This window comes from Ptychodera flava, chromosome 1 (assembly GCF_041260155.1).
Source record: "Ptychodera flava strain L36383 chromosome 1, AS_Pfla_20210202, whole genome shotgun sequence".
Taxonomy (NCBI): domain Eukaryota; kingdom Metazoa; phylum Hemichordata; class Enteropneusta; family Ptychoderidae; genus Ptychodera; species Ptychodera flava.
This window is the reverse complement of record NC_091928.1, coordinates 36,694,511-36,766,599: the sequence shown is the minus strand read 5'-3', so window position 1 is coordinate 36,766,599 and position 72,089 is coordinate 36,694,511. Positions and strand designations below refer to the sequence as shown.

The following is a 72,089-nucleotide window of genomic DNA, read 5'->3' as shown; positions in this document are numbered from 1 at the left end:
GTGGCTTTTCAAAATATCACACAAGTTTACGACCGTGGCGAGCGCGAAAGATTCCGTTCGATGACACACAGAGTGTACCGCATTGCATGTTCATGCCCACGCTGCCGTCACCGGTCTCTCACTCTCTGCCATGGCGGTGTCAACTCGTTAATTCCGATCTCGGTCGTCAATGTTTTCGTCTTAAGGACTTTGATGTTTGCAGTGACATATATCTCACCCGTAGATACATCCTAATTTTACTTGACGGAAACTCTGTTTTGAGTGTTGTCTGAGTCAACTTTCGAAGTACATCGGATTCCACAGCGCTGCAGCTCAACAGTTGATGTCTTCGCTATAGCGCTACAGCCTTACGCCGCGCTACAGGTTTGATTCCGAGCAAGAATTTACGGAATTTTTTGTATGATGAAGGAAATTTATCGTTGTTAGTCGAATAACTTTATGCTTGTGCCTGAATGTCGCTTTCCCGAAGATTATACTGTACTCATTTATTCAGTTGAACTACCGTTGAGGTGAAGATTTCAGGTTTATCGCCAACCGGGATCGCCAGGTACGACGTCCACATTGAGCCTTACGAGGCGACTATACTGGATCGGCGGTATCCCCATTCGATTCTCGGGAACAGCTATAGTTTTAGCGACTCAAAATTTCGCTGGACATGCCTTCTATGTTTCCATGTGTGGATCTATCGGGTCACCTTTTTTGAAAAAGTGTCATGAGAGCACGGCATCGATCACGACAAATCGGGCTATGTTCACATCGCGACCCGAATATATGAACGGTACCATGTAGGAACGGTACCATGCAAGAAAAAAGTTCCGGTTGATGACGTACAACAGGGGTAATTCGGATTTCTTATCCGTCCTGTTCTACGTCACACAGGTGGGAATTCGGGCCAGTTCATGTGATAATATATATATATAATATATATATATATATATATATATATATATATATATATATATATATATATATATATATATATATATATGTATCTTAAGGGTCAGAAACAGCCCCATTAGAGACAGGATCCTAGCAAATTTGAGTGATTTCTCGTCCTAAAAAATAAAACTCTTGAATGAGAGTGTGCTTTAAAAGTCAAGGGTATGTCTCCAACAGTAGCCAGACAAGCCATTTCACAACTAATGTAACTAATGTGCACTCTTGTTGTCTTTGTTAAGTTATTCTGGCTGTTACCTCTCCCTGTGCGTTTGTAAACACGCATGTTTATTTACAAAAACACATGGTGTTTGTTGGATAGCAAACATTGTCTACACCTATGTATTGTCATTGTAATGAGTGTCTAGCAACAGACTTTGTGCTAAGGGGTTTGTTATGAACATAACTCTCATAATTCCTGTTGATTAAAACGCTAGTTATACGAAAAACATTGCTAATTGTGTAAGAGTTATTTACTTTCACTTGTCAATAGCCCCATAGCTTTACTTTTTCCTGTAAAAAATTAGGCGAAAATGACACAGAGATGTATGCGAAACTAATTAATATGGAAGTGACGTAGAGATCTATGTGCACGCTTGTGGCTCACTCTCGCTTTTCGGTTTCTAGATGCGATAATAGACTCGGCAAGACAACTAAGAAAATGTTCCTTTTTGGCGTGCCGACCCACCCATATATGATCAAAGCTAAATTTCCCTGCTGCATTTTTCGATCATTATGTAAAGACAACATACTACAACACCATTATAACAAACGGCTATTGATAACAGCTTGGAAAGTTCGCTCTCAGTACTTTTGGGATGAAATACAGAGACTGATTGTTCTCGTTACTATTACTAGCTGTAATTTCCTTAGTTATGTCTGCATCGTCTGTGTTTCATGCTCATTTCCTTTTTAAGGTTCAAATTTATCTCCCAGAAACATTGGTCGCTTTTAAAATCACAGCAGTTTTGAACAAAACATGATTCCTTCTTTAACATTTTGTTACTGTTTGTTACCTCCGATGAAAACCGACTTCTAAGAATACCTTTATACAAAATATTGGAAAAGTCAAGTTTTGCTCAACGTTCACTGTCACACTATAACGTCTTAATAATTAAACTATGGCTCAATAATTCAGTGATCTTGATATTAGCAGTGTTCTTTTAGAAGAAAAGCAGTTCAATAATTTTAGCGTAGCGATACAGTCACGCTGTCCGAGAGTAAGACCACAGACAAAAATAAAATCCGTGTTAAAAAGAAGCTTATGTGGCCAAGTACAACGAGACATACACTATCTGACTTAATTTCGTTCATGCTTTCCTCGAACTGCTTTTCGTTGATTTTTTCTGAGCCAACCAGTAGAAAGCCGTTTTGTTGATTGATAAGACGACACGCTTGTTCGATGATCCCTGCGATACCTGCGATATACTTGTCCAAGAACCTCTCAAAAGAGTCATTTCTAAGGGAGACATACTGAAAGAGAGCAGGTTCAGTACTATAGGGAGACGTGACAAGAGACAAGAAGTAGTGCGATCGAACGATTGTTACGTTAGCTAGATACCTTATAGACACTATCAAATTTTATTTTTTCTCAGTTATAGAAGTCCCAATAAAATATATATTTTCTGAAAGCCCTGATAGTTGGTAATCTGATCGTGCAGAGTACATAGTCATTATTTGCATAATAGTCACGTGACAAGCGTTTTACTGAACCTTCCAAAAGTTGGTCTTTCCTCCCTTTTACGAACCCGCTGCACGATTTACGGTTTAAATTTGAGAATTGACAATCTTTTGTAATATCCTATGAATTTTTTACTATGATTTCCTTTATTTGTTTTAGTTGTTTTGTTATACACGATTAAAGTTGTTAGCCTAAGATGCTTTTCTAGGAATTTTAATTGTCCTGCCATATAATTGAATGGAGACTCGGAGAAAAAATTGCAGACACGGATTTGAAGGGTAATGCTAAGGCTTGTCAATTTCAACCGAAAATCGTACAGCGTGTTCGCTAGAGGCATAAAAACAATTTTCTGAAAACGCTTGTCACGTGACTATTTGCAAATAATGACACTGTACTGTGTACGGTCGGATCTCCAAATATCAGGGCTGTCAGAAAATATACACTTTTTTGGGGTTTGAGACTTCTATAAGAATACAGAATTTGATTATTCGAGTTTGTAAACTTCATCCAATATACATGCAAAAACATAAGAACACACAATTTATTGAAACCAAAATAATATTCATTTTTTCTTCCCTTGTAATTAGAAATTAAAAATAACATAGCCGCATACCAAAAACAAGACCAATAACCCTCAAAATATCAATAAGGAAACCATTTTTGGACAAACTTGGTTTTTGGCATGTACATAGGTATTATAAAATGGGGTCCTAGAACACAACACTGTCAGTATTGATGATGTCGCTGTCTTTATTATAGTCTGAGGTATCCATGTCGTCTCAAAGCTTTCCTCTTGCGCTACAAGAGTAACATTGAAGAACAAAAAGCAGAAAGGCTTTTAGTATATTGTGTTTTCAAAGTTACTTTCTAATTTTGTGTTCTTCATTATAAATCGCATACAATAAAGCTCATTCTCTTATAGCTTCAATTGCAATTTTCACTATCAAACAAATTGCTCTGGAGAAAATAAAAGACTACAGACCTCAAGCGTTATACTTGAAGACATAGCCACCTGGTATTTGTAGCTGACAGCTGGGGGAAAAGTGACATGGGACACGAATGGATTTTAACTGTAAACAAATTTTATTCAATATATACACACTGAACAGTATAAAAACAACCAAGCAGGCAAAATATTGTAAATGGTTGATGGAAGAAATGTAAAAAGTAAATCCACAGAGTAATGAAATGAGTGAATAAAATATACTGTAATGGTAGTAAGTGTAAAGTAAATATTGAAGCTAAATAAAGTACTAACAAAAATGCAAATGTACTCTGTATGTAATAGAAAATGATTATAAAAAATTGTAGAGTAATCTAAGGGCTCAGAGGCTAAGGTCATTATCACACTAAGCAAACTTGCGGCAAATGTAAGGATATGTAAATGATAATGAAGTTACCAACTATAGATAAATTGAAAGGGGAAGTTCACCAAGGATGATTTTACATATGTTCAGGAAGTTTCATTTTAAGGCTTCATCAAGTCCATGTAATTTGAATCATGGAAAAAAGCTCCAAGCTTGTGAGATTGCAACATGTGATATGGAAAGAACCATCTTCTGGTGTGTATGGCATTGTCCAGTCACCCAGGCTGAAACCAGGCTGTTTGTATTTACATAACTATTGTTGATACCAAGCATCCTTGCATAAACGATGAAACATGTAAAGTTAACATGTCCACTGACAAATTTCTCACTTGTTTGTAGTAAACAGCAGCAAAAAATCTGACAGTGGACAGTTCATCATAAGTGATTCATTGTTTGTACAAGGATACTCAGTCTCAACAATAGTTATGTACATATGCACAGCCTGGTTTGATCATGGGTGAGTGGACAATACGGATAGTTTTCAATCGGATTCGAACCCACAACATACGGCATCAGTCGCCTAGCTGAGGGGCCTGAGACAGAACCAGTCGGCTAAATCGCCACTCCCAAAAAAAAAGAGTGGTTCAATCCCATACCAATCGGAAGATGGCTCTTCCATATTATGTGAATGAAGCTCCAAGCTTTTTGCAATGATTCAAATTACATGGAGTTGATGAAACCCTAAAATCGAAGTTACTGTATTATTTATTGGTTTTGTAAAACTTGCGAGAGTTTTAAATGGCAAAAATAGCTTTTGCGAGATGAGTGATTACAAAGGTATATATTTCAACCCTTTTGATACCATAATGCCATGAATTTATGAAGACAGTGTGTGGTAGGTCATCGAAAATGAGCAGGTCATTAAAAAATTTATCATTCAGTTTAAAATCTGTTATGATGGAAATATATAGTTCATCTCCAAGGTGCAGAATTTTATCTAAATCTGCTCTTGTCATAAGGTGCCTTTGTAATGACATACAAAGGGAAATTAATGTATTGCATGTGCACTGTTTACCTCTGGATCCAATATGAAATTGTGTACTTCCTTGATGTGTACTACCACGTACCAGAATTAGTTTACAATTTTTGTTGTTGCTATCAACTATATTGCTGTTGTATATATTTAGTACTGCTAACATATGTACCGTACTTCTGTTGGTTCCATTTTATCTGGACACAAATTACTTTGTTGGCTTACATGGTACAGCTACATTGTTAACCCTTGTTAGTTACATCAGTTACATGTTTGTTGGTACTATTACTTTGTTGGTTGTTACTGGTGTTACTTTCAAGTGTACTTTCTTTGGTTACATTTAAATTCTGACATAGTTTACTTTGATTTACGTGATACAGGTTACTATGTTTGCTTTAATATGCTGAGCTACAATGTTACTTGTATTTTCAATGGTTTCATTGCACAAGGTCCATTTATGGTCTTTTAATGTAGCAAACGTTGTAGTTTGCGCACTATTCTGTAGAGAAGTAAGAAAAAATTATTCAGCTTACAAATCAATAAGCAGTCAACAACGAATGTTACAATTACACTTGTAATCATTATATAACATTACATCTTTAAATGTACGACAGTGGAAAATTATGGAAAAACATCAAAAGTAATATATATCACCAAACATGACCATTAAAATGTAAGACATTTACACTTATCAAGAGAAAAGTTATACCACAATGATGAATATTCTTTTAAAATTCAAACATTATTCAATTTTCAAACACCAGTTATAGAATTAAGAATATCGCTTTCAAATAAAGAAAATAATGTTCAAAAATCAGATATATCCAAAGATCCCAAGCGTATCACCAACATTTGGAATTTGTCTCTCGTAACATAAATAACTTTGTGGTCACAAACTTACTCATAAAAATTATAAATGAAGGAAGCAGATTTAGTTGTCTCACTTACAAACACTATTAACCAAGTGTTTACTTTAAAAGCAATAAGTCAATTTCATACATGCCTCCCTTTGTTTATACGCCAGTATTTTTTCCTTGGCATTTTGAAATTTGCAATAAAAAGAATTATCAATGACCAGTGTAATAATTGCAGTGTACAAAACCATCATACTCACCAACATAGATCTTAACGATAATTGTAGTAACAATGAAACAAAATTGATCACTTCATGTGTCATCTAATTTGCAGTTAGAAGGTATCCTTAATATATATCCTACGTATTTAACACAAAATTATCTGAAGGGCTTAAAAAGGCATTTGATGTCAGCGTTATGTACCGGTAATACGCGATGGAAAAACGTCACACAATGAATGCTTCCAAATGTCTAACATTCCATCTTGAGCAACAAGTTTTGTGACTTATCATCAGTAAACTCTGTGTTAATCATTGCAGGAGCTCTACAAATGCTAGACAAAGCCGGGTCTACATTTGCATACACGATTCAGTTAACGATTAAAAGTCATTTTACATTGCAATTAGAATTAAAGTACTATTTACAGTGTTAAGATATGACGATATCGGGTCCTTCGAGAGGTATTCATAAAGTCCAATCAAACTAGAGCATAATCTGCTTCTTGTGGATCCTTTGACTGCACTTAGTCCATCCATTTTTAATGCCCAAGGTACATTTAAACCACGTCGTAGCATGGCCAGCTGGCAGCATTCAACTGGCCTCACGTAAGATGCCAAGATCCGGCCCACAAGATATTGTTTGTTAGCAACTGGGCATGTGCATTGCTTTAGTATTCACCCACCAAGATCTCACAAATTGTTCATCTCGCGCTTCATGTCTACCAATGTAGTACGTTCAACATCCATCGATATCCATGTGCCCACGAATTCACGTTACTTGACTTACGTACATTGCTACTGACTAGAAACTAAGTTTATGAACTAATGCGGACCCCTTGATATGGATTCTCTTTGATTTAAATACGATATTACTAAGTACTCACACATGTCATCAGGGCTCGATTTTTTTTTAAATTCACTTGCCATAGGGCAAGTGAGTATTCAATGTCACTTGTGCGGAAGAAAATTCACTTGCCCTGAATTTCAGATGACTTATGGAGTACAGTCAAACCTGTGTATAGTGGTCACTCAAGGGATCAAGAAAAAGTGACTACTATATGGAGGTGGCCTTTCTATAGAGGGTGGGTGTGGCATTACCTTCTGTGCAGGTGGTGCGCTAAGTGGTTAATTTAGGGAAAGATAAAAGCAATTATAAAATTCCATAACATAAATCTGTTAAAAAAAACATAGAACAGCTATTTAGTTTCTGAAAGCTTGTAATGCAGAATGTAAAATCTGTAAAAGTAGACTTATTTCATACTTGCCAGTCTGAGCATTTTTGACAGAGGTCATTGAGGGTCAGATATACTGAACATATTATATACAGGTTTTATACCAAAATGGAGCAATTCCATGTGACCACTGACCACATAAAAGAGGTGGCTGTTCTGTAAAGGGCCTTTAACATGTAAAATGCCACGGGACTGCCATAAAGTGACCACCATAGAGAGGTGACCGCTCTGTAAGGGTGACCACTATGACAGGTTTGACTGTAATGTGTATGGTTTTATTCATGTTATTGTAAAGAAACAGTAGCTGTAACTTACTGATAAAATTTGTGTCCTTATTCTGTGTATCAAAAATAATATCTTATATAACGTATACATGCACAGTGTATCAGCCAGCTTTTGCTAGCATGGGGACACAGTCACCCATAGTAGGTCTTAATGGGGACAAATTACATTTTTGGGGGACATGTCATGTATTTCAATAAAACAACTCCTGTAAAGTGTCCTGGTGTGTCATCATGACCTGGTACCTGGTGTTTAATAGGCATGTCAGGTAGGTGCACTAAGGGTGAGAATATAATAGGCCACCGGTGTTGTGTCAAATTGTGCCCACATGAAACTTCAGTATCATTTAGTTTACTGCTACCACGTGGTAGGTGGATAAACTGCAGGGTTCCCCTATTTAAGTCATCAAAATGATTAGCCAACTCATTAGCCGAATCAAAAAACTCTGTAGCTACTTTGAGCAACTTTTAAACAGTTTATGATCTCAAGTGTAGCAACAGCTTTCTCGGCATTCAGGAGTTCCTAATTTTACGAATCACGATGTTTTGTATGTTAAAACTGACAGTCAAGCTAAATGCCATTAAATTGAAAAGCACCATGAAATTACCTTTTTATCATAGGATTGTACCTATTGGAGCTCCCTAAGTGGTTTCTCTTGAACCATAATTGTGTACTTAAGGAGTCTTCATTCACGACATAACATAAGATGACCCAGATTTGACTTTCAGAAAACCTCGTTTTTTTCCTTTTCCCTTGTATTATGACTCTGTTTGTGAAAGTTTCCTTTCAAATAGTGTTTTTACTATCAAACTGAGTAATTGCAGGCCATATTTTGATTCAAGCAAAGTAGGTAAAATTTGGACTAAAAGGACGACTGGTACGCGGGACTCACAGAGGCAAAGCCAATCTAGCCTCAGTCAGTGTATTCATGGTCGTTATGTTCATGATGTATCACTGTGTATTGAAGCACAGTCCGTTCATGAGGGTGACTGAGGGACCGTGATTGCAGTATTGAACAGCAACAATATTGCTTCACGTACCAGGGAATTTGTAACTATGTCGAGAGGAGAGTAAACTGTTTCAATACATTACAACTTTGTAGGAAGGAGGGTAAATTGTTTCAACACCTTTCAACATTTTATTGTAAGCTGTAGTTTTCTGTTGAGGAGGCATCGTGACATGATTTCATGAGAAGAAAAATACCGTCAAGGACAGTGTGCTCACATTCAGTTTGAAATGGTCCATTCGAAAAATATTGAAACCAGGAAAATCAAGAATGACAAAAGCAAATAAGGTCTCAAACTTAGGTACTGGAGGTCATCTTTAGGAACATGCATATCAACTTCTATAGCAATGGACAAGCAGATCCTAAATACATAAGCAAATGTCAACAACAAAAAATAGACAGAGAAGGTTTGATAAAAAGAAAAGATGGGAGTGGGTTAAAAAATGTACAAGGGATCTGGTAAAAAAGTAATGCTACCTCATCAATCTTCTAGACCCTACCCCCTCCTGAATATCAAATGTTCCATCCCTTGGTATTACATAACGCCAGATTACAGGAAATGTATTTACAACCTTGGGGAGTTTTTTATTAATGCGATGAGTGTTATCATTCTAATGCAAACAGCACTTAAGTTCGTTACAGGTGGTGAAATGCCTTCCACTGTCCGCGGTGATTACAACATCTGGAATTTTCCTGGATCCAAATTTCTCATCAGTTCTTGTATGTCTTACATAGAAAAGTTGCAAAAATTGGTCCGCAATGAAAAATTCACCTCAGCTTTGTTTTCTGGATCAAATTTTCCTACAAATTGATACCAAATATGACAAAATTATGTTCACAGCCTTCGAAATTGTCTCACAACATATCCTGGGTTGGTGTAGGTCATTTAAGGTCACAAACTGAGAAAATTACCTAAATTATACAAATTTGGGTGTTTCCGAACACCTGAGCAGAAAATGTATCAAATAACATCCCTCAGGACTTCATACCAGGAAATGTATTTACAAACTTGCAAGCTATCAAACAAGTAATTTTGAGAACAAGTTTTCTTGACCAAAAATGACAATATTGTCTTAAAAATACAAATTTGTATATTTCAGGACAATTTCCACATATCTAACTATTGTCATCTCTGTACGTCTGTGTACCAAATATAAAAGCTGTCTGTCCAGGGTTTTAAAAAAGAAAATACTGTTTAAGATTTTTTTACCAAAAATGACAAAATTGCTCCAAAATAGTAATTTTCCCGATTTTGTCATAATTTTAACAAATTAGAAGAGTAACACCCTTTCAAAGATCCAACCCAAATTTGAGAGCGATTGGGCTGGCGGTTTCAGAGAAAAAGAATTTTTACTGAAAATGAGAAAAATCACCAAAAAATTCAGCAAAAATACAAAATTAAGGATATCTTCACAATATTCATAAAACTGTATAAGGTTCACCTAAGGTACTTGTACACAAATTTTCAAAGCAATCAAAACAGCGGTTCTCGAGATATTAATTCTTGACCATTTTCACATTTTGTAAGCTCATTTGCATAATTTTGGCAATGCAGACTTCATTTGAACAAAATCCCATCTATAGCCAAGGATGCATCCACACACAAAATACCAAGCTGAAATGTGCAGCGGTTTGCGTGTTTTTGATGTTGACGGACATACTGTACGTACATACATACATACATACATACATACATACATACATACATACATACACACATACATACAGACGCCATCGACTTCAGCTTATACGATAAACTCACATTGGTATAACCAAATGTGAGCTAAAAAACATAGCATGCAAAGACGTCAATATTTTGCCATTTGTAACCAAGCAGAACAGAGCTATTTTATCGGCTGGCAGCGCGTACAGTCAAATTCACTTGTCCGTCGGGCTGGGAGAATGTTGTTTTCACTTGCCCGGACTCAAATTTCACTTGTCAGGGGCGTCGGGCGGCAAGAATATTCTAGCCCTGCATATCACCCCTCTGACCGATACGACGTACATAGCACTGTCTGCAACAACATATCAACATCGTCCCACAGCCTTCGTAAGACCTTGACGTCAGCGTACATGTTGTCTACACGTCACCCACGGTTCCTATCAAGCCGAAACTTACAATGATAAGTTTCTATTGCATAGTATCAATGTCATTTAAGTGAGGCAGCCTGCAAAAGGAGACTTCAGTATGTAGCATTTCACTGAAACAGCCCTTTGAAAGAATGGTTACAGTCAACGCAACATTTACGAAAATAAACTTAAAACTCTTCACGACAACAATCCCACCTATCGCTCTCATCCTCGTGACGTCATATATATAACAACAATCATGCCCAATACACTCTTCTCTATCTCACAATACACTAACAAAATCCACCAAGCTTCTTTCCAATATAAATGATGATAATTTATACCATACCTTTGTCTTGACCTACGATACGGTAGTGTCTTCTGTTTTCGATTTCGATATCAAAGCCCGTATATAAGAGTCCTTTGTTCTCTCACTGAACGGGTTGATCACACCATACACGTTTTTGATCCAAATGCACACACAAAACAAAGTCCCGTAGTAGCGCTTTCCAGCCACTTTCAAACCACACTGGTGTCACAGTGGTGTAAACAATACTCGCAAGAATCACATATCCAGGCTAATAGACTGTTTTACAAAATCACTTGTCCTTATCACAAAATAAATAGATCTTTGTCTTTAAATCAATGCGCCAGTAAACAGGTCCAGCAGCTAGTTATGTCATGAAGTCGGTAACAAATGTTATGGGTCAAAACAAATGTGACAAATCTAAAACATTAAATATGTTGTTTTTATCAAGTTTATTACCAAATGCGCATGAAAATCTCTGATACTTCGAATCAACCATCCTGCATATTTCTAACATTCATCAAAACCTCATTTCTGTTCCACAACTCATAAAACAGTCAACAATGCAGGATTGGTGTACAATCCAAAACTACATATATAAAAGACCCCTAAAATCAATTAGTAAAAGGGGGCGTTAGAAATTTCTCAAAACAATCTAACCGCTTCTCCGTTTGGCTCCAGTTTTCGGAATAGTAACCTTGGAACCAGTCTGAATATCTGTACCAAATACCAATGCAGTCTGTTCAGCGGTTTTGACTTTTTGTCGTTTACGGAAAATGGACACTGTCCGACACCGGTTGAAGCAAACCCAATATCACAACTTCCAGTTGTGATAAAAATGAGAACCTACACAGCCCCATTATGTCTTTGGATACTGACATACAGTCACTGGGGCACCATTGTCCTCTGGTGAATGACTAATAGACAGAAAACAGACCGGCTTACTATCCATTCAGGGCAGGGCCAGCACATCCTTAATTACGTCATTCCCCTCTGAACGTCCGTAAGCATGTGTGGCAGCGCAGAACTAACAGCCTGTGCCCTGTCGGTAAAGATCATAAGCTATGCTAAGACTTGTTTAAAAATTGTAAATCTACAGATCATCGCCTAAATTTAGTAAACCCTGCAAAAGATCAAACACCCCTTGCCTCGCTTACAGACCCTCTGATTTTAGGTCCTTGTTGCCTGAAATTTAAACACATAAAGTTAATATGATTTTGAACATCGTGAGACATAGTTTCAGTAAGATAACTCAAGAACAGAGCCATGTCTTTACCGTGGTGGCATGTTCTATGAATGAGAACAAACTTGGTATGGACTAGGAATTATTTCATCTCTCTCTCTCTCTCTCTCTCTCTCTCTCTCTCTCTCTCTCTCTCTCTCTCTCTCTCTCTCTCTCTCTCTATATATATATATATATATATATATATATATATATATATATATATATATATATATATATATATATATACATATATATATAAAACAGTAGTTCTCCCTAGTTCACACATGTACCAGTTACAGATTTTAAATACTAACAAATAACAGGATGTTATACACTCAATCTAGAAATCTGCAACTTATTAGCACCCATTTGTTTCGATAAAATGTAGATGACAAATAAAATAGTTACTTTTGTACAGTGCCTACACACAAACTATCTGTATTCTCCTGACATTTAAACGAGTCACTAAATAATATTTAATCATTGGCATATGAAATAACAACGAATGAGGTGGTTCGTTCTGCCTCAAATACATCTCTAAAGTCGGCAGAACACCTACAGTAAGAAAAAACCTAAAATGCCCAATCTCTAATGTGTCAACGTCTGCCTAATCACCTCTGTTGTTGCTCTGTCGTTTCCCGGTTCCTTTGAGGTTTGTCATGGTTCATAAAAGTCCAACTGTGCCAATTGTCACCATCGATAAATACACCTAACTGTGTATTGGTAGTTATCAATTATAAAGAGGAGCTAGCTACCTTTTCTTATATCGCGCTGCCATGGTGGGGATTAATTGTGGGGCACGGGTCAAGCGCATCCCGTTGCTGAAATGGTGACTGAATTTCTTTGCCGTTGGTGTGGTCTGGGCCGCCATTTTGATCCACATCGATGTCCTGTTGGTCTGGTACGCCATCTCATTTTCTGAACGGCGTTTTACTTAGATTCCGTCAAAAGATCCCCGAAAACACCACTGTCTTATAAAGAATCAAAGTGTGGCTGTCGTCGACCGGTAACGTTATTTTTAAATTCCTGTCATTTTCGCTCACGATTGCTGCTAAGATATCACAAACTTGACGGGGTCGTTCGTATGTAAAAGACTATATGGTGTTTAGAAGATCGTATTAGGTCCCTCTAGCTTTCTGACTTGGTGTTGTATATGGCTGCTATTGCATTTCAGGCAGGGAAAGGTCTTGGCGCCAACGTATAACAATATCAGGGGTCAAAAGGTCATCTATCGGAACTATTGTGCCGAAAGAGGTTCGGAGGGTTAAGCAATTAGCTGACCTAAGAATGCAAATGTCTTTCACTCCTCTTACATTATTATATCGTCAACATGTATAACTGCGTCATTTTTTTACATTCATATCCATGAGCAGTAATGGCATTGAATGTGCGAATTACTAATTACTTACCCGATGTAAAAATGGTATATGACATTCATTGATGCTATATGGTGGTATCTTCAATGTAAATAGCATGTTTCAACTTAAGTGGTCAGATTGTTCTTAATTACAAAAGTTTGTAAAATGTGAAAATAGGTTGCCTTAAAAAATGCTAAACGATTTTCACTCATGTTATATCAGAGTATTTAAATGAATATTTCAAGTTTCGTCAACTTTGGTAAGGTCAGTCGAGAGAGACTTCTGTAACCAGAAAATTCATTACATATGCAAAATATACATAAAACTGGTATTTGACCTTGAAATCTGTTATGTGGTTCATTAGCTAATATTTCTAGGGAGATTTATAAGATATGTTACCGTCATTCAGAGAAAACAATATTTCTAAAAAAATATGCATGCAATGCAAATTAGTACTAATTATGCCAGTCAAACCTACCGAAAGCTAATCAGGCCTTGTCATTCCAAATCAGAATCTAGGTACAACATTTGATTCCAAGCCAAAGGGTTATTTTAAGGTATTGTACTGACAGACAGACAGACACGATGACAAGCATACACAATGAATAATTTGACAAACATTGGTCCGACAATAGCTAATATAAATGAACAAGTAGGCTAAACACCATACCTGCAGCTACACACCACTATTTTCTAAGTCGTCTGTCACCCACTCCTCCTAATTTAGAATTCTTCCTCGCTATTCAAATGTGCAATGATAGCCTAAGATATTTTCAAAAAAATAATTATGCTTTATTAAGCAACCTGCTTCCACAAATGACTAAAATACTTATAGACCACATACCGACTTATACACAAAAATCCTCAAGATAGGCCACTGCCAAAGTGGTCAAAATAAGACAAAAATCAATATTTTTGGAATATATAATCAATGGAAGAGCTGTTTTACTATCATAAGTCTGTCATGACATACAAAAGCTTGAGTCATGATTTGGAATCCTAACAGAAATACCAAAGTTTTTGGGAATCAGTTTAACTTCCTTTTGATTCATAAAAAAAGATACCATACAAGTGAAAACGTCATGATGCTAGTTATTATTTATATCGTTTATATCGTTTATATCGTACACAAAGAAATTTGATGGATCTCCATTAAAAAACAAAATATAACGAAAAAAAGAATAGAATAAGCGCAGTTGGTAACTTTTCATAATAATGTCTAGTGTCTTTTATTCTCTCAACCATTTCTGTAAATAGTCATAAAAGTTTGGCGTGACAGCCTTAAAGCCCCTTTAGCTGTAACTCTTGAAATTTGTCGACCTGAAAAAGGCTTTCTATTTTCTCTGGTTTCTTTAAATTCTACAGATTTCAAGGATATAGTCTTTTACCACTGAAAAATTGGACAAGTAAATTTAAATTTTAAACGTTAACTTGATTTCCCGCCATTTAAAAAAAAATTGTAATATTATAAAGAAAACGTAGCATATGGTGTCCCAGTGGAAAACATTCAGCACTATATGCATTACATTGGACTACTCTGTTGTTGTTGTTTTTTAAGATTCCAATCCATATTGCACTGCATACTGTGTTTTTGCTTTATCAGCATGAGGGTGCCATTTTACAATTGGGCAAACATTTATTATTTATCTTGCTCAAAATTGCACATGTAGTCCCAGTGGACAGTTTACTCTACCTGTATAAACACCCCCCACCCAAATGAGTACATTCCCATGAACTTGTTTTAGTTTTGAAGTAAAATAACAAAAAATAATGCTAAAAGATACAGCTATCGGGCCTTTAATCTCAGTAAAATGTGATCGTTAAATGACAGTTATGACGAAAATCAAGGAGAATGTTAATTTCTATATTGAACGTGCAATTTACTTTGGCATCTGAAACGTTAAGTGTTGTTTGAGGAATCTTTCCAGTGAAGTATTCTATTCCCGGAATAAATATATTGTTCTTATTTAATTCGTTCACATATTTTAAACTGTAGTTTTACTTCAGCGATATCAATAACAAGTGTGTTGATTGTTTAACACGTGAAGGAGATTGAGAGCATAATTCCTACTTGAAGTACAAATTGTAGCATTCCCTACTCATTAACGTGTGGACTAACCGTACCAATACCGTAATCACTTTGTTAATGTTGTTCAATACGAAACGAAAACAATAAAAAGGTAAAAATGCTATCAAAAATTTTCTACGATTGTCATCGATAGTATAACAGAAATTCATTATGCCATTGTTATCCTGCTGCACAAAGATACTTAACAAAACAGAATGCTTCAAGATAATCTTCTTTCTTCTTTCATTTGAAAGCAAAGGTGTGCATCAATACGAAACAATAAAGTTAAATAACATTGTAGTATTGTGTCACTGATTATGTTTAAATATGGTCCTACACTAATAACAGTGTAACCTTGTTTGTGTTATTGCCTCAAGTGATAATAATGTGCCATGGGCGAAACCTCACAACTGGTTTCGTCATATCGACCATAAAACATGTGTACACTTGTGACATGATTGTGAGTAAATGTATACATTGACAAAGAAGGCATTATAGGCCCTGATGATATATAAAAACTTAGAATTCAAAACAAAACTCTTACAAACAGTCTAAAAGTGTCCAAAGAACGACATATTCAATGTTTTAATGTCACTGGCTTGTAATAACTTGAATAAATTGTTGAAACCGGAAATAAAAATGCTTTTGTGAAGTTACACTGATAATCCTTTAAAATTTTTCCCATTAACTGTAATTGATTAGTTGTTTTGAACTTATTGTTTGGAAGGTCAAGCATTGGACAACATTTGACAAACAATGCATTATAAAGAAACATAACATAATATGTAACATTTTATCACTGGTATCTGGAGTTTAGTACTGTAGTGCAATAAATTAAGCAACAAGCACATAGAGGACTTATAAGATGTTGATCAACATTTGCTGAATACATCAATGTCCACATCTTAAAGGTTAAAAGGCTTTCTAAAACTTGTCAATGATTTTCATGTCATCAATTATTACCACAAATATTTGATTTGATTTGATTTGATTTGATTTGATTTGATTTGATTTGATTTGATTTGATTTATTTTATTTGATACACAGTTCAACGGGCAAACACACTAACATATCTGCGAAACAAAAAAGTCACACCATCACAACACAAATGTATAAGACAGCCATAAAGTAACACGCTACTTTAAACTAAAAAAAATATACTCAAATCAAAATACAATTGTTTAAATGACTGGATAAATTGTTTTAAAAACTACATAGCATAGAGAAAATATACTTATTACATGTGAAAGAGATATAGTTAAAAACAGACATGCATCTTGGCACTATCGAGAATTTTCTGCAATTAACAGAACACAAATCTTGTTGAAAAAGCGGTTTCTTACGTAAATTTCTACTGGGGTCATAAAAGCAGGTTTGACTTATAATACTTGGTGAATCATAATGTGAATGCATTATTTTGTATAAAAAGCACATTTCAAGGGTTAGTCTTCTATTGTATATCTTAGGAATGATTAGTATTCTGATGTAAAACGGGTAGCTGGATTTACTGAAGTGAACATTGAGTTTGCGACAAATGTACTTAACAAACTTAATTTATACTCGCTCAATTTTTTTTCTGACAGGCCCTGCTGATGGGGTGACCAAACAACAGAGCCATATTCTAGAATAGATCTAACATAAAAAAATACAGAGAAATAATTGCTGAAATGTCATTGAATGGCTGGCACACATGAATAATAAAACCAAGAGATTTGAAGCCTCTAAAAACCATGTTTTTGATAGAAAAGAATAATTAGGATTGGGAGTAAGGTAAACGCCCAAATCCTAGACAACAGAGACCCGTTAAGGAGGAGTACATTGGGCGAGTAATTAAGGGGAAATGACTCTTTTCTTATGTGTAAAACTGATGAATTTAAATTTACTGATATTAGGTGACAGCTTCAAGTTGTTACACCATTGAGCAAATTTGTCAAGATCTTGCTGTAACATGACACAGTCAGCGAGGGATGTGATGGTGCGATAGATCTTGTCATCGTCGGCATACAAGCTGAGCTTTGCAGAAATGTCTAACAGTGAAATATCGTTAATAAACATAACAAAAAGTAGTGCCCCAAGAGTGAACCCTGGATCACACCTGACGAAGCAGTGTACCATTTTGATGAGCAACTACCAAAGACTACCCTCTGTCGTCTAAGATGGAGATAGGAAGCCAGCCAACTATGCAGGTTACCAAATATACCAAATTTGGCGGCTTTGTTCACGAGAAGTGTGTGGAAAACAATGTCAAAAGCCTTGCTAAAGTCCGTGTAAATTGAATCTACCTGTTGTTAATTGTTCAGTGAAACAGAGACTAAATCTGTGTAATCCACTAAGTTAGTTGCAGTAGATCTGTTTTTAAACAAATTCGTTCTGGTCGATGGAAATATTTGGTTTAATATGGTGATAGATATGAGGAATAACAACTGGCTCCAAGATCTTAGCAAAAGGAGGCAACAAGAAGATCGGGCGGTAATTTTCAACTGTTGCTTTACAACCAGATTTAAATACGGGGACAACATTGGCCTGTTTAAACTGGGAGGAAACTGATCAAGACAAATGGATTTTGGAAATCCCCAATAAAATTCGGAGGGGGAACAATAAGAACATCGGTACGGTGTTTAATGACACTGGCGGAGATACCATCCGGGCCACTCGCTTTGTTCAAGTCTAGAGAAGCAATAACTTTATTAATACTGTCTGGACTGATATTAACATGTGAATAATTGGCCAAAACATATATAATTAAGCTCGTGCAGATTAGTATCATTGTTTGCAGTGAACAAAGAGGCAAAAGAAATTGCAAACAATCGAGTAGCCTCGGAGCGGGAGCGTTTTGATTTCACATAACCCCACAAGCGTTTGCTGTTATCGTTGATAGAAGCCGTGACATATGAGAGATATACTAGATAACGTACGTCCTTGGCTAGGTTAAGTTGGGCACGCAAACGATAGAAAACAGAGAAGTCGGTTAGGAACTTAGAACGTTTATACTGGCGTCTGGCGATTTCCTTCTCCCTAACAAGGGAGATCAAGTCAGCATCAAACCACTGAGGGGACTTACTTCTTTTTATGCGGACGTTAGGAATAGTGTCATCTTTTGCTAACTGTAAAATATTCAAATAAATTATTAAAGATTTTTACATAAATGCCATGGAAACTTAGAGAAAACAGACATATACCATATCTACTAGAAAGTCGCCACAAACTCTGCTCAAAGGTATCAATTATAGGGTATCATATTGCTTCTGTGTAAGTTTTCAAGTCTATTTCAACTCATGTGACAAACTGTATAACGTTAAGTGTTGTGTAACTTGTACAGTGACGGACAGAAAGTGTTGTGATCAGAAAATATTAATAAAATCGAATGTTATAACATTCAATTACTTTTGGAGGTCGCTTTCTTCCTAGGCTTTATTTTATTTTGTTTTAAAGGTATCATTCGAAAATACCTATATGTAGCTTCTCTGTAGGCGACATTTCCGACTTTCCCGAGTCCTAACCCCCGATCACCCGTCCACTAATACCACCAACAACTCCACCAACAATACACCCTAAAAGAGGAACAGGAACAAGAAGCTGACCAACAATCGCTCCACCTACTGATCCACTCACGCCACAACAAATCTACCGCCCATTCGCCACTGCTTTTCACATACTTGCTTCCATTCTTCGTCTGTAAGAACAACCCTATTTGTTACCTTTCGAAGATTTATTGCATCATAAGTTAAAAAGATGCTCTCAGCCGCAAGGGCAGAAACACCTGCGACAGGGCCTGTTACTGCAATGGTTTTGAAAGCTCCTTTTGTCAGTCCTCCAGAAAAAGCACTTTTTGCTGCCGATCCGAGCATTTTCAGTACTACGTTTTCTGCAACGGCTGCACTTCCTTTTCCCATCACTCTAACGCCATTCTGACCAATGAAACGAATCGGTAGAAATTGGTCTATTCCTTCAGCAACACCTGTTTTTAGCATTGATTTCAGCTGATCAGATTTCGAAATACCAGTCTTACACCAGATGACAAGATGTTCACAATTATTATTTCGTACTGAATACTCAGTTTCACCGAGACGTGCTCGTGCCCAGAAATCTGTATGTCTATTTGGTCGTCGCCCTGATATATAACCCGAAATACCTTCTCGACACTTATCTCAAGATATTCTTCCGTTACCTTTCCCAAACTTGCGCCTCCAAAAAAAGCCCTTTTGTCATCAGTACAGGGTTTGTAATGGATGACACGAACGGTGCCATCATCTCTACCATTTTCAACAGCCAAATAATGGTGAAAGTAAAAACCCTTTAAGCGTTTTAGCATCAAATGATCACCTCTTTGATATCTGTTACTGCATGAAGAGACTCTATTTTTGGCTTTGTACACATTTCAACAAAATCCTTGCACCTACAGATATTCATGGGTTTGTGCTATGCAGAAACATTCGTGCACGTGTGATGACCATGTCAGCATCATACTCCGTTATGCTTTCTTGATCTATGACGCTATAAATGTCGTAGTCCGAGGAACGTAATAGAATAAATTCTTCAGCTACAATGCAGTCATAATTATGAGAATATTTCAACATTTTACAATCGCAATAGTGGATCACGAGGACCCCTTCTTCACAGCCATCTTCGACAACTAACATATGGTGAGCTTTCTCTATACTTGTGTTTCTTTCTTATGTGTGATTATTATATGGTTTCTCTTTTATTGTACTTGAATTCTGGACTTGTTTGAGCCCCTCTGTATCTGTTTTACACCAATCGACAAAATGCTTATTGTTGTTTATTTCAGGTGAATACATTTTTTTTTCGAGATTGGTTTCTGCCTTAGACATTGTTTTCTCAACATCTCTGCACCTAATATTACCATAAAAGTCATCGTGCCGCTTTAAAACTGTGGAATCATTTAAACATTCTATCTGTTCCTCAAGAACTTTGCCATCATTATAAGAAATTATGCTTAATTTTTCTCTTAACTCAGCGTCTTTCGAAACTATCACGTGATAATAATGTTGACTGCGATAGTTTTCAATGATCAGGTGATCACCCCTTTTCACTATAGACGTAGGTGAGAGAAGTTCTTCATGGCTTTTTCTCAATCTACACCAGCATACAAAGTTATAGTTATTAATAGGCTCAGTGTGACAGTACTCTGTAAATCCTACCTGTCTGCGTGCCTGTTTGATAACTTCTTCGGTGAATTGCAATTCTTCATCCGATTTGTCCTCCTCCTCCTCATCATCAACAAACCGAAACACATTAAATTTAGCAGAGTTTACAGAAATCGGCTCTTCTTTTACTTTAGCACTGTTGAAATGGACAACATTGATAGGCGTGTTTTCACGTCCATCTTCAGTAGTCAAATAGTGTTTCCAAGAGTGCCCGCCACTGATCATAAGGTGGTCTCCTTTCTTAATATCGCCCACTTTCTCAACTTTTACTCTATGACCTGTGCGTAATGTGCACCAATTCAAGAAATGCTCACAATTATTATATTCAGTTGAATATTTTGCTTGATTTACCTGAGAAGTAGCTTTACGTATTATGTAACGGATATTGCTAAGATATAGATTATTATTTTGATAATAGTCTCCTCCATCGTAGTTGCTCACAGCTATTGATGTTCCTTGGATTTCATTGGCATTAAGGAAAGGGTTACACTGTCTAAAGACCCTGTTGTTGCTAAGATCGAGAGATAAATATTCCTTCTGTACTCGATCATTTTTGAAATGAATCACACTGAGCTTTTTACCTTCCTTACCATTAGCAATAACCAGAGAATGATGCTTATGCAATTTGTTAAATCGTTCTGTGATTAAATGGTCACCCTCCTTAATATCACGTAAACTCCTGACTGGCTCCAGATAGACAGTGATAGAAGTGCACCAGTGAATAAATCCTTCACTGCTGTTGTTATCGTCGCGGAACTTCTTACGACCTGTCTGTTTTCTGGCTTTATCTATAACCTCATCAACATTAGTAATCTCTCTATCAATACGATCATTAATCCGAAAAGCTTTCTTTTCCTTAGGATACAGTTGAATCTCCTTTTCTTCAACTCTACCAGTTATTCGGCCAGCATTGTAATGGATTATAAATATTTTATTATTTCCTATGCCATCTTCCAAAACAATCATATGTTGATCCTTTCGCCACTTTTTCTTAAGTACAATGTGATCTCCTCGTTTTAAGCGTGTTCCTTCGGTAATAAGTTCTTCAAAATATATAACGGGCAGACTATCTTGATCGACCGCTTGACGTCCTTCACTGATGGTTTCTTAAAGATAGAAGCAAATACAAACAGAGCCTTATATGAATTATATCGTGAAAATATACAGGGCTACTTGTTGATGTGACAATTTGAAAAATTACCAGGTGCAGATTCCAAAACCTTTCTCAATCAACACCACTTCATATAACATATTAAGCTAAGCATCCTGCGGGTAAAACAATTCGTGGTTGTAAATGCATTCTTCTGTCAAACATCGGCTAAAAACGAATAAATAAAATGGACAATGTTCTCTTCACCAATCTTTACATATCATAATATATGAGAAACCCTTTGTTACAAAATTTTAAACATATGGGTTATTAATTTGAAAAAAAAATTCAAGTAATGTCTATTTGCATTTTATCATTTTGCCATTAACAAGCATATTGAGATCTATTCATTTCAACACGCCCCCTTTAGATATACCTGAAGAAGAGCGGAAAGTTATATGTGATCAATACATTACTTACAAATGCGATATAAATTACTTTATCATGTGCTCATATCCATATCCTATAATTCTTGTGAAATTTAGCATAAAATATAAGCTTTCAGGTAATGGTTCACATTTTTATGTCGCAAAGTTTCATCCTGGAGATGCTCAATGCAAAATATCAGTCGTAACATGATATTTTATGGGAAATGTCGAGAAAAAGTCATCAGCGTCGAAACATCCCCAAACTACCCTTGCAACTTGCAAGTAAGAAAATTTTTAAAGTCAAGAAACTCAATCGATGCCTGCCTCTCATTATCTCCTCTTCAATACCTGACACTTAAAAACTGAACTGATTGGAAGAATGAGGTTATTTATGTGGCCGAAGATGTTCGTACTCTTTTGATTTTAAATTATATCCAGACCTAATATATTAATTAAAACGTGGGGTTCAGGTGAATCAAAATGGTAACAATATGATTGAATTGTAAAAATACATCATTTTCGTCTATTCTAGGTGGAAAGCTATTGCATGCTTTGGGTTTGAATCTGATAGTAAATCTTCCTTATATCTCAATCCTATGCGTTTTTTGTCAGAAATATGCTATTGGTAGTTTAAAGCTTCTTTAGAGATTTGCATGAGATACCTCAATGTTTTGTATGCAAGGGTATATGTGTGTGCAGCGGTTTCATTGCAATCCAGTTGTGAGAAGGGTTTAAGTGAGATAAAAACCTTTTATAGGATGTGGTTATGGTTGAGCGGATTTTATTTCAACAACGAGCGCACCAGCAAGGTATATCTTCAGTTATACCTTGCTGGTGCGCTCGTTGTTGACTTTGTCAAAGTTAATCCAATGATTATCTAGTGACAGCGTCCACAGATTAGTAATTTACCCTTGCTTACTTTGGCAAATTAGGCACTCAAACTCATCAAATAATAGACTAAATTACTACCTTGCTTGCTTGGCGAAGCAATCAAACTGGTCAAATAATAGATGCAGCATGCTGATAAAACGTTTACGCAAGATTGGCAAGGGCAGTGCAAGACGGAAACACGAAAGTTTGGAAGAATAAACTATATTAGCAATGCAACAAAACACCTACCCACCACTTGGGACGGACACATAGGCTATCCCTACGGAAAACTCCAAGTCGTTCATCGCAAAAAGAGTCTTTCCGTCGCAACATACGAGATCCATGGCTGCTAGCGCTACCACAGCGACATATAAATAAGAGCGATCATCATAATTTGAGTCTTGTTCGTTGAGTTTTAAAAGAAACTTTGTCACTTGAACGGATAGATCTGAATTCTCTCTCTCTCTCTCTCTCTCTCTCTCTCTCTTCTCTTATATCGTTGTTTTATTTTGTCGATATTTAACTAGCGGTTTTAGGTCACTTCTCAATGCAACATTGGCGTAAATTTCCCGTATCGGGTATGATCTCTTTCTTCACTCACGTTAGTTTTTTCCTGCTATATTTAATGTCATATCAAAAAACAACGCGAACAACGCTGATCATACTGCATCTTTCGTATCGTAAGATGGTAAAGTTGGTAACTGGTGACATGTCACGGCCTGGAGCAAGTTATCACTATGGAATGTCTGTAAATTTCCAACGCCCGGCTCGAAATGGACCGGGATTAGGATAAGTGCTAAGTTTGGGTGGGCGTATTAGGGACACGGCTCTGCATAATGAGTTTGTTGGTAACGGTGGCGATCATTCGCATTATCTGCATAATCAGTTTGGTCATAAATCACTCTCGGACTAAATTATAGTTACGTACAGTTCGTTTCAGGTACGTTTCAGTTATTGTAGTGCTATCGCCCTCTATGGCAAAGGTTTTGGCTGTAAGCCTCGTTCTGGTGTTGACAAGCATGGCATGGCCAGCTTGCAAATAAAGTTCATGTGTTCACGTTAGTTCCTCGTCGTGTCATTGCTGCCAATAATCAAACATGGTGTCAGAAGTGGGATTTTGAAAGAATCATGGCAGCGTTCCAAGTCCAGGCACCAGACAAATTCGACTTTTCGAAGCCAAGTGAATGGCCGAAATGGATTCAACGATTCGACCGCTTCAGCATTGCGTCAGGTCTGTCAACAAAGGATGGGTCACTCAAAGTAAATACCCTCCTGTATACGATGGGAAGCAAAGCGGATGAAATTCTGCCGTCTTTTGGACTGACAGATGAGGAACTCAAAAACCTCCAAACTGTTGAAAGTAAGTTCGAGGACTATACTTTATCGTCCGCCGAAATGTCATATTTGAACGGGCAAAATTCAACAACCGTAAAAAGAAGCAGGCGAATCACTGGATAGTTTCATCACTGCACTGTACGGACTGGCTGAGCATTGCAAATACGGCGCCTTACGAGAAGAAATGATCCGTGATAGAATAGTTGTAGGACTGCGTGACGAGAAACTTTCAGAGAAATTGCAAATGGATGCTGATTTGATTTAGTGAAGGCAGTCGACCAAGCACGTCAAAGTGAGGCTGTGAAAAGCCAACAGCATGCCATTCGAAACCCAACCAGCGTCAGCAACGACAATATGGATGCAGTCAAGTCGGGCAAACGACGAAACCAGTGACGGGGTCAACAAATGAAAGGAAACAAATTTCATCAAAAATCCAAAAGCACCAGTAATAAGGGCACCGTGGGAAGATCGAGCAGTCAGCAGAACAACAAATACAGTTTCGACTCTAGTAGATGTTCATGGTGTGGAAACCAACCAAACCACAACAGAGCGAACTGTCCAGCGAAGAGCGCCACGTGCAACGCATGCTCAAAGGTTGGTCACTTTGCAAAAGTTTGCAGGTCTAGAGGCAGTCAAAGCCGACCCAAACAAATGAACGTTCTACAAGAAGCTGAGTTTGACTCAGAATTTTTGGGTGAAGTCAAATCCACTGAAGGCAAACCGTGGATGGTAGATCTAAGACTCTGCAGTGCCAATGTACACTTCAAGATTGACACGGGTGCAGATGTGACAGCAATACCGGAGAAAACATTCACAGAAATGTTTGACCAATCAAAACTCCAGCCCACAGATAGAGTACTTTATGGACCAGGACAAACCAAGCTGGAGACTATTGGCAAAATTCAAGGCGTACTGCATTTGAACTCAAACCGAAGTGGCCGTAAACACACTGCCCAATCACGTCAAACCATTTATGTTGTGAAACACCTTAGTCAAGCATTACTTGGTAGACCAGCTATCGAAGCACTACACATTTTGTCCAGAGTTAATCTCAGCAGTATCTCTGAGCAACAAGATAAACTCATGAGATACAAAAAGCTATTTCCACAGCTATTCACTGGACTGGGCAAACTTGAGGGTAAATATGAAATCAACCTCAAGGATGATGTGAGGCCGTACGCAATTACTACACCCAGACAAGTTCCGCAACCGCTCATGTCAAAGGTCAAGGATGAACTGACACGAATGCAAAACCTCGGGGTAATCAAGCCAATTGATCAGCCAACCGACTGGTGTGCAGGCATGGTTGTCGTTCCGAAAGCAAACTCAGAACGTGTTCGCATATGTGTTGACCTACAAAGACTCAACGAAGCAGTACACCGGGAACTTCATCCCATACCTTCAGTCGACCAAACTTTGGCACAGTTACAGGGAGCCAAGGTATTCTCGAAACTTGACGCAAACAGTGGGTTCTGGCAAATTGATCTAGACGAGAAATCTCAGTTACTCACAACTTTCATGACTCCCTTTGGACAATTTGCATTCCGCAGGTTACCTTTTGTATCTCATCAGCGCCGGAACATTTCCAGAAACGCATGCAACGAATCCTGGAAGGCTTAGAAGGAGTAGTATGCGAAATGCATGATATCCTTATCTTCGGAGAAAATCAGATGCAACACGACAAACGTCTGATGGATGTTCTGCGCAGATAAGAGAAATCTGGTCTAACTTTAAATCCAGACAAATGTGTGTTTTCAGTTCGTTCAGTGAGATTTGTTGGCCATATCATCGGTGAAAATGGCATCAGTGCTGACCCCTCAAAGTAAGGCAATCATCGAAATGGATAAACCTAACAACATCACTGAACTGAGAAGATTCCTGGGGATGGCCAAACCAACTGAGCAAATTCACACTTGACTTGGCAGAGACTACCAAGCCCCTCAGAGACCTCTTATCAAAGAAAAATGCATGGCACTGGTCTGATGCGCAAGACGAAGCATTTTTCAAAGTGAAATCATTGCTTAGTTCGACACCGGTACTCACCATGTACAACCTACAGTCTGAGACGTTACTCTCTGCAGATGCGTCAGCATATGGCCTAGGTGCAGTTCTGGCACAAAAACAGACTGACGGACATTGGAGACCTGTAGCTTATGCGTCACGAGCTATGTCCAGCACAGAACAAAGGTACGCACAAATAGAGAAAGAAGCACTGGCTATTACATGGGCATGTCAACGCTTCAACAACTACCTACTAGGACTACCCTTTCATATTGAAACTGATCACAAACCACTCGTACCCTTGCTTGGGACGAAGAACTTGGAAGACTTACCTCCCAGAGTCCAGCGTTTCCGCCTCAGACTGATGAGATATTCATACACAATATCACATGTACCAGGTGGAAATATGACAACAGCCGATACTCTCTCTCGTGCGCCGATCAAATCATCACCATCAACAGAGGATCTTGCACTCCAAGAGGAGACTGCAGCTTATGTAAATGCTGTATACCAAGGAATACCAGCATCATCATCGCGCATTGAACAAATCCGCAAATGTCAATCAAACGACCCAGCTTGTCAGCTGATCACACTCTACATCAAAGCTGGATGGCCAGAATGGTCGAAACTAGCCCGGATCGCGAAACCGTATTGGCATGTCAGAGGAGAATTAACCACTCAAGGCGGACTGCTTGTGAAAGGAAGCAGACTAGTAATTCCAAAGGAGATGCAAGGTGAATTACTACAAAGAATTCACGAAGGTCACCATGGCATATCAGAATGTTGTGCAGGTGCAAAAACTGCAATATGTTGGCCTGGAATCAGTGGCGAAATCATCAACTTGGTGAAAAGCTGTGACACATGTGTGAACATTCAGATAGATCAAGCTGAAGCATTAATCCCAACAAAATTCCCACAATGTCTATGGCAAAGAGTTGCCACCGATCTTCTCAAATTCAATGGCTCAACGTACCTCGCACTTGTGGACTATTATTCTCGCTATGTGGAGCTGTCAAAACTCAACTCTATGTCTTCATTCACAGTCATCAGATGTATGAAATCTATCTTCGCACGCCACGGTGTACCAGAAACTGTAATGTCAGACAATGGCCCACAGTATGCCTCAGAAGAGTTCCAGCAATTCGCAATAGACTATGACTTTGCACACGTAACCAGTAGTCCACACTACCCTCAGTCAAATGGAGCAATCGAAAGAGCTGTGCAAACAGTCAAGAAGTTGCTGAAAACAGTGGATGATCCGTCTAAGGCTTTATTGGCATATCGCTCGACACCACTGGAAAACGGATACTCACCAGCAGAGCTATTGTTCAACAGGAGAATACGTAGCACTGTACCAATCCTACCTGAGAAATTGGAACCATACCTCCCCAATAATGATGCATTACGAGCAAAGGAGTCGTCGATGAGAAACCGTCAGAAACGCAACTTCGACATTCGTCATCGCGTCCAGGAGCGTAAGAGCTTATCACCAGGAGACAAAGTGTATGTAAAGGGAGATAATATACCCGCTACTGTTGTTCGTGCAGCGGGCACCCCGCGTTCGTACATTGTGCAAACACCAAAAGGGACACTTAGACGTAACTGTCGTCACCTGACATATCGATCACAGCAAAGTAAAGACATAAAACTATCTCCGCATGCAGATACCAGAGGAAATACGGACATTCCACAAAACATTCCTCTGAGAGCGCTCAAACAGGACATTCCACACAAACCACAGGAGATTGGAAGGGAAGCTACTGCCAGTGAAAATGTTGCACCTGCACAACCGCTTATGCAGGAAACTAATGAACCCTACATGACTCGTTCAGGAAGAGTTGTAAAACCGCCGAGCAAATTAGACTTGTGATGTTCATGTTGTGCATGCAAGAAAACCACTTTCAGACATGTTTATGCTCATGAAAAATCAGTGGAATATTGTTCTACACTTCTAGAGACTTCACGGCGATGCATTAAACTAAACGTTTAACAGTTGTGTTTGTTCAAGTTCAAAGTTACACATACTGTCTTAAATGAGACATCAACTTTGTTGCTTTTCAAAAAGTTGTAAATCTGTAATCAACAGCAGGGGCAACTTCATCTTAGAAGGAGATGTAGTGATATTGCCCTCTATGGCAAAGGTTTTGGTTGTAAGCCTCGTTCTGGTGTTGACAAGCATGGCTTGGCCAGCTTGCAAGTAAAGTTCCGTGTTCACGTTAGTTCCTCGTCGTGTCATTGCTGCCATAATCAAACAGTTATGACATGGCAAAACTTGAAAAAAAGAATAATATTAAGTTCATCAAACAGGGGCTTGCTTAGTGGATTTACTAGAGGTTTGAGGTCATGAGAATGAATCGGCTACTGACCGCCATATATGTACAATACGGAATAGGCACCATACATAGTAAAAGTAATCATCAAAAAAGTAATGAACATAATAAATTAAAATAACCCGACATTGGCAATTTGCATGGTGAAATCATGAATTACCAATGAACGTTGACTAAACTGTATCATCTGAACATGGACGGAAGAACTCAGTCAGGAAAATGGTAGGAAATAGGTGAACGATGCAACGATATGACCGATGGCTAAAATCAGAAAAGCAAAAAAGTTCACCACATCACGTAAGGGTCGAGATTTCTATGTACCATGATATGTGTAATAGTTATCTCAGTGGGTCATTCGGCTGCTTGACAGGTAATCTCGACAATTCATTACGAGTTATATTTATTTTTGGAGCAATTTTTGAACGAAGCTTTTGTTAACCTTCGACTCGAATCAATGACAGACTTGGTTCATCTTCATTATCGAACTCCAGCCTTTTGTCGGAATCTTACGATGTAATGCCGACTCAATTAACTGTCCTCGAACACGCTTATCCTAAAACCTTTACGACATCGGGTGATGATGCTTACTTGCTCACCTTGAACTTCAAGTATAATGTTTCAGCTGATCAGATGCCTTACAAGATTTGTTTTATTCTCATAACAGAAGTCAAAGTGTCACTGTAAAAATCGGTTTATCAAAACTTTACCGTGCCAGCCCTCCAAACACAACATGTGTAAATATGTACGTAGCACGTTTGGTCAAATTTGGTCGAGGCAATAAAAATATATAACCCTATTGCCTGAAGTAAAAATACTTAATCTCTCAACTATGTTATATCATAGTTCCTTCAATGTACTTAGCAAGTTTCATCAACTTTGGTAAAGTCAATTCAGATAAATATCCCTAATTAGGGAAGTTTATTAAATATACAAATTAGGAATTATTTTTAATGTCAACCCTTAATACCTTTCACGATTAATACAGTTGATATAATCAACATTAGTAGTAAATCTCGTCAAATTCTGTGCAGGCGTTCACAATGTATATCCATTTTTACTAAATGAGCAAAACGTATGCAAGCCACACGAAGCAAAAAGTAATCATTTCTCGCCATTTGCTAATTGAATCTATGTACAAGATTTGATTCTCATCTGATAGGCCATTTGTGAGATATCTGACCAACAGACAGACAGATAGACAGACAGAAATCACTGCAAGATAGGCTTACGTGCACACGTGAGCTAAAAACAAGACTGCAAGGCAATGACAAATTGATATATTCGCATATTAACAGCGGGGCTCACCTGGGGCTGGTTTAGGTTTTTGTGGTGGTGGTGGAGGTGGTGGCTGTTTGGCTTGTCTGGATTCTGAAACTGAATAAAAAGAAACTCATACAGTAAAATGAACTGACTGGTAGAATTTACACAATATGTGTGGAAATTTCACGCCAATTTTGACGTCCAAAGACATTAAGGTAAAGGGTCATAGGTCAGACTTCAGACTTCAGACTGTACATCTGTATCAAGCATAAATATGTTTCCTGCAAAACCTTTGCAGCAGAGGAATTTTTCATTTTGACGTGGGACAACACTAAAGTCAAAATCATTTAGTCATCACAAAATAGATCAATATGGAATGACATAAATCATGTACAAAAGATGAGAAAATTCCAATAGAGAACTGGAATGAATTCATAAAATATAAGCTTATATTTGCTTTAGATATTTGGTAGTCTAATCGAATGAGCAAGTATCATGGCCGAACGACTACTGTACTGCACCATCATCAATTAAGGTGAGCTCGAGACATGGTTATGACAAAAGTAGCAATCACACTTCAGAGATTTGCGAGCTGGAGACTCTAGCATTAATGTAGTGCCCTTGAGCAAGTCACTCTCTTCCTAATTACTCAGATAGGATACCGGATTGTGGATACCTGATCCTCTACATGGGCTTCCCGTCCATTGGACTGGTGAGTTGATAAATAACACAAAGAAATAAATACTTACATATACTGGGTGTGTTTCTGGTTCGTCTTCGATGAGTTTGACAATGTTATATGGGAAGACGCCAACCTTGCCGTTAAGTTTACCTTTCCACATGCCATGTTTCCCTCTGTCCTGTGACAGCACTGTGACGATGTCACCTTTATTTAAACCAAGCTCATCCGGGTTCTGTGGTGTGTATGGGAATAACACCTTTGCACGTTTCACTGCGTTCACAAAAAGCAAAGACGTTGATAAATGCATTTCTAGATTGCATAGTACATGACTTTAGGCATTGTATAATATTTATGATTATAAAATGACAATAAAAGTTTCACCGAAGTGCAGCTAGCTACAGCCAACATGAACAGGTCTTGTTAGGGTTGAAAATATTGTTCGAAACAGAGCTGAAGCGACGCAAAAATGTTTCCAAGGCGACCATTTGTATCACCCCAATATGTAATAATTAACCCAATATGTAATACTAACCCAATATGTAATAACACTTAACCCAATATGTAATACTAACCCAATATGTAATAACACTTAACCCAATATGTAATACTAACCCAATATGTAATAACACTTAACCCAATATGTAATAAAACTAAACTTGGGATATAATACTAAGCAAAATAATACAAAAAAATGCCTAACAACCATCAACAAGTCCCTGTGTAGCCAAAACACTTCAAAAGTTTAGATAAAAGTGGAGACAATTATTGAGACTAGTAAACTTGCAAAAAAGCTAAGAACGCCCAGGTACCCTAATCAAGCCAACGTCGAGCATTTAAATTTTAATTTTAACTGTTCCTTAATTTTCATACAGCGGAAAATACCTGAAAACACACACATTTCTTATAATCATTTAGCAATACGGAAAGAAAAATTTCACCAATATTGCTAGTTCCTGACCTTACAACAATCAGAAAATGACAGCAATGGTTCAATTTTTTACTTGTTTATTTACATGCAGAACGCTTATGGCTGTCAATATTCATAAAACCAAACACAATTTACGGTTAATACGAAAGCGACTACTGATATATTAATATGATGTGTAATATCACAACATTATGGGCAAATAAACGGGAATATTATCCAGACATAAATGTTTCAACAGATTAATAAAGAAAAGTAACTATACATGATAGCTCTGAAAGGCTGAACTGACCAACTTCGATTGAATGATAATACTGGCCTTTTGTTCATAAGGCTTACTTTATGGGATAAAAAGAAATATTCATTTATCTATTTTTGGTATTCTCTCAAAATATGTGTCTCCACACACTATTTTTTGGGGTTAAATCAATATGTAATTAACGATCTATTTTGGGTTCACTAAATATGTAACAAACCTTCCATGTAATAAAGTCCCCAAAGGAGAATGCATTGAAATTTTATTACATATTGGGTTAACCCAATATGTAATAAAGTCCCCATAGAGAATGCATGGAAGTTTTATTACATATTGGGTTAACCCAATATGTAATAAAGTCCCCATTGAGAATGCAAGGAAACCCAATATGTAATAAAGTCCCCATAGAGAATGCATGGAAGTTTTATTACATATTGGGTTAACCCAATATGTAATAAAGTCACCATTGAAAATGCGTGGAAGGTTTATTACATATTGGGTTAACCCAATATGTCATAAAGTCCACATACAGAATTCGTGGAAATTTTATTACATATTAGGTTAACCCAATATGTAATAAAGTCCACATAGAGAATGCATGGAAGGTTTATTACATATTGGGTTAACCCAATATGTAATAAAGTCCCTATAGAGAATGCATGGAAGGTTTATTACATATTGGGTTAACCCAATATGTAATAAAGTCCCCATAGAGAATGCATGGAAGGTTTATTACATATTGGGTTAACCCAATATGTAATAAAGTTCCCATAGAGAATGCATGGAAATTTTATTACATTTATTATATTACGATTTCCTTATTACATTTCATGAAGAAAAACTACATTGCATTAGACTTGAAGTGATCACCATGCATGATACAGTTGACAAAGTGTTTACGTAAAACACCACAGACTCTGGCGGGTGACTTGCCACTGGATTTTTATCGATGGAATGAAACCGAGTTTACTTGGTTCACAATAAAGGTTTGAATTAAACTCAACAAATAAAATGGAAATATAAAAGCTGGCATTTATATTATTTTCACTAGTACTCCATGTTCATTGGTTATTCTATGTTCTGCAGAACGGTTCAATTTGTCGTATTGTACTCATTGTTTGCAGACACATTTGTTGGCTTTCGCATGCCAAAATTATTGTAGTCGTCTCAGGCGCGAAACAGCCAGACTTAAGCTTAACACAGTGTATCTTCGGTATATCAACTTCACGGTCTCTGTCGATTCCATAGTACCTCATTAATTAATGTTATGTACTTTGAAAACATAGTCCATTGCTATGTCACAAGCACTTGAAGGTAGAGAATTTAATTTGAAGATAATAAAGAAATGTCCCGAGGATTGGACGTTGAAGTGATTTTGTATGCAAATGTACGCATTGGGCTAAATTCTATTACGTATTGGGCTAGGATAATATATTGGTTAGAATTGTATTACCTATCGTTTTGTAGTACAAATTGGATCGAATATTATTACTTATTGGGTGAAATGTTCTTACATATTGGGTTAGTATTACATATTGGGTAAAGAAAAACTAAAAAAAACTTTGAAAAATTATCAAATTTTAGAAATGCTGCCGGTTGTGAAGGGGCGTGATCATGGTTGCTATGCATATTTTAGTCTTATTTTGGTCAGTATTATATCCCAAATTCATTTCTTATTACATATAGGATTAAGTGTTATTACATATTGGATTAGTATTACATATTAGGTTAAGTGTTATTACATATTGGGTTAGTATTACATATTGGGTTAATTATTACATATTGGGGTGATACACCATTGAGCGGTTGGAAAAGAACTCAGTTGATTCACATTCATCAGCGAGAAATTTGGGAACATCGACATCAGATGCTCGTGAACCCTTTTGGTCTTCGTCACGCGACTATACTGAACGCGAACCCTTGATTCCTCAAACTAATGAGCAAATACCGTGGTATGAAGGCGTTAGACTGGTGAATTTGGGAGTGCTTGCAAGAGGATTAGATGCTTGCAATGTTTGCCATGAACACCTGCGTCTGACACAGTGTCAATTTGAAACCAAGTATGGCGGTGGCAGCGTACTCCATATACCCTCTGACCAATGCGGTTCTATAAATAATGCATATACGAGTAAAACCCATCGGAAAGTTGAGCAGAGCCGTGGTATGAAGGCTTTTTTCGCTAACGCAAAAATTGCCACAGGTAAGCTTACGTGCCTATATTATTGAGTTTACGTGAAACGTTGTAACATACGCTTTTACATGTTTCATTTGTCTTCAGTGTGATAATAGCCCAGCACCAGGAGCGAGATCACTGTGCCAAAAAGTAAACATAGTCGTCATATTTCCCTTTTTCTCTGTCGGTTGATAATTTCACCAGTGTCCTATTTATATACCTGTCACCAGTTACAGTTTCTGAAAAATTGTTATTTTTAGTGAACAGGCCGAGATACATATATAATGTAGCTGCAATAATTATTATCCCGTTGGGGTTGTTTTGACCATGGCGCTCATTACTTCCGTATACGCGTATTCGATAGGAACGCCACGGTCAAAACGGTCGCTGTGGGCTAAGAAAATGCAGCTACTAATAAATAACATGTTGATATCTAAAACCTAAACCTGACTAAATCACTTCCACTTCCCCCTTTTTTTTAGATCTCCCGTTTCGTAGTTATTGCTGCTAAAATACATTTTGTGTATGCACAATAAACTAACATATTATACTTACTGTTTATTTTAAAATTTTAAGATAGATTTTCGAATTGAACATTGAGATACATATACCGAAGTGGCCCTTAATGAAATTTTATTAGTAAAATAACTTCTTATTTGTGTCCTTTTGTCACTCATTTTTACCTCGCCTGCGCATGCGCGCAGCGAGGTATGGTTTAGGCGTTTCTGTGTGTGTGTGTGTGTCTGTCTGTCTGTCTGTCTGTTAGCACGATATCTCAAAAACGGCTTGGCAGATTCCGATCACATTTCGCACACAATTTGTTCTTCAAATTTGCAAGAACTGATTAGTTTTGGTGGTTGTGCTTTGCGAATTTATCAAGTTATGAGTAAAAGAAAATTTGTGGCCTGTTAAGTCTATGGGAGGCTAAATAAGTATGTTTGAGGGCGCTATACTAAAACATTTTACACAAAGTGATTTCTGAATTCAGTCACTCGGCCGCGCTGATCGCTAATCTTGAGTTTTGACTGTTGATGTCGTCGTGTCGACGTTTGACTTTAAGAATCGTGTGGGTTACTCTGGACATAGCGAACCAAAAGCTAGATTATCGAAGGTAAACGTCATAATATTTGATCAATGCATTTTTCTCTGAGAATGAGATGTAGAGTGACACTTTTCAATCTTGTGTGTGTGTCAGCGAATTTATATTCCGCCATGGTTCCGCTGAGATCAGCATAATATTATGGCGACGTATTGACAGTCAGTGTCTTTTAAGTTGCTTTTCAAGATTGTATTAGCTACAGAACCAACAATGACAAATTGTTCATGAGATTTCCATGTTGGCATTGATGTTAAATCAGCAGCAGTAGGCTAGCTCCTGCGTACAATAGGTCTGTGTTTCCCGGCGCTACGGTGGTAGGCCGACGGCTTGTACCACACTGTCCACAGGACACCACGTGGTAGAGGCCGTGTGCACAACCTGTACGCCGAGCTTCGAATACACTAGACAGAGTTCGTGTTTCCGTAAATTAGGCATTGAACTTGACAATATAGGCAATAACCAGAATCATCGACCATCGCCTGACAAGTGCACCATAGTCAGCTGTACATGAGTTGCGTGGCGTGGTGAGCAGGTTCCCATGGGTATTTATTTTTTGAAACGCGTACTTCAAAGGTCACGAACTCATTTTGCTGCTACACGGCGCGGCACAGATGATTTTGAGAAATTCGGGAACAAATTTTGTCATCTATTGACACATTTTCCTTCTTCATAAAAGCCAATACCCCAAGAAGTACTTTTACAAAATGTGCACGCGAGGCCATTCAGTTCATATCTGGTTATCTATTAGGTATGATCACCGCTGGGATTGGAGAACGTCATCTCAATAACATGCTGTCATCAATTTCTATACCAACCATACATCATAGGAAATTAAAACGCGAAGAGAGAGAAGTTTGAGAATTAATTTTGAAAGTTGCAAACCAGTCATGTAAACAAGCAATATCAGATGAGCTGTGTGCGTCAAAGAAACCAAGGTGGGAATGTCTGATATTGAAGTCATTCTTTTATATTTTATCAATAATCAATAATTATTACCCAGAAGAGGCTGGATTAATACAAGATTTGGGTTAAGTAGGTGACAGATAGCAGTGGCCCAGTCGATATTTGAGTATTGTTTGTAACTACTCCCGATTCAAGTTTGGTATGATGCCCAGGTGAATTTTTTAATCAAATGTGTCTGAATGGTGTTGGTATTTCTAAAAGTAACCAGTTAATATGACATTAAACTGGTCCAATAACCATTTTTCATTCAAGGTAATACATTACCAGGTCAATGGGACATTTTAGGTTTACAAATTTAAGTAGGACCATCCTGAACCACTGACAGTTAGTGGTGGTACAAGGTGTCCGGAATGGGTAAGCGTACCCTGCTAGCATGCTACACCCGTCAGGATTGGTCCAAAATTGTCTAAGTATTGTATGAAGTGATACAGCATATGAATCACTGTAATAAGTCAAAGCCGGGAATGCTGTCGCTAATCATTTGAGTGACTGATGTGTCATATTTGGCAACAATGTCAATCATATTGACCGTAGAACTTTTTGAAGGTCCTCACGAGTCTTTTTGATGTATATCCCTGTCTCACTAGTTTTGTTACCAATAAGCTGTGTCTCATTTGAAAATCAGAATAGGAATCACAAGCCCTACAATATCTGAGAAGTTGAGACAAATACACACCATGTGCAGATCGAAGATAACTTGATAAGTGGGAATAATTTATGATTTCAAATTCGAAATCATCCCTTTTGTCAAACAGCTTAGTGTGTAGCCCATTAGTACCCACTTGTGGGAACAGATCAAGATATGAAGCTGATTTTATACTGATGGCGACTCATGCCGTATGTTGTGGGTTCGTACCCGATTGAAAATTCTTCCGTTTATTTCTGATTCATGTGTAATGCTGTAAACTTTCTTTTACTTCATTATGTACTTCTTGCACTTCGGGCACTGTAGTATTTTAAAAAACTCGTGCGTCTTCAGCCCGATCGGCCATGTTGTTTACGAAGCGACTTCCTGTTTCAACTGAAAATTTCCTACCCTGTCATATTTCTCTGCTGTAATGATAATGCATGTCAACGATAGTAAACGTTTCAACACAGGGTGTTGTCTAAATGTCCGTCCCCAGGGGTGGGTAGGTGTTTCGTTGTATTGCTAATAAAGATATATTCTACCAACCTTTGTGTTTTGGTCTTAAACTTAGCACTGCCTTGACAATCTTGCGTTAACGTTTTATCAACATGCTGTATCTATTATCTGATGAGTTTGAGTGCCTAATTGGCCAAAGTAAGCAAGGGTAAATTACTAAGCTGTGGACGCTGTCACCGGATTAAATTTGACAAAGTCAACAACGAACGCGTCAGTAAGGTATAACTGAAGAAAGGGCTGAAACTCTCAAAAGCCATGTTCACAGAAATCTACTTTACAATAAACATTTCCTAATTTTTCGAACGTCAACAGTTTTCTGACATGTTTAACGGGGACAGGCCAATTTATGCCTTCGTCGGTTGCTTCTATGAGCAATAGAACACTAATCGAAGTGGTGGAGTCAGTGTCCCGATGTGGTCCGTCAGACCGGAAGCCGGAACTAGAAACCTTTGACCTTAGAAATGTTTAGTTTAAGCCCACATGATCGATAGAGGTAAACAAATTAGCCAACATGCTTTGGGATCGAGGAAGGTTGGATCGAGGGTCAAGCTCATCGGTGTTTATAAACACGGACATGACAATCTATGTGTTTTTGACTACAGCCGGTCATCGTTTGGGGGAAGAAACTCGCCGCTTGTTACATAAAAACTGACTAGTCGGCAAAAGTATTTTCATGCCTTTTATAGGCCTATGCTTATTCGTTTCAAGACGAGATGAAAGCTGCGAAGACACATTGGAAGCATAGTAATACTCAACCAGGTTGATCTATACGTTGGGGAGATATTGATGTCACGGTCTTGTCGAACGAAAACAGGGATGTTTAGGCCACAGCAAAGACGATAAATCAGTCAGCTAAATAAAACGAATTTTTTTGGACACCATATCTTTTTATGTCAGTTTTTGAACCCGCGTGAAACCCTGCGTAACACTGTAATAACTATATATAATCAAAACCTTTTGGACATATCTTTTTATGTCAACGTTTGACACGCTTTAGAAATGCATGATATAGCATGCTGTATATGTCTGACTGTCGGGGAAACACTTCTTGCGCCGCTGTCGGACTCAGTCGCGCGATCGCGGTGTCTTTCCCCGTCTTTCCCTCGCACATTCGCTTTCCCACAATTTTTTTTGTATAAAAAACCGCAGCTTTACAGTTAAGGATGTTCGACTTCGAAGTTTATGCAATCCATCATCATATGGCCACTGGCTCGCCTTTACATGTTATGTGGGACTTTGCTCGGAGTTCACTACAATTTGATGTAGGCTTCGTCGACTGATAGAATGGAATAACAGAGATGTGTACATCGGACACAAATGCGAATGCACTGTTTTTTGCGCCTCCGTCGGACTCAGTTGCTGTGTCTTTCCCTTGCACGTCAGCTTTCTCGAAAATGTGTTTTGTATAAAAACAACTTTACAGTGAAGGATGTGATCCCTCGAAGTTACTAATACACTTGTCGATTTGATATGCGAAGACACACTGACGACCAGTTATTTATTAGTTCTCAAACCTGGTGAAAATCAGTCCGCGACACTAATCGATGTCTTTTGGAGAACGTCCTAAGAACCTGACATGACCCTTGTTTGATGCGTTAGGTAGTTGAGTATAAGGATTGATAAAATAATGTATCAAAATATACACAGATTAACGCGACTGCACTATCATATTCTTGGCAGCTCAATGACGTTTATGGCCGAGAGGGCGGGAGTCTCAGACCCAAGGGAGCATAAGCAGTATGCAGTACATTGCATGCTTTCCATGCAAAATCCGGCTTTGACTAATGTTCCCGTCCTGTTTCCGAGCATAACTTTGGAGCTGCGTAGCTAATAATGTTGAGGTCAAGATATCCGAATCGTTCGTGTTCGAAATGCTACTTCATTTGCAGAGAGAACATTCGACCTTCTTTGTGTTTTAACTTAGCACATTGGGTCAATTGAAAAATTCAGAGCAAAATATCGCGGTGTATAAAATCTGCAGGCACGTAGTCACCAACCCACAACACCGCTCGTACTGCAGAGCACACAATCGGTCGTATGCAAAACATGTCTTTTTTGTTACTTGAAAAAGAAGACTAAAACAGAAGTGTACGTATTGCAAGAACGCAGTTGATAAACTGGACAAGTTGAAGGCGAGCTCGAACGTCGAGTTAATAAAGTCTTTTCCGTTCTTGTTCTCGACTAAGACGGAATTTTTCAATATACCCGTGAAGTCTGATTCAGTTCGACGCGGTGTTAGGCACGTCGACCAAGGTGGTTTTTGCCGGGCCAGCAGGAAGAGTATAAACACATCTCCGATACGTTACCAAGGTGTGTTCAACACATACCACGCATTCCTGGGAGGTCCTCCTTTCCGGCCTGTTCGTTTACAAATGAATATTCAAGTTTATTTTGCCTTCTGTTTGTTTCTGAATACATGAATATAAAGTGTCCACTAGTTTTACGGACCACCTCCGGACACGGCTTTTGAGAGTTTCAGCCCTTTCTTCAGTTATACCTTGCTGGCGCGTTCGTTGTTGACTTTGTCAAATTTAATCCGGTGATAATCTGGTGACAGCGTCCACAGCTTAGTAATTTACCCTTGCTTACTTTGGCCAATTAGGCACTCAAACTCATCAGATAATAGATACAGCATGTTGATAAAACGTTAACGCAAGATTGTCAAGGGCAGTGCTAAGTTTGAGACCAAAACACCAAAGGTTGGTAGAATATATCTTTATTAGCAATACAACGAAACACCTACCCACCCCTGGGGACGGACATTTAGACAACACCCTGTGGTTTCAACGTTAGGTATTTCGTCAACTGACTAGTATTTTGCTAGGCAAATCATGTTAACATTGTAAAACTTGTACTAAATTCACCAAATTTGTACCAAATTCACGTGCAGGCATCTCCAGCTCGATCGGCCATCATGATTGCTGTTGATGGACGATCTTTTTTGTGCGTTTCAACTAAGTAATTTTTTTACCCTCTTAATAATGCATGACAGTACTAATGTACGTTTCTACGTGTCTTACCGTATTTCGTGGATTGAACTAGTATTTTTAGGAGGAAGTCATACGTACATTTGTAAAACTAGGACTAAATTCACGCGTCTCCGACTCAATCGGCCATTGTTGTTTACAACACGACATTTTGTGCGTTTCCTCTGAGTAATTTTTCTTACCGTCTCATGTTTCTCTGTTGTAATAATAATGCATGACAGTGCTAATGTACGTTTCTACGTGTCTTATTTCGTGGATTGAACTAGTATTTTTGGGAGGAAGTCATACGTACATTTGTAAAACTAGGACTAAATTCACGCGTCTCCGACTCAATCGGCTTTTGTTGTTTACAACACAACACTTTGAAATTAGACGCGAAAGCTTGAGCATGCGCTGATCGCAATGTTGTAGTGATTAACATAATCTCGCGTCTGACAAGTCTCTCAAATCACGGGAATTTCCGTGAGCTTGCGATACGAGAGATAAACAGTTACGTTTGTTTATGTTAATGAGTGTTCAAGTTTTTCACGGATTATAACCAGGATTACATGAAGAAAATAGCTAGTTGCCTGTCCTTCCGTTTTTTAAGGTCTATGTCCATACATAAGAAGTAATTATATTATCATGGTGACTGATTATAATAACCTCACCTAAATGTTCAAACAGAGATACCTCAATGTCGAACTGCGTCCGAAGTCTCCCTTTCATTTCGGCAGTATTTTAAACTCAGATGAATTTTGCCTTCACCTCTACCTTTCGGCAGGGTATCAGAATTCCGCCATATTTTCCGAAGTTAATCTATGAATTACCCGGATGAAGTTCCCAGTTACACACTACATCCAGAGAATAAGTAGATTTGAGCCGCGAGATTTTGAAATTACAAATGAACTTGTGAATAAATCCCATTGAAGGGACCCGGTTGCAATACATAAGAAATTCCCTTCTGAATGAGGAACCATTAAAAACGCCAAGAATAGTGGATCAACTCTGAGCTGACAATTATCCTTTGAGACTAAATTTGGCGTCATGAATCCCTTGGCCACGATAGACGTAAACCTCGATGAAGTGGTGATATGAAAGTATGGAACCTGAAACCGAAGTCTTCTAAAGTTGGTGTTAGTACAACAGACCGGCAAGGACGGTCCTCAAAGAATCAAAAAAGATACAGAGAGAAAATGAGGCTAGTGAAAATCTAGGAAGCCAGTTAATCCTCCGTCCCATAGTTTGTAAGGATGGCTGATGAGCAGTACGGTACGCCCACTTAACTCGTGGTGGTGGTATAGTTAAATATTTCTTGTATTTAACTAACATCACATTTATCACAATCTGTAGCGATTTGAACTTTTGGTTTATTTACTAAGGTATAATGTAACCCGTGTTCATTAACATATGCCTAAGCTACGTTCCTGTGTAACGCTATATTTATTATTTATTTATTTATTTATTTATTCGGAAGACCAACAGGAATAAAATCCCAATTACAGGCTCTGCTCGACATAAAAAGAAATACAAGCACAATCACACAGAATAAACAATAAAAAACAATATATACAATAAAAAAAGACAATTGCGATTCACAAACGAGGTCATGTATAAAAATAATTCTTTACACTATTTTTAAAAAGACTAAATCTGTCAAAAATATCAATATTTGCAATTTCGTTAAAAGTGGACAGAGCACGTGGAATGAAAGAGTACTTGCGAACATTAATTCTGGTTGCTGGTACCCGAAACGGACAGTTAAACCTGAAAGTTCGTTGAACATTCAGTGGGATTTGTGTTAAATAAGAACTGTTAACCACAGAATGAATACATTTGTATAAAAAACAGAGATCAGAAACTTTTCTACGATTAAAAAGGGGAGGTAGTTTGAAAAATGTGCATAATTTTCTATACATTGAAGAACAGTATGGTATGTTTTGTTTAAAGCATAAGTATCTGATAAATTTCTTTTGAACACGTTCAACTTTATCAACTAGGTTCTTTTGCCATGGATTCCATATAACAGAACAGAAATCGAGGCAGCTCCGTACCAAAGAAATGTACAAGGCCTTCACCGACTTTACATTATGAAAATCTTGACAATTGCGTTTTAAGAAACCTAGATTGCGCATTGGAGTGAAGATTTAGCCGACTGGTTCTGTCTCAGGCCTCTCAGCTAGGCGACTGATGCCGTATGTTGTGGGTTCGAATCGATTGAAAACTATCCGTATTGCTTTCTTGACGACAGTATCAATGTGCTCGGAAAAACCCATGGAGCCACAAAGTATGACACCAAGGTCCTTGATTGACGTAAAACGTGTGATTGGAGTTGTGTTGATTGAGTAATTAAAAGAAACATCTTAGTCTTATTAGTGAAACTAATGAAGCCACATTTGTCAATATTTAACTTAATAAGCTTCCATGTTGAACACCAACGAACAACCCTGTCAAGATCATCCTGCAACAATGTGCAATCAGAAATTGACTGGATAGTTTTATAAAGCTTCGAATCATCTGCATATAAAATAACATTTGATGACCGAGCACATGTTGACAAATCATTTACGTATAAAATAAAAAGCAGGGGACCAATAATAGAACCCTGGGGTACACCAGATACAACTGGGCACCATTGGGAAAAACTTCCCTCAATGACAGTTCTCTGGGCGCGATCAGACAGATACGACTCAAGCCACTTAATGCAATTTCCGGTATAACCGAAAGAAGAAAGTTTGTGAATAAGTAGTTTATGAGAAATGGAATCGAAAGCTTTACTGAAGTCAAGATAAATTGAATCAGTTGTAATTTATTGTTGAACGCTGTTGAAATAAAGTCTGTGTAAGTGGCTAGATTCGTCTCGACGCTTCTCCCAAGAATAAAACCGTGTTGATCATCAGAGATAACGTTAGCAACATGGCCATGTAAACTCTTAAAAACGATCTTCTCGAACACTTTGCTGAATAAAGGTAACAGTGAAACAGGTCTGTAGTTTCTAATATCCTGCTTATTACCTTTTTTAAAGATTGGCACCACATTGCTACGCTTAAAAAACGTCGGAAAGATTCCGGATGAAAAGGGATTTATTATAAATATAAGTGAGAGGAAAAGCAAGTTCCTCAGCGCACTTTTTTAAAATTACACCAGATACATTATCAACTCCACAAGCTTTGTTTACATCAGTGGAAAGTAGTAATGTCATTACGTCACCGTAACGTGCATAATATTGCACAAGACGTCATCTTTTATCGTAGTTACATCAGGTAAATTCGACTCATCAGGTTTACTAAAAACAGATTCAAAGAAATCGTTAAAACCTTCAGCAATTAAAATCGGTGAATCAAACACGGATCAGTATGTTTCATAACCTTTGGAATAGAACTAGATTTCGATTTATTAGCAACAAAACCCCAGAAACGTTTGGGATTATGTTGTGAGGATAATTCGATTTCCTCTACATACTCACAATATTTGATGTTTTTCAACTTTTTAAATTCTGACCTTAGCTGGGAAAAAAGTTCATAGTCTGCAGGATTACCAAACTTTTTAAATCTACGATGGGTATCTGCCTTCTCCTTCAATAGAGAAATTAGATCCGCATCGAACCAAGGAGGAAATTTGCGCCCTCTAAGTTTTATTTTAGGGACACATTCATCAATTGCACTATTTAAAATATCATAAAAACATCTAACACACTGATCGAGATCTTCAATGTCAAGCATTGTTGACCACGGAATACATGACAAAAGTGACTTCAGGTGTACAAAGTCAGCTTTTCGAAAATTATACACAGATCTTTCACACAGAAGTATGTGACGCTTACCGACAATTTTAAGTTCACAGTGAAGAGCGTCATGATTACATTTAACATACCTTTCGGTGACGGATGCTGTACATGAACCACCGAAAGAAAACACCAAGTCTAAGACGTGATCATTGCAAGTTCTGTGTGCGTTGACTTGTGTCAAACCAAACTCGTTAATTATTTCGATGCATCTGTCCGACAGGTGTTCATTCCACGACGATGGCCGCACTGCATTTTGAACAATAGACCATTCAATGTCGCGGCGATTGAAATCACCACATAGAAATACGCAATCTTTGTCGTTGTTGATGCAAGTGTACACTGATTCAAGGGATAATTCAAACTGCTCCCATGTATTCATATTGGCCCATGTTGGGATATAAACACAACCAATAAATATACTACAGCTTTTCATATATACCTGCACCCACGCAATTTCTAGATCTGTTTCAAACTCGTATCGGCGGCGAGCCTTGTAAATATCCTTCACTGCAATCATAACTCCACCTCCATGTTTTTTTCTTCGCCGTCGCTGTAGGTGCCGACTCTCTGTCCCGTCGAAATATATTATACCCGCAATCTGGAAGGACTTCTGCATCGCATATACTACTGTCCAGCCATGACTCCGATACGGTGATGAAATCATAGCTGCCGCCGGCAAAATGCAATTGGAAATCGCGTAGTTTGCCTTTTATGCTGGTACAGTTTTGATAAAACAAGCTAAGAGCAGAAGTATTACCATTGATATTAGCAGAGTCAATAGGACCAGGGTTGGGGGAAATGTCTCCAGACAGCATGATAATGATAAAGGTTAAATGAGACAATGCATGCTCGCTCCTTGTCTCTGCGGCAGTCCTCCATTTTGTTTCGTCACGCGACCGTTGGGTTTTGCTGAGACAAATGTTCAGTGCTGACCATCGGTTCACCAGGAGATTACTGTCCTGGTTAGTTGGACTAGGGAGGGTATGAGACTTACTTGCAGGATTATGGGTGTTGACGGAAATGGCAGACTTCAAACTAATGAGTATTGCCAAAACTTGAAGAGCAAGTAGAAGTGCGTGCTTCCCGAGTTGACGACCATTGTATATAAAAAGACGTCATCACATTTAAGTAATATGTTGCCGTATCACGCCCAGACACACTTTGCCAAAATATGGACGAATGCGTGCATTTCAGAACTAACTTCATTCTGGTCACTATGCGCGTTTTGCTATCAGCAAATGCTCTATTCGGAAACAAAGCCAACGCGAGATTCGAACGTCTGCTCTGTTCTGATCGCATGGGCAAAACTGAAGTTAGCAAAATAGCTTGTCATTTCATAGGGTTTCGATGATGTCTGCGTCTTTGAAAGATTTGAAAGTGAACTGAACATGAACTTAATCACTTGCGATCATACTACAGATGTGCTAAGCCTCGCTGTTAAACATCGCCTAGCTTCAAGTACGTTTTTTCATTGCGAAATTCTCATAAAATTAAAGGCACAATATTTCTTTCACTCGAGCTTTTTACTGATGATCGCATCTCGCTGCAGATGCAATGTAGCTGACTGTGGGGAAAATATGAGTCACAATTACATTTTTATTAGAAATAAGTTACGGTTTTATAGAGTATTTTCATGTTCCATTTGATATTTCTTTAATTTTATTCCTCAGGATACAAGTAGTATATTATTTAGATGTTTTTCAGGTTTTGTAAAAGACTGATGTCGATATCTGTACCGAAATATTTGAATACAGTGCAAGGGAGACTGGCCGTACACAAATCCTGCAAATACTAAGTACAACTTCATAGATGCCACTTCGACATAAATACCAAACCCATTCTTCAACTTAACTGAACACAAAAGTCCTCACTTGATTTCTTAAAATGATGTTCACAGCAACATTTGAGGAAAACTTTATTTGCATGATCAGAATGTTGCTTTCTGGAAAAAATACCGTCACACTCAAAAGATCCGGATTGTAAAAGCTCGATTACTTTGGTCAGAAAGGGAAGCATTTTAGGCCACAAAATAATTGTTTCTGGTCATCTTGCGCATCTTTTAAAAGTCTGCGTGTCAATCCTTTTTTCCTGTTTTTCAGTTACCCCTATGGAAAAAGAGGAACATGTATCAAATTCCACCAAAAATTAAAAAAATATCATTTTTGCCAAATGTCAATGACCAGAAACAATCTTTTTTGGCCGTAAAGGACAATGTAAGAGAAATAAATGCTTGAATGCCACGGCCAAGAGGAACATGTATGTTTCCATGAAAGAAACCCTGCATCGAACATGTTATCACTAGTGAAAAGAACAGCATATGGCTTAAGATAAACAAGACTGAAAGGCAGTGACAAATTGCAATATTCGCATATTAATAGTTAGGCTCACCTGGTGCTGGCTTAGGTTTGGTGGTGGAGGTGATATATTAATTGGTTTGCCCGGATTCTGAATCTGAATAAAACGAAACTCATTTAGTAAAATGAAACTGAATGGTAAAGTAACACAATATCTGTGGAAATTTCACGCCGTTTGACAACAACAGACATTCAGCTAAAGGGTCATAGGTCAGATATCACTATAAACCTGTTTCAAGAATAAACACGTTTCCTGCAAAACCTTTGCATAGGAATTTTTCATTTTAAAATAGGACAACACTAATGCTATTCTAGTCATCATTATATAGATTAATATGCAATGACATAAATCATATACAGAAATTGAGAAAATATCAACAGAAAACTGGAGTGAATTCTTGAAATTTAGGATGATATTCACATTAGATACTTGGTAGTCTAATCGAATGAGAATATATCATGGCCAGCGATTACTGTATTTCATCACCATCAAATGATTTTGAGCTCGAGACATGGCTATTACAAAAGTACCAAACTCACTTCGGTGGTTGGCGAGTTGGAGACTCTGGCATTACTGTAGTGGCCTTGAGCAAGTCACTCTTCTCTAAGTGCTCAGATAATATATTGGGTTATTGTTACCTGATATTGTACATGGGCTTCCCGTCCATTCGACGACTTATAGGACAAATCACACAATTAGTTAAATACTTACATCTACCCGGTGTGTTTCTGGTTCGTCTTCGATGAATTTGACAATGTTATATGGGAAGACGCCAACCTTGCCGTTAAGTTTGCCTTTCCACAAGCCATGGTCGCCTCCGTCCTCTGACAGCACTGTGACGATGTCACCTTTAGTTAAACGAAGCTCATCCTGGTTCAGTGGTGTGTATGGAAATAACACCTTTGCACGTTTCACTGCGTTGATAGCAAGCATAAATATGATGAATACATTTTTAGATTGCATTGTTCATGACTTGAGGCATTCTCCAATATTTATGAGGACTTTCAATTCATCGTTTGCACCAGCAGATTGTCAGCTATCAAAAATGGTTCAACCTTGGTCGTACCACGTACGGGCCCTCGCACGCTCGTGCCCCTCCGCCTAAAATCTCGGTCCGCAAAAACTGCATTAGGGCCGTAAAGATTGATATTTAACGACATGTCTTGTAATACCTTCCTTCTTATACTATTTCCTTTTTCTACAATATTGTTGCTATTCATATCTTTCTTAAAATTTCCAGTTTTAATAAGTAGGCATCCTAAAGGGTCTTTCTGAGTGGTACTCCTAAAAAACTCCTAATGGTCCGTTGCTAATTGACACTGATTCTACTAACTTATTTGTTCTGTAAATTAAATTTTCATCCCAATGCGGGACTCATGCTTTAAAGTAGGATGTGTTACAAAGCAAGGATTATGAACTGTTTATATTCATATTTATTTACTATTAATGTTTCGAATAATTACACATTCTAATTATTATATATATAAATCAATTACCTTGGACCTAAACGGACTACAGTATGAGCAGAGTTCAAAGAGTATAATGATTCAAAAAACTTATATCTTACACGAGATATCTTGTTATAATAGAAACTACCTTAAGGTGGACCTGCATATTGCCAACACATTTTTCACAGCAATATTTCCCTGACAAGAAAACCCTGTCATAGTATACATTTTAAAGTTTAGAATGGAAGCAGTAGTATACTCAAAGAATGAAGTGGCTGTGTTATCGGGTAAAAATTTCAATTAAGGTATTAATGATAAACAATCATTTGTGACAAAAAATTGTCAATATTTCCTGAATTATTATGATTTCCTTCGAAAAAAGTACATGTATAAAAAACGACTATTTTATTTGCATCATCTAAACCCATTCTTACAAGGCAGTGTTGAAAGACTGACACTCAGAAAAGTGATTAAAAATTATGGTTAGCAAAATAAAAATGCCTCTTATTCACAACGTAAGAAATTTACTGTCAAACAAAATTGTCTTTTTTAAATAGTATTTTAATAAATAATTTGAAAATTTCAGAAAATTAGACTTAGCCCGAGTTGAAAAAAATGCTTTTAAAATCTTAAAGTATGGAAAAAAATAAACCAGGAAAATGGGTGATTTGCATATATTTGCACAAGGTAACACTTCTTTATCACGCAACTTATGACTATGTGATAGGCTTAAAGATGTAGCCAACCAATATTTAATCTTTGGCTAACAAATTAAGTGACTGCCATATACCTAATCGAACGAGTTCCCCTAGTACACGATATCACATAGTGCAGATATCCGAGTAACAATCAAGCTAATAAAAGTATATGACAACAGGTAGTGGAATAGGGTATAGCAGAATAGCTGTAAACAAACAATTGCACCAGCAGCAGCGAAGCACCAGAATGACTGAATAGCAACGAGGTATCAACACTCAGCTCAAAGCAATCAAAGAATCGAGCGATGACAGCACCCTCTGAAGGGGACCCGGAATTTTCGAGGGGAGGAAAGAGAGAATGCTCGAAGATGTTGGCAATCGTACTCTCATTTGGTACAGTTCCATGGCTGGCCCGAAGAGAAGAACCTCCGAGGCACTAGCTTATATCTGACGGTCGTGGCCGAATGATGGTATCGAAGCCAACCTGATGAGACCAAGGCCAATATGGAGACCTTAAGCGAAGCCTTCTTGGATAGATTTGGTAAGTGCTGCCCTTTGTGGCTTTATGACCAAATGCTATTCCAATTAAAGCAGCAGTCAAAGCAAACCATTTAGCAGTATCCTGCACTAAAGCTGAGAAGCCTCAGAAGACTGATTCAGAGATCTTATACTTTTTAACTAATTGCCTAAGGCTTCGTATTCAAGCTTTTGTTGTCGGAAAAGCATCGGGCGATTAGGCAACTGCTTATTTAAAGGCAATGATTGCAAAAGTACTGATCAGCCTTATGAATTGGATGTATGCCCAGGGGTGTTATAGTTAAATAAGTTTTGTATTAAGCTGACGTCATATTTATCATATTATATAGCGATTGAACGTCTGATTTATATACTTAAGGTATAACGTAACCTGTGTTCATTATCATTTACCTAGAGCTACGTTCCTGTGTAACGCTGTGTGAAAAGACGCCATCACATTTGTGAAATATATTGACGTATCACGCCCACGCATACTTTACCCAAATATGGACAAGCGCGTGCATTTCAGAGCTAGCTTGATTCTGGTTACCAAGCGCGTTGCTATCAGTAAACATTCCATTGGTAATAAAGCGTACGCGAGATTCAAACGTCTGCTCGTTTCTGATCGTATTTGCAAAACTGAAGTTAGCTAAATAGCTTGCCATTTCATAGGGTTTCGATGATGTCTGCGTCTTTGAAAGACTGAAAGTGAACTGAGTAAGACGTAATGGCTGGCGATCATCATGACCTAAGCCTCGCTGTTAACAATCGCCTAGCTTCAATTACGTTGTCATTCATCGCGAAATCCTCAAAAAATAAAAGGCAGAATATTTCTTTCAATCGAGCTTCTTACTGATGATTGCATCTCGCTGCAGGTGCAATGTATCTGACGGTAGGAAAAAAATGAGTAATATTTACAGTTTTATTGGAAATAAGCTACAGTTTTTACAGAGTATTTTAATTTTCCATTTGATATGTATTTAATTTCATTCAACAAAATAAAAAAATATATTATTTAGATGTTCTTCATTTTTTGTTAAAAACTGATGTCATTATCCATACCGAATTATTTGAAAATAGTACAAGGGAGACTGGCCGTACACAAATCCTTACAAATACTAAGTACAACTACATAGATGCCACTCAAAGGATCCTGATTATAAAGGCTAGATTACATTGATGAGAAAGGGAAGAATTTTAAAGGACTATGTAAGAGCAATAAAAGCTTGGTTGCCACGGACAAGAGGAACATGTATGTTCCCATGCAAAAAACGCCCTGCATTGAAAATGTTATTATTGGTGAAAAGAAAGCATATGGCTTAAGGATAAACAATCTGAAAGGCAGTGACAAATTGCTATATTCGCATATTAACAGTGGTCTCACCTGGTGCTGGCTTAGGTTTTGGTGGTGGAGATGGTCTTTTGTTTGGTTTGCCCGGATTCTGAATCTGAATAAAACAAAACTCATAAAATGAAACTCAATGGTAGAATATTCACACAATATCTGTGGAAATTTCACACCGCTTAACATCAACAGATATTCAGCTAAAGGGTCATAGGTCAGCTTTCACTGTACATATGTGTTAAGCATAAAACGTTTCCTGCTAAACCTTTGCAGAGGAATTTTTCATTTTAAACTGGGACAACACAAATGTCAAAAATCATTTTAGTCATGATAGTATAGATAAATATGGAATGACATAAATCATATACAGAAGATGAGAAAACGTCAATAGAGAACAGAAGTGACTTCATGAAATTTAGGGTGATATTCACATTAGATACTTGTTGTCTAATCGAACGAGAATGTATCATGGCCCAGCGATTACTGTATTTCATCACTATCAAATAATTGTGAGCTCGAGACATGGCTATGACAAAAGAAACAGACTCACTTCAGAGGTTGGCGAGTTGCAGACTCTGGTATTACTGTAGTTTCCTTGAGCAAGTCACTCTATTCTAATGCACAGATAGGATACTGGGTTGTTATTACCTGATATGTACATGGGCTTTCCGTCCATTCGACGACTGATAGGATAAATCACACAATTAAATAAATACTTACGTGTACCCGGTGTGATTCTGGTTCGTCTTCGATGAGTTTGACAATGTTATATGGGAAGACGCCAACCTTGCCGTTAAGTTTGCCTTTCCACAAGCCATGTTCGCCTCCGTCCTGTGACAGCACTGTGACGATGTCACCTTTAGTTAAACGAAGCTCATCCTGGTTCAGTGGTGTGTATGGAAATAACACCTTTGCACGTTTCACTGCATTGATAACAAGCATAAGTATGATAAATACATTTTCAGATTGAATTGTACATGACTTGAGGCATTCTCCAATATTTATGAGGACTTTCCATTCAGAGTTTGCAACAGCAGACTGTTAGCTATCACTAATGGTTCAACCTGGGTTCTATCACATATGGGCTCTCTCACGCTCGTGCCCCTCCGCCTAAAATCTCTGTCCTTAAAAATGTATTAGGACCGTAAAGACTGATATTTAACGAAATGTCATGTAATACTTTTCATTCTTATTCTCTTTCCTTTTTCTACAATATTTAAGCTATTCATATTTTCTTAAAATAACCAATGTAACTTGTAAGCATCCAAAAGTGTTTTTTTCCCGTGGGGTACATTTAAAATACTCCCCTTGGTCGTTGCTACTTGACTCTTTTTCTACTAACTTATTTGTTCTGTAAATTAAATTTTCATCCCAATGAATGATTTATTGCTTTAAAGTAGGATGTGTTACAAAGCAAGAATCAGGAGACGTATTGAGAGATCTTATACTTTTCACTAATGGTCTAAGTTTTCGTATTCAAGCTTTTGTTGTCGTAAAAGCACTGGCGATTATGCAACTGCTTATTTAAAGGCAATGACTGTATAAGTGCTGACAAGCCTTCCCCATGAAGCCGACGATATGATGTCCGACGGAGAGATCATAGTGCATTTGAAGGACATTGAAAATGACTTGGACGAGTTAACATTCAAGCCTCGCGGTAAAGGGACCATCGACAAAAATGGACAAGGATACCGATTAATACTACCTGTTGGGGCCGTGATATCAGGAATGCAAAGGTACAGTGCAATCGTTGTTTTCCAATTAGACAGACTACCACTAACTGTCCACGTAACCATCTCAATAATAACAGTGACACGCGGACATGTTATAAACTTTGGGAACAAGGGCACATTACCGATTCCCTAATAAAATTGGGTCATGTAAATAAATAAGGCCCGATCAGGTATTCAAAGTCAACAGATTCAAGGGAAGTTTCCAATAGTGATATGGCGCCGAATTCAGTGATTATCAATACAGAAGGTGAATTTTCTTATGAGAAAGGGTCCACAATTAACTTCAGTGTCTCTACCGAATAGATTAGCTAAATCATTAGTTGACACAGGGGCTCAAGTTACTGTTGCACCGACGACATTGTTATATAGAATTCCTTCATTACAATATTATCTACTCTACAAATCCCGATACAGTCATGTACAAACGGCAGATAAAAACAGAATTAATGTAATTCGGTTCATAAAGTTACCAGCTTGGTTGGAAAATTTACACCATGATTTGATTTGTGATTAAATATTATGAAACGATAAGGTACTGTGATTAATTACAATTTAAGCACTATTGGATTGCAATCAAATATACCTCTCGTACAAGCAGTGAAGTGGAAATCCCTTCTTAATGTGAAACACTAATTACAGTGGTAACTCAATGCTGTTATTCTGACAGCATTTCAGGCCATTTAAGAACAACCAAAACAAGATTAGCACCTGTTATTTCGGCAGTCAAGCGTTGGCATATTTTTGCATAAAGAATAGTCCTCTGCAAAACTTTAGACACTGATGCCAAAATTGAAAAGAGTACCGCCAGTGCTATGTTTTCTCCTTTACTTAAAGGAATCACAATTACTCCCTTAGAAACACCTACTATTAGTAAGTCTTTTAAGTGTTCCTATCAGACTGATTATGAATGCAATTACTTGTTAAGTCAATTGAATTTAGAAGACTTTGATATCACTGAATAACAAAGAAATGACTTAAAAATATGTTTCTGGGTAATTCTGATGCATCTGTTGATTCTACTAATGATTTGGTCTTCGTGATAGCATTAAACATTAGAGTAAGTTGAAAAAGGGTACCGTACCGTTTAGACGACAACCTTACTGTGTTACCTCAGAAAAGAGAATAGAACATGAACACCGAATGGGTCAGTTATTAGAACAATTTATTAACGAACATTCTTACGGCTAATTTTGCAAGCCCGGTTGTTTTGGTCCAAACAGGCGGTCAATTCGTGGTGTTTCTGCACAAACTCTCCCCATTGAATGATGTAACGGTTCCTAATTAATTCCCAATGCTCAGAACTATTGAGTTCTTAGAAATATTCGGTTAAAAATGAACCCAAATATTGCTTCACTTTAGATTTGCATACAAGTTCATTTTCATTTGTACTTGGATGACGAGAATGGGCCAAAAACCGCCTTTGTAACACATGAGGGGTTATATCAATACAGACGACTTGCCCATTGTTTTCAGGTTTTCAACGTACCATGCAACACATTTTACGCAATGTTATGTAGCAATACCTTCTATTTTATATTTATGACATCATTATATTTAGAGACACCTTTGAATCACACCTCCAACACATCGGCGATGTCCTTTCCAGATTACGGCATGTTGGGTTGAAGTTAAAACCAGAGAAATTTTAATTTATGCGCAAAATTGTTAAATTTCTAGGACGCACAATTATTCGGAAGGTAATTTCTGTTTATTAAAGTAAAGAAGAAGCTGTTAAAAATTATCGCAGTCCCTACACTCTCACCCAAATTAAATTGGGTTGGGACAGAAATTTATCAATCATTGCAAGGAATCTACATAAAGTATTGACACAAGATGTTGCTTTCGATTGGAATCACCAATCGGAAGATACTTTTTAGGAAATCAAAAATGTATTGGCCTAATATGATAGATGCCGTTGTGATATATACTGGTAGTTCTACACATGTTCGGATCAACTCTGAGCCGACAATTGCCCTTTGAGACTAAATTGGCATCATGGATCGCTTGGCCACGATAGACGAAAACTCCGATGAAGTGGTTATATGAATGAATGACGTTGAACCTGAAACCCAGAAGTATTCTTAAGTGTTAGTACAACAGACGGGCCAGGACGGCCCTGAAAGAATCCGATAAGATACGAAGACAAAAAGAGATTAGTGAAATTCGAAGATGCATGTAAATCCTCGTCCCCTGGGTTTGTAAGGGTGGCCATTGAGCAATACAGTACGCCCCTTTAACTCAGAAACTTATGAATTGATGTATGCCCTGGTGGTGTTATAGTTAAATAACTTTTGTATTAAGCTGATGTCATATTTATCATTTTATGTAGCGATTTGAACGTCTGATTTATAAACTTAAGGTATTATGTAAGCTGTGTTCATTATCATACACCTAGAGCTACGTTCCTGTGTAACGCCGTGTTAAAAGACGCCATCATAGTTGTGAAATATATTGACATATCACGCCAACGATTACTTTACCCAAATATGGACAAGCGCGTGCACTTTACAGCTAGCTTCGTTGTGGTTACCATTCGCGTTGCTATCGGCAAACGTTGCGTTCGTAAACAAATCCAATGCAAGATTTAGACATCTGCTCTGTTCTGATCGTATGGGCAAAACTGAAGTTAGCGAACTAGCTTGCCATTTCATAGGGTTTCGATGATATCTGTGTCTTTAAAAGATTTGAAAGTGAACTGAGTACGAACTTAATCACGTGCGATCATGCAACATATGACCTAAGCCTAGCTGTTTACCATCGCCCAGCTTCAAGTGCGTAGCCATTTCATCCCGAAATCCTCATAAAATTAAAGGCACAATATTTCTTTCACTCGAGCTTTTTACTGATGATCGCATCTCGCTGCAGGTGCAATGTAGCTGACAGTGGGGAAAATATGAGTAATATTTACAGTTTTATTGGAAATAAATTACGGTTTTACATAGTATTTTAATTTTCCAGTTGATATTTCTTTATATTTCATTGCACAGGATAAAAGAAGTATATATTTAACTGTTCTTCAAGTATTGTTAAAAGCTGATGTCAATATCTGTACCAAAATATTTGGAAACAGTGCAAGGGAGACTGGCCGTACACAAATCCGTACAAGTACTAAGTACAACTACATAAATGCCACTTCAACATAAATACTAACCAAATTCTTCATCTTATCAGATCATAAAATTCCTCACTTTATTTCTTAGAATTTGATATTAACAGCAACATTTGAGCAAAATTTTATTTTCTTGATCAGAATGTTGCTCTGTAGAAAAAATACTGTGACACCCAAAAGATATGGGTTATAAAAGCTATATTACTTTGATGAGAAAGGGAAGCATTTTAAAGGACTATGTAAGACAAATGAAAGCCTGCTTACAACGGCCTAGAGGAACATTTATGTTTCCTTGAAAGAAACCCTGCATTGAAAATGTTATCATTAGTGAAAAGAAAGCATATGGCTTAAGGATAAACAAGACTGAAAGGCAGTGACAAATTGCTATATTCGCATGTTAACAGTGGGGCTCACCTGGTGGTTGCTTGGGTTTTGGTGGTAGAGGTGGTCTATTCTTTGGTTTGGCCGGATTCTGAATCTGAATAAAACGAAACTGATTTAGTAAAATGAAACTGAATGGTAGAATTAACACAATATCTGTGGAAATTTCACGCCGTTTAACGTCAACAGACATTCAGCTAAAGGGTCATTGGTCAGATTTCAGTGTACATATGTGTTAAGCATAGAAACGTTTCCTGCTAAACCTTTGCAGAGGAATTTTTTATTTTAAACTGGGACAACACTAATATCAAAAATCATTTTAGTCATGATAGTATAGATAAATATGGAATGGCATAAATCATATACAGAAGATGAGAAAATGTCAATAGAGAACTGGCGTGGTTTCATAAAATTTAGGGTGATATTCACATTAGATACTTGGTTGTTTAATCGAACGAGAATGTATCATGGCCCAGCGATTACTGTATCTCATCACCATCAAATGATTGTGAGCTTGGGACATGGCTATGACAAAAATAACAACACTCACTTCAGAGGTCGGCGAGTTGCAGACTCTGGTATTACGTTGTGGCCTTGAGAAAGTCACTCTTTTCTAATGCACAGATGGGATACTGGGTGTTGTTACCTGATATAGTACATGGGCTTCCCGTCCATTCGACGACTGATAGGATAAATCACACAATTAGTTAAATACTTACATGTACCCGGGTGTGTTTCTGGTTCGTCTTCGATGGGTTTGACAATGTTATATGGGAAGACGCCAACCTTGCCATTAAGTTGCCTTTCCACATGCCATGTTCGCCTCCGTCCTGTGACAGCACTGTGACGATGTCACCTTTATTTAAACCAATCTCATCCGGGTTCTGTGGTGTGTGTGTGAATAACACCTTTGCACGTTTCACTGCATTGATAACAAACATAAATATGATAAATACATTTTTAGATTGAATTTTACATGACTTGAGGCATTCTCCAATATTTATGAGGACTTTCCATTCTGAGTTTGCACCAGCAAACTATCAGCTATCACTAATGGTTCAACCTGGCTTGTACCACGTACGGGCCCTCTCACGCTCGTGCCCTCTCACCTAAAATCGCTGTCCTTAAAAGCGTATTAGTGCCGTAAAGATTGATATTTAATGAAATGTCATGTAACACTTTTCATTCTTATTCTCTTTCCTTTTTCTACAATATCTATGCTATTCATATCTTTCTTAAAATTTTCAATTTTAATTAGTTAGCATCCAAAACTATTTTTCCATGGGGTACACTTAAAATACTCCCCATGGTCGTTGCTACTTGACTCTTGTTCTACTAACTTATTTGTTCTGTTAATTACATTTTCATCCCAATGAATGACTCATTGCTTTAAGGTAGGGTGTGTTACAAGCAAGAATCAGGAGACGTATTGAGAGATCTTATACTTTTCACTAATGGTCTAAGTTTTCGTATTCAAGCTTTTGTTGCCGTAAAAGCACTGGGCGACTATGCAACTGCTTATATAAAGGCAATGACTGCAAAAGTGCTGATAAGCCTTCCTTAGTAAGCCAAATGTGAGGTCTGACGGAGAGATCATAGTGCATTTGAAGGACATTGAAAGAGACTTGGCCGAGTTAATATTAAAGCCTCGCCGTCAAGGGACCATCGACCAAAGATGGACAAGCCAAGCCTAAGGATACCGATTAATTCTAACTGTGGGGGTCGTGATATCAGGAATGCAAAGGTACAGTGCAATCGTTGTTTTCCAATCAGACAGACTACCACTAACTGTCCACGTAACCATCTCAATAATAACATTGACACGCGGACATGTTATAAACTTTGGGAACAAGGGTACATTACCCATCGATGCCCTAATAAAATGGGTCATGTAAATAAATAAGACCCGATCGGGTATTCAAAGTCAACAGAATCAAGGGAAGTTTCCGATAGTGATATGGCCGAAAATGTAGTGATTATCTATTGAGAAGGTGAATTTTCTTATGAGAAAGGGCCCACAATTAACTTCAATGTCTCTATCAAATAGATTAGCTAAATCATTAGTTGACACAGGGGCTCATGTTACCGTTGCACCGACGACATTGTTATATAGAATTCCTTCATTACAAATTATCCACTCTAAAAATCCCGATACAGTCATGTACAAACTGCAGATAAAACAGAATTAATGTAATTCGGTTCATAAAGTTACCAGCGTGGTTGAAAATTTACACCAGGATTTGATTTGTGATTAAATATTATGAAACGATAGGTACGGTGATTAATTTCAATTTAAGGCCTATTGGATTGCAATCAAATATACTCTCACTTCATGAAAACCCAATAATTCAGATAAATTCACATAAATGAGTTGCCTGTATTATAGTATAATACACGTGAATTCACATGAATCCACATGAATACAGGCTTGCTGAATACAAAAAATGAATTCTTGACTGTATTCATCTGTATATGCACTCTTCAGCTAAAATACAGGCAATAATCCATGTTTATACAGTAAGTATTATAGGGTTTTTATGCAGTGTCTCTTACAAGCAGTGAAGTGGTAATCCCTTCTTATTAATGTGAAACACTGATTACAGTGGGAACACAATACTGTTAATCTGACAGTATAACAGGCCATTTAAGAACAACCAAAACAAGATTAGCACCTGTTATTTCGGCAGCCATGCGATGGCATATTGTTGCATAAAGCATATCCTCTGCAACACTTTAGACACTGACGCCAAAATTAAAAAGAGTACCTTCAGTGCTATGTTTTCTCCCTTACTTAATTGAATCACAATTACCCTTAGAAACACCTACTATTAGTAAGTCTTTTAAGTGTTTCCTATCAGACTGATTATGAATGCAATTACTTGTTAAGTCAATTGAATTTAGAAGCTTTTGATATCACTGAATAACATAGAAATGACTTAAGAATGTGTTTCTTGGTAATTCTGATGCATCTGTTGATTCTACTGATCGATTGCGTCATTGTGATTTCATTAAACATTAGAGTAAGTTGAAAAAGGGTACCGTACCGTTTAGACGACAACCTTACTGTGTTACCCCAGAAAAGAGAATAGAACATGAGTGCCAAATGGGTCAGTTATTAGACAAGTTATTAACGAACATTCTACGCTAATATTGCAAACCCGGTTGTTTTGGTCAAACAGGCGGTCAATTTGTGGCGTTTCTACACAAACTCTCCCCATTTGAATGATGTAACAGTGCCTAATATTTCCCAATGCTCAGAACTATTGAGTTCTTAGAAATATTCGGTAAAAATGAACCCAAATATTGCTTCACTTAAGATTTGCATACAAGTTCCTTCGTAATTGTATTTGGATGACGAGAATGGGCCAAAAACCGCTTTTGTAACAAATGAGGGGTTATATCAATACAGACGACTTGCCCAATGTTTTCAGATTTCAACGTACCATGCAACACATATTACGCGATGTTATGTGGCAAAACATTCTCTTTTATATTTATGACAACATTGTATTTAGCGACACCTTAGAATCACACCTCCACCACACCGGCGATGTCCTTTCCAGATTACGGCATGTTGGGTTGAAATTAAAACCAGGAAAATTTCAATTTATGCGCAAGATTGTTAAATTTCTGGGACACACAATTATTCGAACGTTAATTTTTGTTTACCAGAGTAAAGAAGAAGCTGTTAAAAATTATCGCAGTCCCTACACTCTCACCCAAATTAAATCGGTTTGGGACAGAAATTTCTCAATCATTCCAAGTAATCTACATAAATTATTGACACAAGATGTTGCTTTGGATCGGAATCACCAATCGGCAGAGACTTTTGAGGAAATCAAAAATGTATTGGCCTAATTTGATAGATGCCGTTGTGATATATACTGGTAGTTCTACATATGTTCGGATCAACTCTAAGCCAACGATTGCCCTTTGAGACTAAATGTGGCATCATGGATCGCTCGGCCACGATAGACGAAAACTCCGATGAAGTGGTTATATGAATGAATGACGTTGAACCTGAAACCCAGAAGTATTCTTAAGTGTTAGTACAACAGACGGGCCAGGACGGCCCTGAAAGGACCCGATAAGATACAAAGACAAAAAGAGATTAATGAAATTCGAAGAAGCACGTGAGTCCTTGTCCCCGGGTTTGTAAGGGTGGCCATTGAGCAATACAGTACTTTAACTCGGAAACTTATGAATTGATGTATGCCCTGGTGGCATTATATTTAAATACGTTTTGTATTAAGCAGACGTCATATTTATTATTTATGTAGCGACTGGACGTCTGATTTACATACTTAAGGTATTATGTAAGCTGTGTTCATTATCATATACTCGAGATACATTCCTGTGTAACGCTGTTATGAAAAGACACCATTACATTTGTGAATATATGACATATCACGCAAACGCACACTTTACCCAAATATGGACAAGCGCGAGCATTTCAGAGCTAGCTTTGTTCTGGTTACCATGCGCGTTGCTATCAGCAACCGTTGCGTTCGTAAACAAATCCAACGCGAGATTCAAACATCTGCTCTGATCGACTGGCAAAACTGAAGTTAGCGAACTAGCTTGCCATTTCATAGGGTTTCGATGATGTCTGTGTCTTTAAAAGATTTGAAAGCGAACTGAGTACGAACTTAATCACTTGCGATCATGCAACGGATGACCTAGGCAAAGCTGTTAACCATCGCCCAGCTTCAAGTACGTAGCCATTGCATTTGATATTTCTTTAAATTTAATTGCACAGGATAAAAGAAGTATATTATTTAAATGTTGTTCAAGTATTGCAAAGAGCTGACGTCAATATCTGTACCGAAATATTTGAAAACAGTGCAAGGGAGACTGGCCGTACACAAATCCGTACAAATACTTAGTACAACTACATAGATGCCGTTTCAACATAAATACTAACCCAATTCTTCAACTTATCAGATCACAAAACTCCTCACTTAATTTCTTAAAATTGATATTATCAGCAACATTTGAGCAAAACTTTATTTTTTGTTCAGAATGTGGCTTCGTGGAAAAAATACTGTGACACCTAAAAGATCCTGGTTATATAATCTAGATTACTTTGATGAGAAAGGGAAGCATTTTAAAGGACTATGTAAGACAAATAAAAGCCTGCTTACAACGGCCTAGAGGGACATGTATGTTTCCATGAAAGAAACCCTGCATTGAACATGTTATTATTGGTGAAAAGAAAGCATATGGCTTAAGGATAAAAACACTGAAAGGCAGTGACAAATTGCTATATTTGCATATTAACAGTAGGGCTAACCTGGTGGTTGCTTGGGTTTTGGTGGTAGAGGTGGTCTATTCTTTGGTTTGCCGGATTCTGAATCTGAATAAAACGAAACTGATTCAGTAAAATGGAACTGAAACGTAGAATATTCACACAATATCTGTGGAAATTTCAAGCCGTTTAACGTCAACAGACATTCAGCTAAAGGGTCATAGGTCAGATTTCAGTGTACATATGTGTTAAGCACAAACACGTTTCCTGCTAAACCTTTGCAGAGGAATTTTTTGTTTTAAACTGGGACAACACTAATGTCAAAAATCATTTTAGTCATTATAGTATAGATAAATATGGAATGACATAAATCATATACAGAAGATGAGAAAATGTCAATAGAGAACTGGAATGACTTCATGAAATTTAGGGTGATATTCACATTAGATACTTGGTTGTCTAATCGAACGAGAATGTATAATGGCCTAGCAATTACTGTTTTTCTTCACCATCAAACGATTGTGAGCTTGTGAGATTGTGAAAAAAGAAACAAACTCACTTCAGAAGTTGGCGAGTTGAGACTCTGGCATTACTGTAGTGGCCTTGAGCAAGTCACTTTTTTCTAAGTGCTCAGATAAGATATCGGGTTGTTTTTACCTATATTGTACATGGGCTTTCCGTCCATTCGACGACTGATAGGATAAATCACACAATTAGTTAAATACTTACATGTACCCGGTGTGTTTCTGGTTTGTCTTCGATGAGTTTGACAAAGTTATATGGGAAGACGCCAGCCTTGCCATTAAGTTTACCTTTCCACAAGCCGTGGTCACCTCCGTCCTGTGACAGCACTGTGACGATGTCACCTTTATTTAAACGAAGCTCATCCGGGTTCTGTGGTGTGTATGGGAATAACACCTTTGCACGTTTCACTGCGTTGATAACAAGCATAAATATGATAAATGCATTTTTAGATTAAATAGAACAAGACTTGAGGTATTCTCCAATATTTATGAGGACTTTCCTTTCTGAGTCCGCATCAGCAGACTTCCAGCTATCACTAATGGTTCTACCCAGGTTTTATCGCGTAGGGGCCCTCGCACGCTCGGGCCTTCTGCCTCAAATCTCTGTCCGCAAAAACCGTATTAGGGCTGTGAAGATTGTTATTTAACGACATGTCTTATAATACTTTTCCATCTTATTCTCTTTCCTTTTTCTACAATAATTATGCTATTCATATTTTTCTTAAAAATTCCAATTTTAACAAGTAAGCATCGAAAAGTGTTTTTGCTTGGGGTACACAAAATAATACTCCCCATGGTCGTTGCTAATTGAATCTGAATCTCCTAAAGTTTTTGTTCGGTCATTTCAATTTTCATCCCAATTCGGTACGCCTTGCTTTAAAGTAGAAAGAGTTACAAAGTAAGAATTATGAACTATTTATATTCATATTTATTTACTATTAATGTTTCGAATAATTACAGGCTCTTATTATTACAGATATAAATCAATCACCATGGACCTAAACGGATTTCAGTATACGCAGATTTCAAAGAGTATTAGATTCAAGAAACTTATATCTTACAGGAAATATCTTGCTATAATAGAAACTTACCAACACATGTTTGACAGCAATATTTCCCATCAAAGATGACAAAAAAATCCTCTCATAGTATACAATCAAAGTTTAGAACAGCAGCATTAGTATACTCAAAGGATATAGTTGCTGTGTTTTTCGGCTTAAATCTCAATAAGGTATTAAGGATAAAAATTCATTTGCAACAAAAACTTGTCAATATTTCTGAAATATTGTAACTTACTTGAGAGTATGTACATGTATAAAACTGACTATTTGTTTTTCATCACTAACCTTATTCTTACATGGCAGTGTTGAAAGACGACACTCAATAAAATGATCAAAATTATGATTAGCAAAATGAAAATGCCTCTTATTCACAATGTAAGAAATTTACTGTAAAAAAAAATGTTTTTTTTTTATAGTATTTAATAACATAATTTAAAAAGTTCAGTCAGTAGACTTAGCCTGAATTGAGTTAAATGCTTTTAAAATCTTGAAATGTGGAAAACCAAAAAGCTAGGAAAGTGGGTGATTTGCATTCATTTGCATAAATGAACACTTCTTTATCATGCACATAGAGAAGATAGATAGAGTGGCAACGGGTATTGTTTAAGGCGTGAAGCGGTTACGTAACCCATCCATGTTCGTCTCGCCTCAGGTTGCTCTCGCCTCTCTTTTCCGAAGAGTGCCGACCATGAATCCTTCGGTAATTTTCGGATTTTCGCCGATTGTTAAGCGAAAGTATGTTCAAAAAGTTCAACACCTTTGAAGCTCATTTTAATATGAAAAGCCAATAGTCTACCGAGACGACCATGGAACAAAAGGCATGCAAGTGTTGCCACTCTGTCTATATGTTTCTCTGTGTCATGCATGACAAGCTTAAAGGTGTAGGTAGCCAACCAAGATACAATCTTGGGCTAACAAATTAAAGTGACCGCCAAATACCTAATCACACGAGTTCCCCTAGTACACGATATCACATGGTGCACATATTCGACGAGTAACAATCAAACTAATAAAAGTATATGACAACAGGTAGTGGAATAGGGTATACCAGAATAGCTGTCGAACAAGCAATTGCACCAGAAGCAGCGGAAGCACCAGAACTGACTGCATAGCAATGAGCTATCAACACCCTGCTCAACGCCATCAAAGAATCTAGCGATGACAGCACCTTCTGAAGGGGACCCTGTGTTGAATTGACCCTTCATGGCCCTTACTAGATTTTCAGAAGATCGCCCTCTATCTTTCTTCAGGCCCTCTCACACAAAGGTCAAGAAAATTCTTGGTAAAACAATTAAAAGGTTAAAGATTGAATACATCTACGCAGACACGTTTTTCTTTCACTGTCTTAAAGCAAGTAGACATGCCACGTGGATCTCACTATCACTCCAGCCAAAAGTAGGACTGTAGGCGCAACTATGTAAGTTGATTTCCCTTATGACTTTCCCATGTAAGTTGATTTTCCTTTATGACTTTCCTATTATGTAGGCTGCTTTCACAAAAAACGGTTAAGGGGGCTGGAAGAATTCAGGGGGATTCAAAAAGTTTTGGCGTAGTAGAGGGGGGACTTGAAGATTTTGGGTTCCCATTTGTGTTTTACATTTTCAAATTCCAAGTTTTGTAGGTAATTCAATGAAAAATGAATAACATTTTTATTTCATCAAAATGTTGTAATGTTAGTACTTATTTAACAAAATCTGGAACCATCTTGTCACATTTCATGACTTTCATCTTGAAAAAATTTAAACATGTGATTTGTAGTAAAAAACAAACTTGAGTCCAGTCACAGGGCAGAAGCTTAAACTGTTAATAATTTTTGCAATTTTTCTATGCAATATAACAACTATAGTTTCTTGCTATCTCCCTACAGCATGTTCAAACACACAAAATTTAGTTTGTCGACAAAGCCTGTATATGTTAATATAAATTTGTATTGGTGATAATTTAATTGGAGTCCAGACTAAGTCAGTTGTCAGTGATACAGCATGGTACACATACATAGGCTTTGATAGCAAGCTGAATACTAGACAATTCAACATGCTGCTGTGTTAATACAGCTACTGCCTAAGGGTGGTGTCACTTATCATTAATGCTCTGCTACTGCAGTGTTATTGTCACTGCATACCTGAACATTGACAGAGATACCTCTGACTCTGATGTACACGGTGGTTGAAGAAGAGTTTGTGTCAAATAAGCTCATGACAATGGAACATACTTGTACACACGATCTGGCCAGAGTGCAACACATGGAAGAACAGACATGTTTGAATTCTGGCATATGAGAATAATCACATATTAAAGAAAAAAGATTGGGTCACCATGCTTGATTTTCTAAATTTTCACATTCTTGTTATAAATGATACCAAAGTAAAACTTTGAACAGTAAAGACTAGAAGAAAAAATATGTGACCAAATGGAATTATTTATTTTTTAACAAAATTTGCGAGTATTATACCCAAAATTTCAGAGATGAAAACATTTATTTGATAGAATATTTTAACCTTCCAGTATTGTAAATTTTAAGAAGCATCTAATTGAAATATGTCTTGTAGTTTTGAAACAAATTTTTGATAGGTCACTGTACAATATGGCAATTAGCCAGAATTCACAATTTACCTACTCTCTCATAATTGTCATTTGTGTGCTCTTCAGCAGGAGCAATTGACCTGGCCAGAGTTGGATTTACTCAAGTTGGCTTTTGGACCAATAAATATGAAAAAGTCACTGATGCATTTAAAGAACTTGCCTTGGAATATGACTATACAAAGCACTACGGCCCAAAGTATGCGTCAGTGTACGGTATTCCGCGAAGCATAATTTCTATCGAACAGCGCTCTCAGCCGGTCGCTATTGACAACGGCGAACATTGTATCAATTTATTTCAATAGATTATCGATCGAAAATCTGTTTGGGCGCCCTTGTGCCGGGCGTTCGTGTGTTGAGGTCACGTCATAAACATTTCCACAATAACTATTTATTGACTCATACACTTTAACATCAAGGTATCCGTTGGTTTCCTGTACTGAAATTAAATCGACGACAATTTTGTCAGTTTTGGTGATACTTTTACGTACGTTTCAGCACATTTTGGCGCACCTCGGCGTAGTTTGGCGCCATTGTGAACGGGGGACTACACGCGAGTGAGCGAGACAACAATGTATCAATTTCGGACAAAAGGATATCGATCGATAACGTTCACTGCACGATTACAGTGGAGACTCTACGCCCGTTCGCCTCTGTTCTGTGTTATTTTTGCAGTTTACTGGAATTTTCATAGTTTATATTCGCCAAAATTTGGTATTTATTACAACAACCTGACGGGTATTTGGTCTGTACAATTTAAGAGACGCTAACCGATTAAAATGGGTCAATATTAGACCCTGATTCTGCATATGCAACGCCGTAAGATCGCCATTTTATTGAGGGCAAGAGCAAAAATTCAGCGATCGGAAAAATAAAATGCAACTAAAACAAGTTTCGTCGAGAAATTCAAAAAACTAAAACGACAGCAATTTTGTATATATATCAAGGAAACACCGTGCCACTTTTCACTATATTGGTTCAGAATGAGAAATTTGAACGAGCGATAGTTTTACGGTCTGTTCAGTACATTAAACGCCATTGTTTTCTATGGGAAATCGAGCAGATTAGACACATCGTAAAATGAAAAATACATCTGAAAAAAACCGTTGGTTTAACTTTGTCATTTCGCTGTTATTTTTTATAATATTTGGTATGACATATATCATGAAGGGTAACTAAAACTCTATGGTTTTATTTTTTTGAGTTTCCCTCTTATTTTTATGAAATGACGAGTTGAAGATCGTTTTGCTGTTGACTGTGTTTTTACTTGATTTTGAATATGTCTCTTATCGCTTATGTATTTTTGGAATTCCCTTGTGAAATTCTTCCCAAAATATTGTAATAGGGGGCGCTGTGCAGCGGCTGACCAAGGCTGATCAGTTCGTCTCCGGTTTTTGTTGTATTCTTTTGGTGTTCGAGTCGTGTTTGCCCTGTCACTTTACCTGGACGATTTTAAGTATGGCAGGAAAGTGCATCTTGTTCATCGTTGTGATTTGTCCTCTGCTTGACTGCGTTTTGACGACTTTTTATGTCACGGAACCCGAACTTACCAAACGCTGCCATTGTTCTCAGGTATAGTCGTGAATTTCTACTCACATTCCAAAACACCATACCAGACTCTAATTTGAATATTGACTTCAACCCATCTTCAGCACCAGTCCAAAACAATGGCGATATATCATGTCAAAATAAGAAAAGTAGGAAGAAGAGAGGATCAAGAGGAGGGATCAGAGCAAGACTCCGAAAACGTGGTAGCAGATATCCACTTCCAACCATCACGTTTTCCAATGTAAGATCACTTCAAAATAAGATGGATGAGCTAACGGCCCTGGTAAGATTCGACGGGGATTTTCGTCGTAGTAATCTACTGTGTTTTTCAGAAACGTGGCTCACAGAGGAAGCTGACAATATTTCTTTGCCCGGCTATTCTCTTGTTCGTGCAGACAGAGACCCAAACAAAGCAAAAAAGCGGTGCGGTGGAGGATTGTGTGCTTTTGTTAGCAACAGGTGGGCTACCCAGTTCAATATTCACGAACAAGTGTGCACCCACGACTACGAGCTGTTGACAGTGTCATTTCGACCCTTTTACTTGCCCCGGGAGTTCAGTAAACTAACTGTTATCATGGTTTATGTACCAGGGCCCAACTTCAAGATAGCTGGAGAGAAGATTTCCGAAGTCTATAGCGAAGTAATCACGCGATCCCCTGACAATCCTGTCTTCATAGTAGGTGATTTCAATCGATGTGACATGACTTCTCATCTCCCTAATTTGTATCAGTATGTCACAGTTCCCACACGTCTTGGCAGAACTATCGACATGTGTTATGGAAATATACCCGATGCATATCGCTCCATTGGCAGACCAGCTCTCGGGCGTTCAGATCATAATGTGGTACATCTGCTCCCGAAATATCGTCAAAAGCTGAAAACTGAAAAACCACAAGTCAAAACCATACAGGTTTGGTCTCCGGAAAGCATTGGCGATCTTCAAAACTGCTTTGAGATAACAGACTGGGACATTTTTAAAACATCGTGCGTTGAACCCCAAGAATTGGTTGATACTGTTTCCTGTTATATGAAGTTTTGCGAAAACATTGTGGTAAAAACCAAATCAGTACGTGTTTTCCCGAATAACAAGCCTTGGGTAACAAAAGAAATGAAAATGTTTCTAAATGAAAAGAAATTAGCATTCCTTCAAGGGGACAGAGGTAAATATAAGGAAAAAGAAAAGGAATTTAGACAGCAGGCTAGAATTGCGAAATATAAGTACAGAATGAAAATTGAAGAAAAATTGAAAACAAATAATTGTAAAGCTGCATGGGATGGGTTGAAAGTTATGATGGGTAAAAAACAAAACACTAGCCTAAATTCATTCCCTCGTGATCTACTTGCCTTCCCCGATAAATTAAACAAATTTTATGCTCGTTTTGATGTAAGAGATTTCACCAATGAATGTGTAACATTGTGTCAGAGTTTGAAGCCTGTCTCTGATCAGATTGAGGTCTCCCAAAGCGATGTTGAAGGTAGCTTTTTAAAATTAAACAGTAACAAAGCAGCAGGTCCCGATAAAATTACAGGAAGGGTTTTGAAAAATTGTGCCAGACAACTCGGTCCCATTTTTTCCTACATTTTCCAGATGTTATTAAATCTTCATGTTGTCCCCCGTACATGGAAGACATCTACAATTATTCCAGTTCCAAAGAAGCCCAACCCAAAGCAGCTGAATGACTATCGTCCCATTGCTTTAACATCAATTCTGAGCAAGTGTATGGAAGGTATTGTGCGGAAGCATTTGCTTTGTAATGTGGCTGATAAGTTAGATCCGTTTCAGTTTGCGTACAAAGCTAATAGAGGGGTTGAAGACGCATCTATCACTCTTTTTAATTTACTTTCTCAACATTTAGAATCCGCAAATGCATACATTCGTATTCTTTTTATAGACTTTTCAAGCGCTTTCAACACCATTGAACCATATGTTCTCCTTAGACGTCTTATCAATATGAATGTCGATGCCAACATAATTCTCTGGATCAGTGATTTTCTTAGAGAAAGACCACAACGGGTATGTGTAAATGGCTACATGTCAGAGGAAATTGTACTGAATGTTGGTGCACCACAAGGTTGCGTGCTATCACCTACTCTATTTTCTATTTACACAGATCACATGAGGTGCAATACTGCAATATCTTGTTTGTTCAAATTTGCTGATGACATGGCTCTTGTTGGGCTACTCAAAAAGGAAGATTCTCTTTCTGAATATTTCCATAATGTTGAAATTTTAAAGAACTGGTGTATAGATAGCTATTTAGATATGAATATTAGTAAAACAAAAGAGCTTGTCATTGGTTGTAAAGTTTGCCCGGATTTTACTCCTGTCACAATCAACGATGAATCTGTTGAAGTCGTTTCATGTTTCAAATACTTAGGTTCATTTCTAGATGAAAAACTCACATTTGATGAAAATACTGACTATATAGCGAAAAAGTCCCAACAAAGATTATACCTTCTCAGGAACTCAAATCGTTCAATGTGAGTCAAAATATCTTACAAATGGTGTACAGATCCCTCATTGAGAGTGTTTTAACCTATAATATCATTTTGTGGTATGGAAATTTGACTGTCAGAAACAGAAGTAAGCTTTCTCGTATTGTGAGGATGGCAGAAAAAATTATTGGCTGTCGTCAAAATTCCCTTGTAAACCTTTACCAGCTGGCAGTGAAAAGGAAAGCGCAGAATATTGTCAATGATTCTCATCACCCTCTCCATGGTTACTTCCAGAAACTCCCGTCAGGGAGACGTTTTCGGGTTCCTCGTGCAAAGAAAAACCTCTTCAGAAAGTCATTTCTTCCATCAGCAGTTTTAATTTTAACTCAAACTCGATGTAGTTGTTTTAAACCTCCAGTTGGTCCTTTGTTGTTTCCGTCTATGTTTCAATTTTTGTATCTATGTCGCTACCTTGTGTGTGTTTTTAAGCATTTCAATGTGTAATAGCGTCCCTTTTTATAGAATCTTTTGCTTGTTGTACTATTTTAATTTGTATATGATGAGCCTGAAGGCAAATTTCTACATTTTTTGTGGATAATAAAGTAATTGAATTGAATTGAATTGAATTGAATTGAACTGTAAGGGCAAGCATATACAGGAAACAGGACCTGTTGCTCTTTCATTAATATTTAGATGTGCAGCGAGGAAATACGGCGAAATTTTCAACATGATGCGGGAGGTGAAATTGACTCTCTGAACGCGCACTCCACGTATGTGTGGCGAAAATTCGGGACGCTATACCGTACAAAATGGGGCGTCTTTGGGCCGTAGTGAAGTGCTTATACAGGTAGTGTTGAAACACCTGTGAGCGGAACTGCGCAATACATTTTATTGTTTCTGCGCTCACATCCTTTACAAATATGCGGGCCAGGCTGTGATAGTAGGTGGGGGCTTAAAAAAGTTTGACTATATAGAGGGGCGCATTTGAAATTTTTTTAGGGTACTTAGGAGGGATCTGAAAAAAATAAGATTTCAATCGAGATTCCTCCAGGCCCCCAACCCCCCTAATCGTTATTTGTGAACGCAGCCTTAAAGGACCCTTTTGAATGCAGTGCTTATATATTTTTAGTAGAATTTATTTCTTTTCTCCCTTTACTTTTAACTTGATTTACCTCGACTCTCCGGTATAGAAATAAATGACCTTGTATTTTAATCTCTTTATTTACCCAGTTTTCACCGTTTCTTGAATAAATCTACTCTTAACTAAAGCAACTGAGGGTAGTTATTTCTTGGAGTGGTTGGCAATTAGCAGATACAAAAGTAACTGGACTCCGCCACAGTGGAAAATCGTTGGAAGCATAAACCAGCAAACCATTAGTCAAGACGCTGGCTCGAGTGCACAGCTAATACTGGCGTATAGGCTACAAGGTAGGCCCACTGTATGCATATATACAGCCAACTACAACTGACTCAAACAAATTATAATGGATGAAAAATAAAGTCAAAGGGGCTGAACAAACAGCCCATACAGAATCTCGAAATGAAAATCAAGGAGATATTACTAAGGCAGAAAATACCTCAGAAAAGACAATGGAAGGGCGTCCCCAGTGGGACGGCCACTGTTGATGGTGAATGTGCTGCCCGAACTGAAGGGCGCCCTCTACATGACAGTAGAAAAAACAAAAGCATACTGATCTATGCCACCTTGGACACTGAAAAGACCCTGTCAAGCATTTGGAACGAACAAGGGGAGTTCTCATCGACCTTACGGGAATGCAGGACCCAATAGAAAGCAAAATTGATACAGCAGAGGCACTTTCCAAGGAATATGAACAAGCTTGGAACAAACTTAATAGACTTTATCAACAAGGCAAGAATCCAGAAGGTAAGGAGCAAGCAGAGTTGACATGAATAAGCTTCAATAGGAACATTGAACAAGCAAATGAATACACTAACGATGCAAAGACAAGAAGAGCTAAAAATAGCGCCCTCAACCTCAAATCACCATTTGAACGAGGATCTACACTAGGCAGCTTGAGTAGTTCACGCAGAACCAGATCATCAACATCACCAAGGGCAAACGCATTTAAGGCACAAGGCAAGGCACGCTCTGCAGCAAGAGAGGCAGAGTTTATGAAGATAATAGCTCACCATCAAGCAAATCAAAGTTATCGAAGCTGAAATGAAAGCAGAAAGCAGGAGGGCAAGGATAGATGCAGAAACCCTCCAGCAAGTAACGGAAGAAAGTTCCTTACCAGTACAGACACTTAATACACTAGACCAGTCATCAAACGATTATCTATCCCACTTACATTGCATGAAAGAAGAAGTGAATTGATAGTGTCCGGTTTCAAACCACTTCAACCGTGAAATCACGGGGAACCCGATTAATTGACATGCATTTATGCATGGATTAGCCATGACGTTTCATTTTCTATGCATATATGCAGAGCGTAAGCTGTCACTCAAGACAGTGATTGTTTACTTTGGTGAAAAAAGAAGTCAAGTATCAGTGTCAATCCTTGAGTGAAACAAAAATCCAAATCTTTTGTATGTAAAAATGTGAAAGAGGCTCCCCACCTAACAATCCAAAATTTTTTTGTGTCGAGTTTGTGTTTGATTCGTTTAGAAAATGTGTTCCTACATTCTTATCCAATTGTTTGTGATTATGAAATGTTTGTTTCGCTTCGGATATTTGTAGGGAAGTTTGGATTAGTTTGTACGGTAATGTTTTGTTTGTGTGGGGAAAGCTTATGGCGAGACGCAGACGAGCCTATGGTGTTACAATGTTGATCGAGTGGCCCTTTGACGCTTGCATTTCGAAACGCGAGTGTGGTTTCTCATCAGTCGCAGTGAAGATTCTTTCCATAATTTGTGTTTGTAAAATTTATTTAATGCATTTTAGTGGTCTTGCTCTTCGAGTAGCGAGGCAAGTATATTAATGTTTGGGTCTCGTTGTGAGTCCGTTTGGTGGTTCGGTTTGTTTGTTCTATTTTCTTTACTTTTGTAAATTTTGTTAGACTAGTGTGTTTTTAGATTTTTGCGGCGATTTG

At 37.7% G+C, this 72,089-nt stretch overlaps 1 protein-coding gene across 1 annotated transcript; it reads right to left on the bottom strand.

Annotated features, from left to right (window-relative positions):
* Nucleotides 1-21,172: 21,172 nt before the first annotated feature.
* On the bottom strand, nucleotides 21,173-63,677 carry LOC139144542 (SH3 domain-containing kinase-binding protein 1-like). Its single transcript, XM_070715247.1, has 8 exons — nucleotides 63,578-63,677; nucleotides 61,617-61,819; nucleotides 55,673-55,736; nucleotides 51,137-51,339; nucleotides 50,456-50,519; nucleotides 30,809-31,011; nucleotides 30,105-30,173; nucleotides 21,173-21,851 (listed from the first exon to the last, which is right to left on the bottom strand). The coding sequence occupies exons 1-8, from the start codon at nucleotides 63,675-63,677 to the stop codon at nucleotides 21,762-21,764; spliced, it is 996 nt and encodes a 331-aa protein (XP_070571348.1). The 3' UTR covers nucleotides 21,173-21,761.
* Between the last annotated feature and the right edge of the window lie 8,412 nt (nucleotides 63,678-72,089).

Coding starts and splice junctions, on each gene's coding strand:
- LOC139144542 (XM_070715247.1), bottom strand. CDS start 63,677: ATGAAGGGTCAATTCAACACAGGGTCCCCTTCAGAAGGTGCTGTCATC. Junction 61,820..63,577: donor TGATAGCTCATTGCTATGCA/GTCAGTTCTGGT, acceptor TTATCAACGCAG/TGAAACGTGCAAAGGTGTTA. Junction 55,737..61,616: donor CAGAAACACACCGGGTACAT/GTAAGTATTTAA, acceptor CGTTTTATTCAG/ATTCAGAATCCGGCCAAACC.